This window comes from Leucoraja erinacea, chromosome 6 (assembly GCF_028641065.1).
Source record: "Leucoraja erinacea ecotype New England chromosome 6, Leri_hhj_1, whole genome shotgun sequence".
NCBI classification, from domain to species: Eukaryota; Metazoa; Chordata; class Chondrichthyes; order Rajiformes; family Rajidae; genus Leucoraja; species Leucoraja erinaceus.
Genome location: NC_073382.1, coordinates 29,950,954 through 30,023,042, shown reverse-complemented (window position 1 = coordinate 30,023,042; position 72,089 = coordinate 29,950,954). Strand labels below are relative to the sequence as shown.

General features: G+C 41.7%; 1 long non-coding RNA gene across 1 annotated transcript; it reads left to right on the top strand.

Annotated features, from left to right (window-relative positions):
• The first annotated feature begins 14,360 nt into the window (after positions 1 to 14,360).
• LOC129697987 (uncharacterized) lies at positions 14,361 to 52,678 on the top strand. The gene is made up of 3 exons (XR_008723601.1): positions 14,361 to 14,693; positions 28,720 to 28,869; positions 51,305 to 52,678. It is a non-coding gene; the product is annotated as an uncharacterized LOC129697987 (long non-coding RNA).
• The last annotated feature ends 19,411 nt before the right edge of the window (positions 52,679 to 72,089 follow it).

Genomic DNA, 72,089 nt, shown 5'->3' with positions numbered 1-72,089 from the left:
CACTTGTGGCGTGAGGGGAAACTCTGGCCCCTTCCGTGTTTTCTGCCAACGGCTGGAACCAATTCTTCCGGCAGTAACCCCTTCGCTTGCGAGTATTTCCTCACACTCCCCTCCACAGAGAGGGAGAATCGTAGGCAGCCCTGAAAGCAGGTGCTGCCGCAGGCCCCTGAGGATACCTGCGCTTTCATGGCCCCTCCTATGGACCTATATCAGGACTTTTGCTCTGAGTCAGACTGAAACTGATCCTGAATGCTCCCCTCCTCAGAGAGGGAGACATTGTGCAGCCCTGAAACAGGTGCCGCTGCCAGTGGTTCTCCATAATACCCGGGCTGATAACTCCCTCCTACGGAGTATATCATAGTGGAGCACCTCTCCATCAGGTGCTCCATGTGGGTTAGAACGTTCAAAGACGTTACCCATTAAAGGAGAAGATCCTCTCCATCAGGAAACCGCCTGGCCCGACTAATTTGAGTCAACGGGCCTCTTCCCTATGCTCCCCTCCTCAGAGAGGGAGATATAATTAGAGGCTACCCTCCAAGCGGAGTTGCCTAGGTGCTACCGGCACCAGTCTGAAGCTGCTGGCTCCACCTCCAGCTACTCGAAAAGCAAATTTGTCCGCCGCCCGCTGCCCGCACTTCCGCAGTCTCCATAGAGGGTTCCCCGTGGTCCATGTCCGGGATTCCCCAAGGTCATGACTGGGATTCCTTACGGTCCATGACTGGGGTTTCTCGAGGTCCATAAAAGTTCCCCCGCGGCCCGTCCGGACTTCGCCCCGAAATTTAGCAGGAAAACACCGTAAGCAGAGATTCCTGCAAGAGAAAAAGCATAACCTGGGAATAAGTTAAAACTTACCTTCAGGTTTAAACTTACCGCTGGGTGGTGCAGCTCGCTTGCCAGTCCATCGTTGCGCAATGCGGTCTACGTAATGACGTGCATGCGGGCTGACGGTCTTCTTCACGTGGTCACTCACGTGACTCCGAAGTAAAATACAGTAATTAAAACAATGTATTTGAAAGAAAGTTCTAGAAGGAAGCAAGCAAGAATAAACATTGAAACATATGCCCTGAGATTCAAACGGTTTATCCAAGGCTCAACTGTTCGACCAATCATTAACTAACAAGATGACCGTCTCACAACATTATTTATATTATTTACAATGCTCTTGCAGCGATCCAATCAAAATGATGCATGTAGGGTTTGTTTGCAAAACTGCTATACATTTTATCAATTTAGGAGAACACCTGGACCCCTCACCATCCTGCATACCAGTCTGAGCCTAGACTGGCTGGCGCCATCCAAAGCCTGTATATTTCAGCTGACAAGGTTTAAGCAATTCTGACAAGTGCAGGGATCCTCCATTTTATGGTGTATTTAATTTGGCCAGTATTAACCCCATCAGAATGAGTATCACTGACAATTGACTGCCAGTTGCTGCATCTCCATGTAAGATACCAACACTAGGTGAGAGTAGATCACTGTTGAATTGCTCCTCAGTCACAGCACAACTGCTTACAGCGTTGATGATCCTGCCTCCTCCAAGCGTACAAGGGAATCCAACATGAATGGAAAGGAATATGTGAAGTTGAGACATGGTTACCATATTACAGAAAAAAATCTGGAGGTAAGAATTCACAACAGTGTGGTTCAGCAAGGATTCTGTTGTTCTATCACAAGGAAAAATAGCTATTCTGGGAAGTTGCATTAAGGACACAAATGTATATCTTATAACAAGCAAGGTGTCAGAGGTTTTTCTGGTTGCTGAGAATAAGTTAACTTTTAGAGAATCTTGTAACTAATGTCAAGAATATCACAAGAATCTCCCAGTCTCAATCCCTGGCCCTGGGTGAACATACAGATTGATTTTGTGATAAATTAATTATGGAAGAAGTATATGGCTGTTCTAATGGATATCATTACATCCCTATCAACTGTTTCAGGGTTGAAGATGATCATTACTAGGGATCATATTCCAGAAGTACATGTAATAGACAATACAAGCAATTCCATGCATGCTAAATTTGCTAATTCCTTCAGAAGAAAGAGAGGTTCAAATTTGCAATGAACTCCATACTCCCTAGGTTCATATATTTTGACAAAAAGATCAGCTCAGACTGCGGAATGTGAACTGAGTAAGATGAAATGAGATAACATTGAAAACAAATAGTATGTTTAAAATCTTGCTAGCAAAATATAACACATTGTACTACAGGACAGACAGTTGCAGAGTTGCTGATGGAGAAATGAATCATAGCACATTAAATTTGGTGAAGTTAGAGGTAAGGGTGAGTTTATTTTTAAATGTAATCACCATTTCAAAGTAGATAAGGATTTGCCTGTGTAATTAATGTAGTGAAGGAGAACCCAGCTCAAACGACAATGTGTTATCATCAACTATTATGTTCCTGTTCCAAGTGAACAAATAATTCACAATGAGTTATGAAACTCCCAGATGGATTAATTTTGTAAATGTTAGTTATGTGGTAAATGGTTGTTATATTCTAATAGAATTGGTGTCACACTAATTTGACTGTGTACATTTACATCCAAAATAAGGGGTAAGAGATGGTTCATTCTGCAAATACGTTCAATAGTGACCATTGTTCAATCTCTTCAGTGGTGGAATAATAATTTTGGGGCGACACAGTTGGGCATCAGTAGAGTTGCTGTCTTACAGCACCAAAGATCCTGACTACGGGTGCTGTCTGTACATAGTTTGTACATTCTCCCTGTGACCCAGTGTGTTTTTTCTGGGTACGCTGGTTTCCCTCCACACTTCAAAATGTGCAGGTTTGCATGTGCATTTACTTTGGTAAAACTGTAAATTGCCCCTAGTGTATAGGATAGTGCTGGAGTACAGGGTTATCGCTGGTCAGCATGGATTTGGTGGGCCTTTCTGCACTGTATCACCGAGTATAATTTACTTAATGCTGACATGTACTGAACATTGCTTTAAACTCTGTTACTGAGTAGGGCTTTAAGTGCATCTTAGGTTTTGTTCATATTTGCATATAAGCTAAACCTTAATTCAGACTTGATTTAGGAAGTTTGGTTACACACAGACATTGGAAAGTTGGGAGCACATCCAAATATTATTGCAGCTTAATTTGAATATTGCAATAAATTTGCCGTCTGTTTCAGGGAAAGGATTGAGTTTAATGCCAGAAAATGTGCACTCTGCAAAATTAGGAAGAATTCAATATGATTGTTCTTGAAAACTGTTTTCAATCAAGATACCTAATTTATACTTGAAATCCAGGAGCTAACAGCTGAAAGATTTAACATTTTGTTAATGTCACTATCTATTTAATATTTTTACTTTAGTGGCTTGTTTCTACAGCCAATAGAAAAGTGTTGAAAAATAAGCAATGGTGAACATTAGATTTACATACCATGAGTTGGATAAAAGAAAAGAAAAATTTATTGAAGGAACAAAATCTGGTCACCGATTTATTGTCGCTCTTCTTGAAAAATGGTGATTTACGTAATTAATTCCATCAGTTATTTAAAGCATTCAGATATATAAATGCTTCTCAACCAAGATACAATGAGCAGGATTTAGATGTAATTGCCTTTGACTATATTAGAAAGATACAATGCTCCATTTCACTCTGACATACATTGCAGTGCTACTTGTATTCCACAGGTGCAGTCTTGCTGTGAGTTTAATATTAGCAAGGATGTAAAACTAAGACATTAGTATCTGTTGTTTGGGTGCCGTTGAAAGACTGAAATGCCAGCTAATACGTCCACCCACACCTGCCATAAATTGCATCATATGTCATGTTGCTGCAGATGTTACCATGCACAACATCAGTTTAATGATAGTACTGTCATTTTGCATCACAACATTCCAGCTAATGCTATCTCTATGTCCTGCCCGAGTGATCATGCATTAAACAGTTGGAGAAGACCAGTGGCGATGAAAGGTATCATCAATCATCTACTTGTAGATTAGTTAAGCAATGATTTCTTCAGGATATTGTTTTGGTGCCGCAATTTCTTGGTAATTTCTCTATTGTTTCAAGTTGCAGAACTGTACTGGAAGGGGAGCGCAAGATGTAGAAGGACTTTTGGTTGCCTTTAAAATTTATTTGCAAGCAATTTGTTCTGAAATGGAGTACCCATGGTAGAAGGAGAAGGGTATGTGTGGTACAAGCTAATGAAAAGAATAGGGTTGGAGACGATGGGGTGTATAAATTGGATCAACAGGAAGCCATATCTGCCTAGGATGTGAAGTACATGGTGTGAAAACTGTGAGTGAGGTCTGTGGATAAGATCAGTCACCTATTGCAGTCACAGTTGTGAACACAGTGAGGTAATTGTGGGTTTCAACTAACCATCAAGGAGGTCATGATAATGGCTCTTTGTATCTCTGGATTTTTCTTGGATGAAGCTCAAGGTAAATGCCGAATCTCACAGGTCACCAAGTGAGGTCATTGATACCATTGATTCCAAGGGACCTGACCATATTTAATCCTCCTGTGATGGAGAAATACAAGGCAGAAAGTGTATAAAATCTATCTACGGTTACAGGTTTCTCCATAGTGCAAGATCCAAATGACATACTAAGCTTTGTAGTGGTGAGCATCAAATCTACTATGCTCTGGAACATAAAGAGGATTAATTCTCTCAATGGACACCTGTTCAGTTACCTTAGGTACTGCCATATATCAGGGCATTACTACAGATAACGATGGGCATACTTCCTTACACCCCAGCAAATTAAATTCTATACTGACAAAATAAATGATGGAATTCCTTAACATCATCTGAATGCCCCTAAAATGCAATTTTTAAAGTGTCATTGATGTTCCAATGTTGATAAATTTGCACAAACCAGGCATACAAAGAGAACAGTTAGGCTAATGACCAGATAATTTGTTATACTGATGATAAATATTGGCCAGGGATCGAAAAAAACCCGCTGTACTCTGTTAAATCGTGCCAGTGTGATCTGCCACGTCCAGCAGAGAAAGCAAACTGTGATACCTGGTATTCCCTAAATAATGCATTTGAAATACTCTTGAAGTCACAACCTTCTGAGTCACAGCTGTGATGGTGAGCCTCTGCAAGGTCTGATTCAAATACTGTGATAGTGGGCCAAGAAGCTTCCTGCTGCATTTCAGCATTTAGTGTGTTTGGTATTACAGTGTTCAGATATTTTCCTTCACTTTAAATTGTTTGGAAAATTACTTCATTTTGCATTTATTATCAGAGTTTTACAGAAGCAGGAGATGAAAGCTATTTTTTTTATTGTGATAACTGGAATATTATTAACTCCTGTGCACAAAGTTCACTGCTCTTATCAAGAAGAGTTAGGGCAACATAAATTCTAAGTATCCAGCAGCTCATTGTAATATAATGATCTACAACTGGCAAAATATGCACTTCAGCAATGAAGTACCCATTTCCATAAATATGTATCTATATAACCATATGACCATATAACAATTACAGTACAGAAACAGGCCATCTCAGCCCTTCTAGTCGGTGCCGAACACGTATTCTCCCCAAGTCCCATCTACCTGCACTCAGACCATAACCCTCCATTCCTTTCCCGTCCATATAACTATCCAATTTATTTTTAAATGATAAAATCAAACCTGCCTCCACTACCTTCACTGGAAGCTCATTCCACACAGCTACCACTCTCTGAGTAAAGATGTTCCCCCTCATGTTACCCCTAAACTTCTGTCCCTTAATTCTCAAGTTGTCCTCTTGTTTGAATCTTCCCTACTCTCAGTGGGAAAAGCTTATCCACGTCAACTCTGTCTATCCTTCTCATCATTTTAAAGACCTCTATCGTCCCCCCCTTAACCTTCTGCGCTCCAAAGAATAAAAATATATGTATCTATATTTTAAAATAAGTATATTACAGAAACTCTCATCTTGTTTGTTTCTATCTATCTATCTATGTTTGTTATCCCATGCGATCCTGGACCGACACCAAAATGGTACACGAAAGTGCTATCATTTTTGCACCACTTGATTCACCACTGTCCTGTGGTTGTTTTGTATCAGTTTTGTTCAGGTTGATGTCACATTATTGACATTTTTAGATTTACAAAACCCCAATTTAAGAAAAATGTCTCCCCTCTGCTTACAGCTATGATGTCACAATGGGGTTGTAGCCCTGCTCGCAACATTGTTGCTATCCAAGTACCCTGAGTCCTGCTAGCTCTAGCTGGTGCAAATGCATTTTTCTTAAAGTCACAGTACACTGAATGTTTTTTAAACTTTAAAATGAGGGAGGGTGAATGTGGCAAAATGAGCAGCCACTGCACAGTTGGGGGCTATGGGTGAGTGGTGGAATATTGTGTTGGGAGAATGGGTTCCATTGGGGGAACGTGTGAGTGGTGGAATATTGTATTGGGAAATGGGTTGTGTGGGGCTATGGGTGAGTGGTAGAATATTGTGTTGGGTGGAATATAGCCTTGAGGAAATGGTTGTGTTGGGGGGACCAGGCCTCCCATGGGGGCTATGAGTGAGTGGTGGAATATTGTGTTGGGGGAACAGGTTGAATTGGGGGAGCAGGCGTTGTGTGTGACAGAGACCCAATGAGTCCCACTTGGCCTAGTATATTACTAAAATTCTCATATTGTATGTTTGTCTGTCAGTGTGATCCTGAAATTATGCCGAAATGGTACACGGATGCGCTACAATTATTGGCCCACCTTACTCACCATGGTGTATCAAGATTTGTTCAGATTGATGATATATTTTACAAGTTATTCCCATTTTAAACTTTACAAAAAACAATTTGACGAAAATTTCTCCCATCTGCACTGGCAGTTAGCAAAGTATGATGTCACAATGGGATCTAATTTACATAAACTGCCCATCAGCAGTGTTCCACCCTACAATGATATCACAATGGGATCTCAATTACATTTTTTTTAAACTCTGTTTTAAAAAACACAACAGCATTCCACCATTACATCACAATGGGATCTCATTTACATTAACAAAAACACTGTTTTTAAAAACACAGCAGCTTCCACCTCACAATGATGTCAAGGGGGTAGGGAGAGGAGACAGGTTATGGAGGTAGGGTAGGGGAAAGGTGAGGGGGGGAGGAGGGGAGGGGGGAAAGAAGAGGGAAGTTCAAGAGGAGGGGGATGAAGTGCTGGGGATGAGGGGGAATGGAGGAGGATGATAGGGTTAGGAAGAGGGATGATGAGGCGCACTTGGGGAGGGTTGCCGTGACTCATGTCACAAAGGGGATAGACAATAGACAATAGGTGCAGGTGCAGGCTATTCGGCCCTTCGAGTCAGCACTGCCAATCAATGTGATCATAGCTGATCATACCCAATCAGTACCCCGTTCCTGCCTTCTCCCCATATCGCCTGACCCGCTATCTTTAAGAGCCCTATCTAGGTCTGGTGTCATAACGGGAACCCGTCAACCGCTCCTGCGCAGTTGGGGGCTATGGGTGATTGGTGGAATATTACATTTGGCGACCAGCTTACCCATGTGACAAGGACCCATTGGGCCCCACTTGGTCTGGCCCTTTATTAAGCACACTGCACCAAGTGTCCTCACAAGCCAATCCTCACTCTCCATAAGCACAGATATTTTTTTGACATTGCCTGCACTAAATTTGAAAAGCAATATTATATTGCTGGTTTTACACATCAGAGAGGTCGATAAATGTGAATAATAATTATCATTTGGTAAATGTCAGGAGCATTTATATTTTGAGTAAGTCTAAAGCCAATGAAATCAAAACATTTTCACCTGGAACTGACCCATTAGTTTCCATTATACTCAGAAATAAGAGTCACGTAAAGGTTCCATTTGAATTTCATGGGAAGCGTTACAAATGTCTATTAATATCACCTGGCAGAACGAAAGTGCACATTTGTAAATGCATCAATTGCTCTGGCAAGCTGTGGGATATGGGAACAGAATGAAGCATTATCAGAGGAGATGGAAAGTTACTGTTGATGCAGCTTCTCTCCTTTGTAGTTAAAATATGGAATATAACCACTGGATGTAATGGAAACAACTGGCATGAGACATGTCTTTGTAGCTAAATTAAATGATGCATAATAGGTTGAAAGATTAACACTGAAAGTGCCAGATGAAGACCAGCTGAAGGATGATTCCATGAACCATAAACAGTCAAAAAATCTCTAACCTCTAACCATATTGTAATAACAACACAAGATAAAATTACTTTCAACATAAAAACATAAGGGCTGGTCAAGTGTCAAGTCAAGTAGCATCTGTGGAAAGGCACAACAGTTCATGCTGTAGGGAATTTTAGATGGAAGATCTTCAACCAAAAATGTGTCTGGTTTATCTCTCCAAGAATGATAATTGACTGGTTGAGTTCTTGCAGTTTTTTTTTTGTGCTTCTGATTCTAGCATCCACAGTTTTATTTGTTTTCAGATTACTTTCAATACAGATTCCTGACTTCACAACCCCCCCTACCTCCCCCTGTGGTTTCCTCACTGCACCACTAATGCTTTGGGGCTACGAGGGATTAATCCATTCAGAGTCTGGATACTGCAGCTGTCCTACAAATGTGGTGGCTGCACTGTGATCAAGCCACATTCCCCACTTCAAAACAGAGATATTTACAGCACATCAAAATGTTTTAAATAATATTAAAAAAATTAAAAACATAAATTAAAAAGTCATACATTATACTGAGTGATATCTTACAATACTAAAAGTGAATAAGGGGCCGCATGATAAATGTTAAATTAAAAGAAAACATCAGTGACTTTTGACATTTGAAGCAAGGTCCTTTAAACCACTGACATTTAAGGTCAAAGTGAAAAGCGCCCTCACTCAGATGCTGCTCTGATCTCTATCACTGGAACACAAGCCAGGAGAGGCCAATCCTCAGCATCATTGATAACTGCTATGACTTGAACATTGGCAGCCTACTCCTTATAATTATTGCTGGAGGAGGAGGAATGGGAATGGGAATGAGAAGGAAAATGGGAATGGGAATGCAGTTGCTGATGCGGATGCGGATGCGGAAACCCTGCGAGTTATGTTACCCGTCGCAGGTTTAACAACCGGCAACTTTGTGGCTAGTTTCAGGTGTTCTTTTTGTTGCCTCATCTCTCTTTCTTGTTGCTCAATCTCATGTTTCTTCACCAAGGCATCCGCTTTTATTGAAAGAGCAGCTAGATCAGCTTCAACTTCCATTTGAGCAGAAGTCCTTGATGCTGAACTGACTATAGAACCAGATTTATGTCTTGATCTTCGTGTAGATACATTCGAGATACTATCTTGTGGTGTAATTTCCTCTTCCATATCAGCACCTTGTTGCATAGCTCTTTCAACTGTTGAGTGCGTAAGTTGTGGTGTAATTTCAGTTAACCACCCTTCCACCTCTTCCATGAAATCTCCGAATAACTTCACTTATTCTTCCCTCTACTGGGTGTATCTTTCGCGTTCTTCCTGAGGTGGCTGTGAACACAGCAGTACATTTTGTTTCTCTCCAACCTCATGGCAGAGGCTGCATAGTTGAACCAGGTTAGATCGTACTTTCTTCGCGTTTTTATCTGATTCCATGAGATTTTTCTGGTTTTCAATTGATTTGGTAACCTGTTTCCATAATGCGTTTCTCTCCTTCTGGGTTTCTTTCAGGTAGGAAGCTTGGGCCTTATCTGCTTCTTCAAGATACTTTAGCCTCACTCTGCCACCTTGTGGCTCTCCTGACTCTCCTGCTGCATCTTGCTCCATGGATTTAAACAGGGCTTGGAAGATTGCCAAATCTTTTAATTGGACACACAGGGGACTCTTTGGCTTACTTCAGTGATATTGATAAACATTGGTTGAATGTTCTTAAAACATCAGATAAGAAAGCAAAACAAACTGGACTTTCAGAGAACATCCAAAATATCTTCGAAGTTTAGTAATGATCTCAGTTCCCAAATAATGTGTCTTATAGCACCATGACACTGTCCCCATCCATTGTCCTATGTGACTTCAGCCATTCAACTGAAAACCATATTTATGAACTTATTACTAAGTCCAATAACTCCACATGTCACATGGATCTAATCCCCACAACCCTAGTTAAAGCATGCCTGCCTTTTATCATTTCCCTAACCTCCATTATTAACTCCTCTCTGTCCACTGGTATAGTTCCCTCTTCACTGAAAGTTGCCATAATCAGACTAACCTTGAATAAATCATGTTTGACTCTAGTGACCAAAAGAACTACCAGCCTGTTTCCAACACCATTCATTTCCAAAATTCTTGAGAGGGTAGTTTCATCTCAACCACAGACCTAACTTGAAAACAATAATATCTTTGAACAATTCCAATCTGGCTTCCGCCCCAAACATAGCACCGAAACATCCCTGGTTAAGATTACCTACGACCTCCTCCGTGCAGCTGATTCCGATCTACTCTCCATCCTTTTCTCATTGACCTCACCGCAGCTTTTGATACCATATCCCATCAGATCCTCATGGATCGTCTGGCTAGCATTGGAGTCTGTGGCACTGTGCATCAGTGGTTTGCCTCCTACCTTGCAGATAGGATACATTTTATACAGATTCAGAATTAACGGTCAGAAAGGTCCATAGTTCACCACGGAGTTCCACAGGTTTCAGTATTGGGGCCACTCCTGTTCATTATCTACCTCCTCCCTCTTGGCAACATTTTTCGGCACCATGGTATTAATTTTCATTATTATGTTGATCATACACAGCTTTATGTGTCCACCATGCCCACTTCTACTGCCCCCTCCAGTACTCTCACTGCCTGCCTCCATGATATACAGTTATGGATGACAAACAACTACCTAAAGCTCAACAGTAGTAAAACTGAGCTGCTCCTCATTGGCTTTAAATCTACACTCTCAAAAACCAATATCTGTTCACTCCCCATCGCGGAAGCCATCATAGCAGTCTCCACACAGGTTAAGAGCCTTGGTGTTATCTTGGACAGTACCCTTTCTTTTACAGTCATATAAATCATGTCTCCCGGATTGCCTTTTTCCATCTACGAAACATCTCCAGACTACACCCTGGTTTAACACAACACTCCATTGATGTTCTGGTCAATACTTTGGTCACATCACGCATTGACTACTGCAATGCGATTCTGGCAGACATCCCCAACAAACTTATTAATCGACTTCAACTCATCCAGAACTCTGCAGCATGGATTATCACATGCTCAAAGTCCACTGATCATGTCACACACCTGCTGATTCAATTACACTGCCCCCCTGTGTCACAAAGGTTTAACTTTAAAATTGTATTATTAACATTTAAAGCGCTTCATAACCTTCCCCCAGTTTATCTCACTGACCTCTTTCAGACTTACACCCCTTCCCGCTCCCTGCAGTCACATGCTACTGACACTACCACCCATCAACCTCAGCACAATGGGTGCCAGGGCCTTCTCCCACGCTGCACCTAAACTTTGCGATTCACTACCCCCTCACATCCGCATACTGGACACCATGACAGAATTCAAAACCGCTCTTAAAGCTCATCTTTTTAAACTAGCTCACTCATTTTAACTGCATCTTATTTTATATCAATCTTAACGTGCTATGCTTTGTTGCTTATTGTATGTTTTATTGTTGATGTTTTAATTACTGGTGTTTTATTGCTTATTGTATGTTTATTACTGATATTATGTGATGTGAGGTGACCTTGGGTGTCTTGAAAGGCACCATTAAATAAAATGTATTATTATTATTATCTCAACTCTAAAACAACTCAAGGACAAGCACCTGGATCTCTATTCAGGCTGAACTGGCAAACAAGCTTTTTGGCTACTTTCCAAGCTTAGCAAAACTAGCTTTTTAATCACTTTTCAGAAGCCGTTCGAATTAAAGCGTTCCAGCTTCTGAATTGAGCATTGTATAATAGTTGTTCTACTCGCAATTCCGTGGTAAAGTCTTCAATCTTCAGATAAGTCAGAATAAATCTCAAAGGCTGTCCAGCTGAGATCTATTTTCTTCAGTTCCTATCCCTGGGAACCGGTCTTCAGTTCCTCTTCTGGAACTAATTCTTCTGACCTAATCTATCACCAGAGATCCAACCCAATCTTCTGTTTCTCTTCTTTGGGACTTATTCTACCACCTCTTGTCTGTGAGGTTTTGTTCGACTTGATATAGTGGCAGATTATTATATCATTCAAGGAATTGCTCCCTCTAGCCACTAGGAGAAAACAAGGGGTGAGGAGATAGTGTCCTTTACGCATGGAAGCTCTCCACGCGACATTCAAAGCCTCTCAAAAGATAAATCTTCATAACACAGTCTCTGGATTAATAGTTTCTTTATTGTTGAAGAAAACAGTAAGATATTCATCCAACTTTCTTCTTGATAAGCACATTTTAACCTTAGTCAAACTCCGTATGTCTCCGCATGGATCCGTATGGTCGAAAGATATACCTTCTTACCATGCTTCCTCTGAACTAAGCTAAAAAGCTAACAGCTTCTACGCAAGGATCCCAGTAGCAAACATGCCTACGACTACGTAATAAATCCCACCCGCAAAATTACAGGCAGACAAAATTTAAAGGCAAATGCCATAATTTATGACTCCCAAAATTAAGCCAAATGGCAACTACATGCAGTATGACATGTGATCATTGATATTTCCCCAATTTCAAGGCTTTTGTACCAGTAGGTTGCTCCCAGATTTGAATACAACATAATTTCATCTTCTGTGTAGGAAAGAAATGCAGATGCTGGTGCGTCAGCCTGGGGTGGGGTCTCAACCCGAAGCTTCGCCAATTCCTTCTCTCCAGAGATGTTGCCTGTCCCGTTGAGTTGCTCCAGCATTTTGTGTCTACCATCATTTCATCTTCTTGCAGTATACCATGAATGGAAGAATATGCAAATGCCAAGAAGAGCAGGAGAAGCTGTTTGAAGGTGGGATCTGAACATAAACCACATATTCAGGGTGCAACTATCTCCACCAGGAGATAATGACTGTCATATCTGCAGTTTAGAAAAAAAACATCTTCATTGAAATCTGCCATCAGCTCCAGTCATACCTTAAATCTTAGAGCAGAGAGAGAATCACATTGCCAGCTAGCTACCTACCAGGGGAATATCTCTAATTATCCTGGGAACCTATTCATGATTAGTGAGAAATAAGAACAAAAATGGGCAATTCACAGTCAGATCAGTAGTAATATTTCACTGCTATTTACAATTAAACCTAATGGGAATTAAATTCTGGCTGCACATGCTGAAATAAAATTGTAGTTTAATATAGGTGGAACTGTCAGCATTCATTTGGATTATTCAGTAAAACTGACAGGCGCTTCAAGCAACTGCGCATTTCCAGCTAAATGGAGGAGTCCAGCAGTTTCAGACAGTGATACCCTGTTCCTCCACCAATGAGCCTTTCCAACTGCAATCAGTTCAAATTCATTAACGTGTCAATATTTTATGCACTCTTTTTGCAGTATTAAACATTTAAATCTTTAAGTACTGATGGGAATGATTCTGGGTGCTCAACAGAGTTCAAATCATAAGTAACACTGAGCACCCTCTCTGGTTCCAAAAACCCTCTTTTAGAAGGAAAAATTACCATATTTATTTCTGTTCATTTCCATGAAAATGCACCTTTTATGTTTATCCCATACAGATATTCCAATTCTTTGCAAAATGGTTTCTGCAAAATGATAAAGAAGTAAATTGAATTTCTTGGTTTTTACTTTTGGATGTATGCTTCTTATGTCCATCTTGTAAGAAAATCCACTGCCTATGAGATAATGTCGCTGGATATTTGAGATCCCACGTATATCAAGCCAGTTTGAAGTATTTTTCAAAGAAGTGTCCTGACCAGAAACATCCCTATCAATGTTCTCCATGGATGCTGAGTTACTCCAGTATTCTGTGTCTTTTTATTGGTAAATCAGCATCTAGAGTTCTTTGTTTCTACAGTTTGAAAGTCACATCAGAATGGAGGAAATCAATATTTTGGAGATTGTATAATATTTGTAGGTCCTTTCTTCAAGATTTGCCGAGTGCAGCATCCCTTTATTGCTACAGTAATTAAAATACCTGACTAAAATTGTAACCAACTACATATAGGCTGGGAATAAACTGTGACTTACTCAATATAGGAAGAGGTATCTGAAGGGCTTTCAAATGGTTCTCTTGAATGAAGGAGAACACATTTGAAGTTTAAAAAAATGTTACAGCTATTGTATAAAATGACATGAGTGATTTAACACTTTCATATGTCATACTAATTTTTGATATCCACATAGGTTTTCTCACTGTGTACTGACAATCGCATTGGACCACTGTGTGAGGGTGAGTGTACTGTTTCTCTGATTAGCATTTGCAATGCATATCCATTTTGATAATGTCAGGTTTCACAGAGTCAGACTGAAGTACAATGAGACAAACTGTTTTGTTTTATTATTGTAAAAATACAGTTTATCTGACAGCACAAATTGTGCTGCTTGAAGCTATAGTTATTATCAACCAAAGTAAAACAGTTCTTATAGGCTTCATTGATTAACTCCAAACGTAGATCCTGGTCCTTGATTATCATTCAATGATTCATTGCACTGCGGGAATCAGGTTGAACTGGTTCTTCCTGCTGATTTCTGTGATTGTTGCTCGCAGCCTGTGCAATCTGCATCATCAGGGTGCTTAATATTAATGGTGGGTAGCGCTGCTTAAAGACGGATTCATGGAAGCACCTAGCAGAAATGCCACAAGCTTGGCAATCCAAGTGGTGAGTTGTTAATCTTTAATTATGTTTTGGCTCTCGGAGAAATTGAATGGCGTAACGGGAAAAAAAAAACATGCTGTTACATGATCAAATTACTCGGTAAAGCAATAGGCTGCATCTCTCTGACATTGCAGTGAGAAAATTGGTTAATGTAGATTCTCAGCAGATATTGCCTCTTCCTGACGTCCTTGTAGCTCCTTCAACTGGCTTGTCCAGCTCACTATGACCTCTCACATTCTCACATACTCCCAGAAAAAAACCTCTCCCAGCCCACCCACAACTAATTCCAATTTCTTCCAAGAAAGTTACAAAAAAACCTACAAAAATATTCTCTGGAAGTTAGATGGTAGAAGGTGATTTGATTTAATTTTAACTATTTCTATTGAATGGGAAATCTGAGACCAGGGGCATAGTCTTAAATTTAATGCGCAGCATTTCAGGAAGGTCAAAAAACACCTCTACACTCGATGGATAATAAATGTTTACAATGTGAATCCACAAATAGAGGTTTTAACCCTGAGATGAAAGTTTTTTTATTGCACAAAATAAAGAATGAAGAAAACAGTAGTGTGTATGCTGTTAGACCTCAGTTATAATAGAAATGGCTCAAAGAGTTTAACAGTCAATTGATTGATCAAAGTATTTTATTGTCCAGGCCTATTCCTTTAGTGTAAACGTTACCCCCAAAAAACAACTGTTTTTCAGCAATTGCACTATAAGCAATAAACAGCTATCTAATGAGCAGATAATGATTTATTTTTAAAAAACATGAGTGAGGGCTCCTTGTGTTTTAAATTGTGCTTATATATGCATAATTAAAGCAGGGCAAATGTTAAGTGCGGACCAGCAAAATGGCTATTGCATTTTCAAATCAGTGCGGTATCATAAATTACAACATTGTCCACCATGCAAATCATCAGCCATCGAGAAACTGCTGAAACCTTTGCTTTGTTTGCAAGGTGATTGGATCCACACAGCTCGGAAGTGATTGCTGAATGACTGACCTTCCAGCCTCCTGTCTGATTATAACCTCAAAGCATGGAGTTTAATCTCTTGTTTGTGCTTACTAGGTAGTTTCTCCTATCGGTGAGCCAATCTCTACCGAGAACCTTTTGGTTTGCCTGAATTTCTCAATCTCATGAGGTTCCTAAAAGTAACAGATCTCTGTCTTGCTGTGATACATGGGGCTGGGGAGGTCTGATATAGCATCTGCGATTGGCAGCAAGCACAGGTTCTCATTGGGGATGATCATGGGAGCAAGACAGTGCTGACATATTGGTCTCAGTAGGGAGAATCTTTATGCATCCTAAAAGAGGACGAAGATAGGTGTAGGGTTAATTCAATATATATTTACCTCTCCCAGGTGATTTCCAAGGAAACCCTTGGTGATGTTTCTCAGCTGTGTACTTATTTGTAGTTAGGATGGATGTTATCCACTCCCACTACCAAAAGAGACACACTCAAGAATAATGTTTTAAATATTACCCTGCCTGTTGCCCAGTAGGGCTAAACTTTCATGTGATCAGAAGTCTCACACCATCCCTAACTTTCAGAAGCTCAGCAGATTCATTGGTAAACATATTTCAGCTACATCCCATTTTCAGAGTCACAGACATGGACCAAGCAGCCCAATATCTCAATGCTCCATGTACTTCCAGCTGTCTTAATCCCAATGCAGCTACAAACTCCCTTACCAACATTGTAGAAATTAGCATAGAAGCAATTTTGAAAACATATGTTGCAACAAAACTATTAAAAAATGGGCACCACACAACAAAACCAGGCCTCAAAATCTATATTATTTGTGTTTTCCATTTTTGACTGTGTTTGGTTTTCAGTCTTCCATTCCTTGTGACTTCAACATTTCAGTAAATTCATTGGAATTACAGCCAATGATCCAATCACAAATTCTGCTAAACAACCACTCTGAGCAAGAAATAATCAGATTTTGCAAATACGCTAACTCACCATATAAAACGTGCTGAAGGAACTCAGCAGGCCAAGATGCATTGATGAAGGGAATTAACAGAAAAGGTCTCAGATCAGGATGCTTCTTCTGACTAATTGTCCTGACCCAAACCATTGTCTGTCCAGACCCCTTCCACAGATGCTGCCAGACCTGCTGAGTTCCTTTACTTTGTGTTTGGGTCAGGATTCCAGTATCTGTAGTTCCTTGTGTTTCCATATAGAAGAGGCTACCACCCAGCTTCTATTTTGATTCTTTATCTGCAAAAGGCTTTACTTTATCCTGTGAGAATCTGTGAACTGGCCACATTTTTGCTAGGTTCGATGTTGTTCCCTTTTGTAAATGGGTCGATTGTAATCATGTACTTGTCATTCCGCTGACTGGTTAGCACCAAACAAAAGCTTTTCACTATATTTTGGTACACGTGACAATAAACTAAACTCAAACTGAAATTCATAAGTAATTCATGGAATGATGGAGAGTCTGTACATAGAGCCTGTCGATATAGAATTTGTTCTTCAATTTTACACATGTTACTGCATATCTATTTACAATGACCATTTTCATATCCTCTATAATAGAATGATTTTGAATATATAATGAAACAGCTGGATCAATGCATTTTCTTGCTCTATTACTGTGCTCACAACCATCTTCATCTGAAGATGTTTTGAAATATATCCCCCTCTCTGTTTTCTCCACTGGCAGACAATTCAGCTCAAAGCATTTTGAGATAATGATCACAGCTTGGTCATGCACAAGATTTCCAGCTGCAGTCTTTCTGGCAAATCCTGTGCTATCATTAAGATCTCATTTGCATATGATTTTACCTGGAAGACCATAATTTCTCTTCAGCTGTACAAGGCTGATGAGGTACAGCCAGCTGGGTGTATCCAAGATCCAAATGTTATCATGATTTCTTCCAGCAAAAGGTCGTTTTAACAAATATAACCTAAAGTTTCCCTCTTTGAATTTTTACTCCAATTTTACTCCAATATAACAATGCCAGTCATCAGAAAAAAGCATATTGCTTCCATTTAGTTGCCAAACATTGCATTGTCGTTACTGGCTATCCATTCAGTTGCCTTGGGCATAAGCTAATACAATCTCTCTGCAATCGTCCTCATTTTTTCTATCTCCCTCTGTCCTCTTTTGTAATATTCCTTAATCTCTTTCACAAAGCTTGTGATTACCTGTATTAATCCATATGTTACTGCATGTCAGACTTTGTTTGATGAGCACTTCGGAATTATATTTTTTCTTATTATAAATGCTGTAGAAATACTAATTATTGTTCATTGATTTGCCTGTTTTCCATAATTTTATTTGAATATCGACACTTATCAGTATTGTATTTATCAGTATTCCAAAATAGGCAATTGCTGGTTGAGTAATTTTTGTACATCTGCAGTGTAATTCATAGGATCATTCTTTGCTGTAACAACAGGAGATTCAGTAATGGGCCCTTCACTGCAAACTTCCAAAGTGCCAGAAGCTCATCTCAATAAAGAATAGACAATAGACAATAGGTGCAGGAGTAGGACATTCAGTCCTTCGTGCCAGCACTGTCATTCACTGTGATCATGGCTGATCATTCACAATCAGTACGCTGTGTAGTGGCAGACTATTATATTGTTCAAGAGATTGCTCCCTCTAGCCACTTAGGAGACAACATGGGGTTAGGTGAATGCCCTAACCTGTCTTCACTACACCTCGTTCCTGCTTTCTTCCCATATACCTTGACTGCGCTATCTTTAAGAGCTCTATATAACTCTCTCTTGAAAGCACACAAAGAATTGGCCTTCACTGCCTTCTGAGACAGAGAATTCCACAGATTCCGGTAGGCGGCGCGGCTCTGGCCAGCAGCGGCCTCTGCAGCCTGTCCGCGTTTTTATTATTTTTGTCTGTGTTTTTATGTAGTGTTTGTTATTTTATGTTGGGGTGTGTGTGTGGGCATGTGGGGGGGGGTGGGTGGGAGGGGGGGGAAAACTTTTTGAATCTCTCTCCCTGCACTGAGACCCGACCTTTTCCTCGTCGTCGGGTCTCAGTCGTCATTGAGGCCGTAACGAGGAGCGGCCTCCAACAGGAAGAGACCGGGTGACTCAGGTGTCGACTCACCTCACCGTCGCGGAGCTGGCCGGGTCCGGAGCGGTGGAGGAGCGCTGCTGCTGCTGGTGCTGTTGCTGCTGCTGCTGCTGCTGCTGCTGCCGGAGAGTCGGAGGCTCTCTACAGGTCTGTGGACGACGGCGCCCACGGCCCCCTGGGGGGAGACCACTTTTCGGGGCTTCTGCGGCGGCGACTTCTCCCGCCCGAGTTGCGGGGTCGAAGAGCTCCTGGAGCGGGGCCTGACACCGCTGCCCTGCGCGGCTGGAATGGCCGTGGACTTTGCAAGCGCACACCGAGGGCTCTAACACCAAGACCCGGTGTGCGACCTCGCACCACCCGGCGTGGCTTTAATGGCCGCGGGACAATCGCCATCGCCAGCCGGGGGCTATGACTTTGACTCTGACATCGGGGGGGGGGGGAGAGAGTGCAGTGGAGAGATACGTTTATTTGGCCTCCATCACAGTTATGTGATGGATGTTTATGTTAAATGTAATTATGTTGTGTCTGGGGTCTATTTGTGTGTTATGTATGGCTGCAGAAACGGCATTTCGTTTGGACCTCCAGGGGTCCAAATGACAAATAAATTGATTCTGATTCTGATTCTGATTCACAACTCTCTGGGTGAAAAGGTTTTTCCTCATTTTTGTTCTAAATGGCCTATCCCTTATTCTTAAACTGTGGCCCTGGTTCTGGACTCCCCCAACATAAGGAACATGTATCCTGCCTCAAGCATGTCCAATCCGTTAATAATCTTATATGTTTCAATAAGATCTCCTCTCATCCTTCTAAATTCCAGTGTATACAAGCCCAGTCACTCCATTCTTTCAACATATGACAGCCCTGCCATCCCGGGAATTATTCTTGTGAATCTACGCTGCACTCCCTCAATAGCAAGAATGTCCTTCCTCAAATTTGGAGACCAAAACTGCACACAATACCCCAGGTGTGGTTTCACAAGGGCCCTGTATAACTGCAGAAGGACCTATTTGCTCCTATGCTCAACTGCTCTTGTTATGAAGAACAACATGCCATTAGCTTTCTTCACTGCCTGCTGTACCTGCATGCTTACTTTCAGTGACTGATGAACAAGGACACCCAGATCTCATTGTACTTCTCCTTTTCCTAACTTGACACCATTCAGATAATAATCTGTCTTCCTGTTCCTGCCACCAAAGTGGATAGCCTCACATGTATCCACATTAAAGTTCATCTGCCATGCATCTGCCCACTCACCCAATCTGTCCAAGTTGCTCTGCATCCTCATAGCACCCTCCTCACAATTCACACTGCCACCCAGCTATGTGTCATTTGCAAATTTGCTAATGTTACTTTTAATCCCTTCATCTAAATCATTAATCTATATATATTACTAAAACTCTGTTCTTGACCGGTTTTGGCTTACTGTGCTGCGGTTTCCAAGAGTACGCCGCCACCTACGACTGTCATTTTTGGCCACCTCGCTCAGAGGCCCCCTCCGCCGCTTGTGTGCCGAGTATTTTTCCCGTTGATGAAAATTGACAGAGATATATTAGTGTTTTTCCAACATTCCCCATTCTCTCTGCTGCCCCTGCTGGAGGGAGGGGGAGCGACTATAAAACCAGGAAGTGGTGTGCCTCAATCAGTCTCTGCAAGTGGTGTGCCTCAATCAGTCTCTGCAAGTGGTGTGCCTCAATCAGAGCTTTGAATGACACTGACAAATGTCTACAGCATTGTGAGTACCCTTAATTTGGTTTGAAAATGAAAATATGGTTAGAGGTAAAAAAAAGCACGTGCCTGCCAATAGTTTGTTGGGTTTTGGTTGAAGCAAAAAGGCACTCTCTTTCCCCCCCCCCTCTCCTCTTCCCCCCCCCCCCTCTCCTCTCCCCCCCCCCCCCTCTCCTCTTCCCCCCCCTCCTCCTCCTCTCCTCTCTCCCCCCCCTCTCTCTCCTCTCCTCCCCCCCCCTCCCTCTCCTCTCCCTCCATCTCCTCCTCTCTCTCCTCCCCCCTCTCCTCTCCCTCCTCTCCTCTCCCCCCTCCTCCCTCCTCTCCTCTACCCCCCCCTCCTCCTCCTCTCCTCTCTCCCCTCTCCTCTCTCTCCTCCCTCTCCTCTCCCCCCCCCCCCCCTCTCCCCCCCCCCCCCCCCTCTCATCCCCCACACGTTGGGGGAACAGACCCAACGGGTCTGCACTTGGTCTAGTGTATATTGTAAATAGCTGCGGTCCCAGCACCGAGCCTTGCGGCACCCCACTAGTCACTGCCTGCCATTCTGAAAGAGACCCGTTAATCCCACCTCTTTTTTTCCTGTCGGCCAACTAATTTTCCAACTATGTAAGTACCCTACTGCCAATGCCACTAATGTTGCCCATTAATCTCCTATTTGGGACCTTATTAAAGGATTTCTGAAAGGGCAGTGCGCTACATCCACTGGCTCACTCTTGTCCATTTTCCTTGTTACATCTCAAAAATTCCAGAAGATTAGTCAAGCATTCGTAAATCCATGCAGACGCAGACCGATCCCGTTAGGGCTATCCAAATGTGCTGCTATTTCATCTTTTATAATTAACTCCAGCATCTTCCCCATAATCGATGTCAGGTTAACTGGTCTATAACTCACGATCTATGAATCTATGACTCATTAGGAGTGCTATTGGTAGTTCTCATAGAAAACATGCTATTAGGAGTGCTCATAGATAACATGTTTCTTCTATTCTTGAGGGAGAGCAACCCAAAGCTTTTGGAGATATGTGAAATCTAGACGGAGAGACAACACTGGTGTCCAGATGCTTAAAATGAACAACTGTCTGATCACTGAGGACTGTGCGAAAGCAGAAGCTCTTGCAAACCAATTTCAACACATTTTCACCTAGGAAGATACGGAGCCTTCATCATTTCCAGATCTACCACCCAGCCCGTATGCTATTAAAATTGAGGTTGATGGTGTCAAGAAGTTATTGCTCAACATCAATACACCAAAAGCTATTGGGCCAGACCAGATAAAGAAAGGGAAGAACCGCTTTCGGTCGGCTCCTCCATGGAGAGGCGACTTTTTCCATGTTGCCTCCCTCGCGGCCTAACCACATGGATTGGAGCGGCCTTTCCCGGAGTCGGGCCCGGAGCATTGGCAGCAGGCGCCGCGCGGACTTTCCACCGCGGAGCGGGCGAATCCTTGCTGGGGGTCACCAGAGAGGAGTGCTCCGATCGCTGGCCAGGTGGCTTTGGCATCATGGCGGCTGTGGTCTGCGGAGCTTCTAGCCGCGGGCGTGGCGTGGACTTGCCGGCCGGAGCCTGAGATCCCTTGCCGGGGATCACCGGAGAAGAGCTCCGGCCAGCGGCCTGTGGCATCCTGAAGCCACGGTCTCTGGTAGGGAAATGCCGATTTGGGACCTCCAAGCCATGGAGTGTGTTCGACCATCCCTATGTCGGAGTTTTGATCATCCCGATGAGAGGGTCTGCACATCAGGCCATCCGTAGCAGCGACTACGGAGGATTTATGGCCCCGACCATGGGTGATCAATGGAGGACTGACTGAACTTTGTTGCCTTCCACCACAATGAAGAATGCTGTGGTGGATAGAAACATAGAAACATAGAAAATAGGTGCAGGAGTAGGCCATTCAGTCCTTCGAGCCTGCACCGCCATTCAATATGATCATGGCTGATCATCCAACTCAATATCTTGTACCTGCCTTCTCTCCATACCCCCTGATCCCTCTAGGTACAAGGGCCACATCTAACTCCCTCTTAAATATCGCCAATGAACTGGCCTCAACTACCTTCTGTGGCAGAGAATTCCAGAGATACACCACTCTCTGTGTGAAAAACAAAATTCTCATCTCGGTCCAAAAAGATTTCCCCCTTATCCTTAAACTGTGACCCCTTGTTCTGGGCTTCCCCAACATGGGGAACAATCTTCCAGCATCTAGCCTGTCCAACCTCTTAAGAATTTTGTAAGTTTCTATAAGATCCCCCTCAATCTTCTAAATTGTGTTTGTGTTAAATCTTATTGTGTATTTTGTGTTTTTTTTAAGTGTATCACTGCTGGCAAATTCATTTCACTGCACCTTCGGGTGCATGTGACAAATAAAATTGACTTTGACTTTTGAAAATCAAGCCCTCAAGATCGCAGCCGAAGAAATGGCTCCAGTTTTGCAGTTCATTTTCCAACAGTCGCTTGACTCGCATGATGTTCTGCTGGATTGGAAAAAGGCTACATCACTCCACTCTTTAAGAAGAGTTTAACCACCAACCCGGCGAATTATCGTCTTGTTTCATTAACAAGCACTTGTTTTATATGTTTTCCCTGTGACCGCATGGGTTTTCTCCGGTTGCTCTGGTTTCCTTCCACATTCCAAAGACGTGCTAATTGTCCCGAGTCTGTAGGATAGAACTAGTGCACAAGGTGATTGCTGGTCACCACTCGTTGGGCCAAAAGACCTGTTTCCATGCTGTATCTCTAAACTAAACGAAACTAATCAGTGTAGTACACAACTCTAGTGATATCTGTAGTTGGTGGTGTTCCCATGCATCTGATGCCTTTAACATTTTTGGTGGTAGAGTTCAAAGTTTTGGAGGTGTTATCCAAGTTGTTTCAACATGTAGCTGCAGTTGTCACATTGGGAGGACAATAAATCAGGGAATAAATGTTTAGATTACCAATGGGTTTAAATTAAATCTGGCTGCTTTGTCTTGGATACAGTTGAGCTACTTGAGTATCCAGGCTCTTAACTTGCTTCTTCTTGATAGTAAAATGGTTTTGGGGTGTCAGGAGGTGAGTAACTTGCCAAAGGATAGCCAGCCTCTAATCTGTTCTTATAACCACAGTTATTGTAGCTGGTCCAGCTGAATTTCTAATTGATAAAAGAGACCATTAAAGTGGTGATGATGTGATGATGCAGTCAGAAACAGGTGAATTGATCATGGGGAGCAAGGACATGGCAGGCCAATTGAATAACTATTTTGGTTCTGTCTTCACTAAGGAAGACATAAGTAATCTGCCGGAAATAGCAGGGGACCGGGGGTCAAATTAGATGGAGGAACTGAGTGAAATCCAGGTTACCCGTGAAGTGGTGTTAGGTAAATTGAATGGATTAAAGGCCGATAAATCCCCAGGGCCAGATAGGTTGCATCCCAGAGTACTTAAGGAAGTAGCGCCAGAAATAGTGGATGCATTAGTGATAATTTTTCAAAACTCTTTAGATTTTGGAGCAGTTCCTGAGGATTGGAGGGTAGCTAATGTGACCCCACTTTTTAAAAAGGGAGGGAGAGAGAAAACGGGGAATTACAGAACAGTTAGTCTAACATCGGTAGTGGGGAAACTGCTAGAATCAGTTATTAAAGATGGGATAGCAGCACATTTGGAAAGTGGTGAACTCATTGGACAAAGTCAGCATGGATTTATGAAAGGTAAATCATGTCTGACGAATCTTATATAATTTTTTGAGGATGTAACTAGTAGAGTGGATAAGGGAGAACCAGTGGATGTGTTATACCTGGACTTTCAGAAGGCTTTTGACAAGGTCCCACATAAGGGATTAGTATACAAACTTAAAGCACACGGTATTGGGGGTTCAGTATTGATGTGGATAGAGAACTGGCTGGCAGCCAGGAAGCAAAAAGTAGGAGTAAACGGGTTCTTTTCGCAATGGCAGGCAGTGACTAGTGGGGTACCGTAAGGCTCAGTGCTGGGACCCCAGCTATTTACAATATATATTAATGATTTGGACGAGGGAATTGAATGCAACATCTCCAAGTTTGCGGATGACACAAAGCTGGGGGGCAGTGTTAGCTGTGAGGAGGATGCTAGGAGGCTGCAAGGTGACTTGGATAGGCTGGGTGAGTGGGCAAATGCATGGCAGATGTAGTATAATGTGGATAAATGTGAGGTTATCCACTTTAGTGGCAAAAACAGGAAAGTAGACTATTATCTGAATGGTGGCCAATTAGGAAAAGGGGAGATGCAACGAGACCTGGGTGTCATGGTACACCAGTCATTGAAAGTAGGCATGCAGGTGCAGCAGGCAGTGAAGAAAGCGAATGGTATGTTAGTATTCATAGCAAAAGGATTTGAGTATAGGAGCAGGGAGGTTCTACTGCAGGTTACACAAAAAAGCTGGAGAAACTCAGCGGGTGCAGCAGCAACTATGGAGCGAAGGAAATAGGCAACGTTTCGGGCCGAAACCCTTCTTCAGGTTGTACTGCAGTTGTACAGGGTCTTGGTGAGACCACACCTGGAGTATTGCGTACAGTTTTGGTCTCCTAATCTGAGGAAATACATTCTTGCCATAGAGGGAGTACAGAGAAGGTTCACCAGACTGATTCCTGGGATGTCAGGACTTACATATGAAGAAAGACTGGATAGACTCGGTTTATACTCGCTAGAATTTAGAAGATTGAGGGGGTGATCTTATGGAAACTTACAAAATTCTTAAGGGGTTGGACAGGCTAGATGCAGGAAGATTGTTCTCAATGTTGGGGAAGTCCAGAACAAGGGGTCACAGTTTAAGGATAAGGGGAAAATCTTTTAGGACCGAGATGAGGATTGATACAAATACATCGATAGATGCTCCTGAACAGTGATGTAACCTGGGGTCATTGGGTGTTTTGGGTCTTTCAACATCAGACACCCTCACCCAGGCGACCCAGCCATGGTTGCTCAGACCACGACTTGTGTTCAGGTGGCATTCGCTCCTCCCCATGGACCTCCTCTCCTGATCCAAAGCCATCTCGAGGCCTTCTCCACTGCCCCTGTGTTTTTCTTGATGGCCCTTCTCCTCGCCATCCTGTTTATGCCCAGTGCACTCAAGGCTTTGTAGAGCGATTGCCTCGATGGGCATACACCTTGCCTTCCAGCCCTGCTTGCGGCAGTCTATGACCAATTCTTCATATTTGGCCATCTTCCTCTCGTGGGCCTCATCCAGACGGTCCTCCCACAGCACTGTCAGTTCCAACAAGACGATGTTTTTGGTCGTCACTGAGGCCAGGAGGATACCTGGCCTCAGGGCGGTCGTGGTAATGTGCTGTGGGAACTTCAGCTGTTTCAACCAGGTCTACGGAAAGCTGATAGTCCTGCGCAGTTGCCAGGATTCCTGATGGATTCCTGGCTGCTGTGGTTCTTGGCAGCTGCACTCCGGCCTTCACAAACGTGATCATCTGGGTGGTGGGGCGTTCTCCTCTGCAGCTGCTGATTCCCATGCTGCTGGCTTCTGCAATAACCATATAACCATATAACCATATAACAATTACAGCACGGAAACAGGCCATCTCGACCCTTCTAGTACGTGCCGAACACACAATCTCCCCTAGTCCCATATACCTGCGCTCAGACCATAACCTTCCATTCCCTTCCCATCCATATAACTATCCAATTTATTTTTAAATGATAAAAACGAACCTGCCTCCACCACCTTCACTGGAAGCTCATTCCACACAGCTACCACTCTCTGAGTAAAGAAGTTCCCCCTCATGTTACCCCTAAACTTCAGTCCCTTAATTCTCAAGTCATGTCCCCTTGTTTGAATCTTCCCTACTCTCAGTGGGAAAAGCTTTTCCACATCAACTCTGTCTATCCCTCTCATCATTTTAAAAACCTCTATCAAGTCCCCCCTTAACCTTCTGCGCTACAAAGAATAAAGCCCTAACTTGTTCAACCTTTCTCTATAACTTAGTTGCTGAAACCCAGGCAACATTCTAGTAAATCTCCTCTGTACTCTCTCTATTTTGTTGACAATGGGTTTGAGAACCTGGTTGTGATGCCATGTGTACCGGCCCTGCCCAAGAGCCTTTGGGCAACAGCTCAGGATGTGTTCCAACGTCCCCTTGCCTGAGCATTGCGGGCAATCTGGAGATCCCGCTTTGCCCCAGATGAAGAGGTTCGATGGGCTGGGCAGGACATCATACACTGCCTGGACCAGGAACTTGATGCGCTGTGGTTCAGCCTGCCAGAGCTCAGTCCAGGTGACTTTTCGGTCCATGGCCTGCTCCCACCTTGTCCAGGCTCCCTGCTGCCCCAATCCAACTGCTCTGGTACACCTCTCCTCCTCCACCTCTGCCCTCACTTCCTCCTGGACCAGCCTGCGCCTCTCCTTCCCCTTGGCCTTGTCAAACTGGGGAGATGGGAAGATTCCCAGGAAAAAAATGTTCACACAGAGAATGATGAATCTCTTGAATTCTCTGCCACAGAAGATAGTTGAGGCCAGTTCATTGGCTATATTTAAGAGGGAGTTAGATGCGGCCCTTGTGGCTAAAGGGATCAGGGGGTATGGAGAGAAGGCAGGTACAGGATACCGAGTTGGATGATCAGCCATGATCATATTTAATGGTGGTGCAGGCTTGAAGGGCCTACTACTGCACCTATTTTCTATGTTTCTATGTTTTCCTAGTGATAGCTATGCCATTGATCATCAAGGGTGACTTTCCATTTGCTGGAGATGGCATTTTGCAATGTAGTTATCACTTTGCACATATCAGTCCATGCCTGAATGGGATGCTTCATTTGTCATTGAGCTTCAAATGGATATAAACAACAATGAGACATTTTTTGACCTTTTGATGGAAAGAAGGTAATTGATAAGGCATTTGAAATGGTTAGGCTGAAATCATTGTCCTATGGATCTCCACCATGTGTCCATCAACAAAACCCACTGCAGTTATTTGCTTAAACTATTTAGATACCACCTACAATCACTTAAACTCAACTACCAGCACCAGGAATGTTAAAGACATCAGATGCATTGGAATAGCTTTGACTGTGATATAGTGGGTTTGGGATTCAACATCCACAATCATCTTCATTTATTGGAGATGGGACTCATGCCTATTGATTTCAGTTTTTCCTGGGCCTGCTTGGTCAAATGTTGACTTGATGTCAAAGAAAGTCACTCTCACATCACCTCCACATCCAACTTCTTGGTCCATGCTTTGAAGAAGCATGTAAAGAGATCCGGAGCTGAGTAATTGAGAACAAATCTATCACCTGCTGAGAGCATATAATTGGCAAATAAGAGACATCTGATAGTATTTTGCTGATGATTGAGAGCAAATCAATTGAGTAATTACCCAGTGGTTCTGTCATTCCTTTTATGAACAGGACACACCTGGTTAACTATCCACATTGTTGGGTAAGAGTTGTGTTGTAACTACTGAGCAGCTTGGCTAGAATCACAACTAGCTTAAGAGTGCAAATATTCAGTATCACAAATGGAACATTCACTGAATCCATTGACTGTGCAGTGAACCGCACTTTCAGTCAGTTTTCATTGACACATGGAGTTTATCAAATTAGTTGAATACTAGCTTCTGTGAAATATAAGATTTCATGTGGAAACTGAGGTGAATTGTCCACTTGGCTCTTCAGGTCAAGCCTAGCACCTACATCACCCTCCTATTTTTTTTTTTGTACTATAGTTTTGTCTTCAATACCATAATCCTAACCAAATGAATCTCCAAATTTCTGGAGCTAGGAGTCAGCACGCCCTTTAACAACGAAAGAATAGACAATAAATATACTCCAAAATAATTCTCAATATGACACACCTGTGTTTTTATGCTGTTGCTATACTCCCTATACACTCACAACTGCGCGGCCAAATTATCTCTGTCTTCAAGATGGCAGCTGTGGCAGAGAAAGGAAATGAACAATGTATGTGAGCAGCCTCGGGGCTTACAACATGTGCCCTTAGAGGCACTAGGTGGTGCTCTGGGTCAGCTGCCAAAGGTGCCCCAGGGCACAGAGGCTGACCGATGGCTGTCGGAGGGATCATGGGCCAATGTTGAGGTGTTGGAGTGGGAGAGTCAGTGCTGTGGGTTGCTGGAAGCCTTGCCGGAAGCCCTTTATATATTGCATGCAATATATTATCACAAGTAAAATTATCACTGAACTTGATGTAAAAAAAACAATTCACTGTACTTAGGCACATGTGCCAATAAAGTACCATTAAACTATTGAACCTCGGTTATTCAATAACAACGTTTTTTTTTGCAGTGAAGTTCTCTCCTGCATAGTGATTGCAGGGATGTGCAACTGGACTTGAGAAAACTGATTTCAAAGGAGAAAAGTATGTCCTCTCCACTCTCTCAGGAATTAACCTGTTGCCCAGGATCTTGAAGACCTGACGATCATGTACTGCTTCAGGTAGTTTGCCATTTGTTAAGTTGTTATACAAGTTATTGGTGAGACCACACGTGTGTGGGGTGTGTGTGGGTGGGTGTGTGGGTGGGTGTGTGTCCCCCAGCTATAGGAATTATGTCATTAAGTTGAAAAGGGTGCAGAAGAGATTCATAAGAATGCTACCAAGACTGGTGGGCATGAGTTATAGGGAGAAGCTGGAGAGGCTAGGACTCTTTTTCTTTGGAGTGCAGAAGGCTGTGAGGTGACCTTATTGAAGTATGCAAAATCAAGAGGAGCACTGATTAAATTAAGAACATGGTCTATTCCCCAGGGTAGAGGATTCAAAAACTAGAGTGCATAGCCTTAAGGTGAAATCTCAGGGTGACTTTCTAACTTGGAAGATAGCCAGAACAAATACAATTTTAACTTTCAAAATACATTTGGACAGATATATGGATAGGAAGGGTTTAGAGTGATATAGGCCAAATGCAAGGAAATGGGTATTCCCCAGAATGTTAATATGGTCAGCAGAGACAAGTTGAAGTAAAGAGTGTTTCTATATTGTGCAGCTCTATGTCTCTATAACGCTGGCACAATTAAATGCATTACAATAGTCAGAATTGTGATCTGAGTTATTTGGGTGTCAAATGTAAGGCATTTGATAAGGTTCTGCATGGCATGGGATTGCCATGCAGAAAATAGATTGCATGGGATCCACAAAGAGCTAGCCAACTGGATAGAGAATTTGTTTCAAGGAAGGTGACAGAGGATGATGATGGAAAGTTATTTTTCAAACTGGAGACATGAGACTAGTGGTGTGCCTCGGGGGTTATTGCTGGGCCCCTTGCTGTTTGTGATTTATATCAAAGGTTTGGATGAGAATGTACAAAGCATGATTAATAAGTTTGCAGATGTCATGAGAGTTGGTGGCATTTTAGGTAGTGATGATGGTTATCAAAATTTGCAGCAGGGTCTTGATCAGTTGGCCTGGTGGGCTGAGGAATGGTTAATGGATTTTAATACAGATAAGTGCGAGTGTTGGATTTTGGGAAGGCAAACCAGGACAGGACCGTCACAGTGAATGGTGGGGGTCTGAGGAGTGCTGTAGAGTAGAGTTCCTTGAAAGTGGTGTCATACTATAGATGGTTAAGAGGATTTTCAGCACATGTGTCTTTATAAGTCAGAGTATTGAATAAAAAACATTGATCAGGCCACATTTGGAATGCTGTGTTCAGTTTTGGTCACCCTGTAATAGGAAATATATTTATGTTCAAAAGCCAGCAGAGAACACTTACAACAATGTTGCCAAGAATCAAGGGCCTGAGCAATAAGAAAAGGTTGAGCTGGCTTACACTTTATTCCTTGGAATAAATGCAGGAAAATGAGGGGTGAGGACGATGATAGAGGTGTATAAGATCATGAAGGGAATTGATACGATAAATGCACAATTCCTTTCACCCAGAGTAGGGGAATCAAGAAGCAGAGGACATGGGTTTAAGGTGAAAGGGGAAAGATTTAGTAGAAACATGAGGGGTGACATTTTCACAGAAATGTTGGTGGGTATATGTAATGAGCTGCCATGGCGGCACAGTGGCACAGCGGTAGGGACTCAAATAGCAAAAGGTAGTAGACAGAATGGGAGGCAGGAAGCAGAAATGGGAAGCACTCGGACACAAGAGGAGAAAGAAAATAAAGGAAATAAACAGAGAATAAGAGACGGGGGTTTTCTTAAATGTGCATATTTTAATGCTAGGAGCATTGTAAGAAAGGTGGATGAGCTTAGAGTCTGGATAGACACCTGGAAGTATGATGTTGTGGCGATCAGTGAAACATGGTTGCAGGAGGGCTGTGATTGGAAACTAAATATTCCAGGATTTCGTTGCTTCAGGTGTGATAGAATTGGAGGGGCAAGAGGTGGAGGTGTTGCATTGCTAGTCAGGGAAGATATTACAGCAGTGCTTTGGCAGGATAGATTGGAGGGCTCATCTAGGGAGGCTATTTGGGTGGAATTGAGAAGTGGGAAAGGTGTAGCAACACTTATAGGGGTGTATTATAGACCGCCAAACGGGGAACGAGAATTGGAAGAGCAAATATGTAAGGAGATAGCAGAGATTAGTAGTAAGCACAAGGTAGTGATTGTGGGAGATTTCAACTTTCCACACATAGACTGGGAAACACATTCTGTAAATGGGCTGGATGGGTTGGAGTTTGTAAAATGTGTGCAGGATAGTTTTTTGCAGCAATACATAGAGGTACCTACTAGAGGAGGGGCAGTGCTGGACCTCCTGTTAGGAAATGAGACTGGACAGGTGGCGGAGGTATGCGTTGGGGAGCACTTCGGGTCCAGTGATCACAATACCATTAGTTTCAATATAATTATGGAGAGGGTCAGAACTGGACCTAGGGTTGAGATTTTTGATTGGAGAAAGGCTAACTTTGATGCGATGCGAGATGATTTAAAAGGAATGAACTGGGACATTGTGTTTTATGGGAAAGATGTAGAAGAGAAATGGAGGACATTTAAAGGGGAAATTTTAAGAATACAGAATCTTTATGTTCCTGTTCGGTTGAAAGGAAACAGTAAAAATTGGAAAGAGCCCTGGTTTTCAAGGGAAATTGGACATCTTGTTCGGAAAAAGAGGGAGATCTACAATAATTATAGGCCGTATGAAGTAAATGAGGTGCTTGAGGAGTATAAGGAATGTAAAAAGAATCTTAAGAAAGAAATTAGAAAAGCTAAAAGAAGATATGAGGTTGCTTTGGCAAGTAAGGTGAAAATCAATCCAAAGGGTTTCTACAGCTATATTAATAGCAAAAGGATAAGGAGGGATAAAATTGGTCCATTGGAGAGACAGAGTGGACAGCTATCTGCAGAGCCAAAAGAGATGGGGGAGATATTGAACAATTTTTTTTCTTCAGTATTCACCAAGGAGAAGGATATTGAATTATGTGAGGTAAGGGAAACTAGTAGAGCAGCTATGGATACTATGAGGTTCAAAGTAAAAGAAGTACTGACACTTTTGAAAAATATAAAAGTGGGTAAGTCTCCAGGTCCTGACAGGATATTCCCTAGGACATTGAGGGAAGTTAGTGTAGAAATAGCCGGGGCTATGACAGAAATATTTCAAACGTCATTAGAAACGGGAATAGTCCCCAAGGATTGGCGTACTGCGCATGTTGTTCCATTGTTTAAAAAGGGTTCCAAGAGTAAACCTAGCAATTATAGACCTGTTAGTTTGACTTCAGTGGTGGGCAAATTAATGGAAAAGATACTTAGAGATAATATATATAAGCATCTAGATAAACAGGGTCTGATTAGGAACAGTCAACATGGATTTGTGCCTGGAAGGTCATGTTTGACTAATCTTCTTGAATTTTTTGAAGAGGTTACTAGGGAAATTGACGAGGGTAAAGCAGTGGATGTTGTCTATATGGACCTTAGTAAGGCCTTTGACAAGGTTCCTCATGGAAGGTTGGTTAAGAAGGTTCAACTGTTGGGTATAAATGCAGGAATAGCAAGATGGATTCAACAGTGGCTGAATGGGAGAAGCCAGAGGGTAATGGTGGATGGCTGTTTATCGGGTTGGAGGCGGGTGACTAGTGGGGTGCCTCAGGGATCTGTGTTGGGTCCTTTGTTGTTTGTCATGTAGATCAATGATCTGGATGAAGGTGTGGTAAATTGGATTAGTAAGTATGCAGATGATACCAAGATAGGGGGTGTTGTGGGTAATGAACAGGATTTCCAAAGTCTACAGAGTGATTTAGGCCATTTGGAAAAATGGGCTGAAAGATGGCAGATGGAGTTTAATGCTGATAAATCTGAGGTGCTACACCTTGGCAGGACAAATCAAAATAGGACGTACATGGTAAATGATAGGGAATTGAAGAATACAGTTGAACAGAGGGATCTGGGAATAACCGTGCATAGTTCCTTGAAGGTGGAATCTCATATAGATAGGGTGGTAAAGAAAGCTTTTGGTATGCTATCCTTTATAAATCAGAGCATTGAGTATAGAAGCTGGGATGTAATGTTAAAATTGTACAAGGCATTGGTGAGACCAAATCTGGAATATGGTGTACAATTTTGGTCGCCCAAATTTATCGGAAGGATGTCAACAAAATAGAGAGAGTACAGAGGAGATTTACTAGAATATTGCCTGGGTTTCAACAACTAAGTTACAGAGATAGGTTGAATAAGTTAGGTCTTTATTCTCTGGAGCGCAGAAGGTTAAGGGGGGACTTGATAGAGGTCTTTAAAATGATGAGAGGGATAGACAGAGTTGATGTGGACAAGCTTTTCCCTTTGAGAATAGGGAAGATTCAAACAAGAGGATATTGCTTCAGAATTAAGGGACAGAAGTTTAGGGGTAATATGAGGGGAACTTCTTTACGCAGAGAGTGGTGGCGGTGTGGAATGAGCTCCCAGTGGAAGTGGTGGAGGCAGGTTCATTGGTATCATTTAAAAATAAATTGGATAGGCATATGGATGAGAAGGAATGGAGGGTTATGGTACGAGTGCAGGCAGGTGGGACTAAGGGGAAAAAAATTTGTTCGGCATGGACTTGTAGGGCCGAGATGGCCTGTTTCCGTGCTGTAATTGTTATATGTTATATGTTATATGTTATATGGTAGAGTTGCTGCCTTACAGCGCCAGAGACCCGTGTTTGATCCTGACTATGGGTGCTGTCTGTATGGAATTTGTACATTCTCCCTGTGACCACGTGAGTTTTCTCCGAGATCTTTGGTTTCCTCCCATACTCCAAAGACGTACAGGTTAGGTTCATTGGCTTGGTATGTGATAATTGTCCCTAGTGTGTGTAGGATAGTTAATGTATGGTGATGTTTGGTCTGTGCGGACTCAGTGGGCTGAAGGGCCTTTTTCCATACCGTATCTCTAAACTAAACTAAACATAAGCAGTAGTTGAATTAGGTATTATCACAACATTTAAAATACATTTGGACAGGTACATAGATAGGAAAGGTTTAGAAGGATATGGGCCAAACACATGCAGGTGGGACTAATTTAGATGGGGCATGTTTGGCCGAATCTCCTGAATCCATGCAGTATGACTATGTTTAGGGATTAGACTATGAAAGGATGATTGAAAAGGAAGAATAAAGAAGTGTAATTTTTCACAAAAATTAAATGCATTGCTAAGTTTTTTTACTTTACTTGAATCGCTTGTTATCAATTTCTCATCATGTTTATATTTCAATGTAAATTAGCATGTGGCCCAGGAGCGGTTGGAGCAGGAGGAGCATGTGTTTTTTCTACGGTGTAGACCAGCATCTGCAGTTCCTTCCTACACAATAAACAGGAAATTCATGTCGCTTTGTAAAGTGGGTGATGCTTTGCCCATTCTGAGCTATTTGTGACCATTAACCAACAACACAACATGATATGCATAGTATTAAATATACAACAGTACAATATAGCAATGGGCTCTTTGGCCCACAGTGGTTGTGCCGAACATAATTTGAAGTTAAACTGCTATCATCTGCCTATACATTATCTATATTCCTCTCTTGAATGTTCATGTGCCCATCTAAAAGGCTTTTTGTAAGGTAATTTTAAACATGTACTTTTTAACTGCCCTATGAAATGGCCCACTAAACTGTGAGATTCAAAAATCACAAATGCTCTTGAGACAAATTCAGACAAAAAATTTATTAATTTCATATTCTGCAGAATAGGTGCCTCTCCTCTGATGTCCACTGGAGGCACAAAGAAGATGGAGATGCTTTCTATCTTTATACAGTTCATTTCATTATTATCACATTCTCATCCCTCCCCATTGAGCTTCTTCCAATCATAACATAAAGCCCTGTTTCCCACGAGAACGTCTCGGAACGCCCACCTAACGTCAAAGACACCTCCCATATCATGCATCGCATGTGCATTTAAATTAGGCATCTTGTCATAGTGGGTGTGCGTACATATTCATGTAATCTCATCAAGCATGCGTAGTTGAGCGTGACTTCGTGTCTCTTTCCCCTTCGTTCTAATTTCTTTACTATCTCCTGCTGAAGTCTTTCTCTGTTACTTTTTATCTAGAATTTCTCTCTGTTCTTATATCGTTACTTTCTAATCTACTAGCAGTCTGGTTTCTGCCTTATTTCTTTCTAAGTTATTTTTCTATCCCTAGTCTAAATCAACTATGCCTGTTAACTCTTTCCTCACAACCATTCAGATTGGGGCAATGTGGGACAGATAATTAATAAATTCACAAAGAAATTCAGATTCTTAGGTATCCAAACAGCAAGCGATTGGAAAATCTCAGTGGGTCAGGCAGCATTTTTTGGAGGAATTTTTTAGGCAACATTTCGGCTTGAGACCCTCTTCAGTCAATTAATGCTAGCTTTAAGAGCCACACCCACATCCCATGAATTAATTAAAAGTGAACAGAAAAATAAGGAAAATAATTGGATAAATATTTTAAAGGAGAAAAGCTATGCAATCATTTGCATTGCCTGTTCCGTTCTGACTCACTCCATGGTTTTATGATATGCGCGTATCTGATCAAAGACTGCCAACAGTGCATGAATTACCGAGGAATTATTATCTTATGGCTGAATTATGGTTATTAGCACACTTCTTCTGTGCTAACACTGATTGTCAGTTTATATTTCTTTTTTATGATTGTTTAACTTGGTTATTTATTCTCATAAAGTGTTCCCTCATCTTGGTGACATTTTGCTTGTTCCTCCTGGGTCATTGAACACGAAGAGAAGAAATAAAAAACAAATACATAAATGCCAACAAAACAAAGCCAAAAAATTCAGGTTTAAAAGCTTGTTGCGTTTGTTTCAGTATGATAACTGTTGAATATAAAATATAACCTGGAAACCAGGGAACACTTTGATATAATATCAAGGGGGGGGGCTAGTGTGTGTGCGGTGGTTAGTGTGTGTGATGCCACAGGCCACACCCCCCCCTAATAGATGTCATCCTATATTTCACGTTATTGATGATTCAAGATTAAAAAAAGGCATAAAACGTTTCCCACGTACAGCCTTTTTCAAAGCTGCTGAGTGCCACAATTACATCACAATGGGACATTGCCAATGGTAACCACAGCTTCTCACAGACAACCTTTTTTCCAGGAGCTTCAATGATAGATAGATAAGAAAAATAAATACTTTATTAATCCCCTTTTCAGGGAAATTCAGATGTCCTCGCAGCACACTAATACAAATAGAACGTAACATTAAAGAAGAAATTTAACATATAAACATAAACACATCCCCCCCACAATGGTTCCCACTGTGGGGGAAGGCACAAGTCCAGTCCCCATCCCCTTCTCAACCCATGGTTGGGCCTATTGAGGCCTCTGCAGTGATGCCACAATGCCCTCTCAGTGCACCAATCACAATGGGCTCTCAAGCTGCCGAGTGCCACACCCCCCCCCCCCCCCCCCCCCCCCTGGCACCCCCCCCCTCCCCCCCCCCCCCCCCACCGGGTTTCCCCCCCAACCCCCCCCCCCCCCCCCCCCCCCCCGGGTTATTCACACCCCCCCCCCCCTACCCCGCTCCCTCAATTAGGCAGCCAACATCATCCATAACATACTGGCCACAAACTCATGTCACCATTGCCATCGGGAAGAAGGTACCAGAGCTTGAAAACTGTAATGTCCAGGTTCAGGAACAGTTTCTTCCCTACAGCCAAGCAACCAAGAATGTCATTGTCCCATCTTGGACATATGACAATAAAACACTCTTGACACTTAAAACAATCCCGCCTGGGAGATGCATGATAAAAATTTCAATATAAAAACAAAACCACCTTTTAATACACAAGCTTCCAGTGACGGCACTATGCCCTCCTCCCAACGGTACAGTGAAACAGAATATTCCACCACCTTCCAATAAATTCCAGGGTTGGCCTCATTTAAAAAACAGCTTAATCAGCTCACCAACGCACACCGTTGGGGGAGCAGACCCAATGGGTCTGCACTTGGTCTAGTATACACTAAAAGCTGGAATAACTCAGGTGAGGCAGCATCTCTGGAGAAAAGGAATAGGTGATGTTTTGGATCAAGACCTTTCTTCAGACCATCTGAAGAAGGGTCTTGACCCGTAACGTCGCCTATTCCTTTTTTCCAGAGATTCTGGCTTACCCGCTGAGTTACTCCACTTTTTGTGTATATGAATGAATGAATACGTTTATTGTCATTGCACAATACTATGCAACAAAATTCCATTGCACCTCCTCCGGTTAAAAAATACAAACACGACAACCATTGACACATATGCACACTTATTAGTAAAAATAATAAATAAGTATTCAAAAATAATTTTAAAAGAATGTTGCATTTCTTGAAATTACATTTTGCTTCCCCAGTGTTCTCTGTTGGAAATAAGTTATTTTATCGCACATGGGTAGAAACTATTTTTTAGTCTACCGGTGCGAGCCTTCAGAGACCTGAATCGCCTCCCAGAGGGTAGCAGAGTGAAAAGGTGGTTGGCAGAGTGGGATGTGTCCTGCTTGATGTTTGTGGCCCGGCGCAAGCATCGGGCCCTATATATATCATCCAAGGATGGCAGTTGAGATATCTTCAGATTAATTGTGAAGATGGGTCTACAAAACCTAAACTGGAAAGCATATGAATGTAAAAAAATCAAAACGTATGGTCGGAACAAATGAAAGAAGGAGACAAAGAAATAAAATTCCAATTGAACAAAGCACTTCATATCTATAGGAGTAATAAGTATAATTAATCTTCAGCATATAATTATGGCAATGTTGCCCATAAACTGGCAATGCGGCAGATGGAATTATGTAACAGAATTCAATTGTTAAGTTTGTAACAAACTACTTCTGCAACTGGACCTAAATGAAATAGAGAAGCTGACATGAGATAGATCAAGATGATAGAACTACATGTGAAAGAGCTGACTAACCAAAACAAAAGAAACTGTGGCAGGACCAACTGATAGTACCAATTGACAAAACAACAAACCTAGTTTACTGAATTAGGAGAGGAGCAATCTAATCATTGCAAACTTTGTGACCTCACAGTTGCAATTTAAATTGAAACCTGATGAGTTTTACTTTGAAAATGCAAATATAGTGTATTTTCTATTTGCACAGATTTTCCACAAAACATAAAATGACCATGTTGGTAGTAATATTTGCTGGGACATTTTACAACACCATTATTTACTCAGCATTGCCCTTCACTGTGATTGACATTGGACAGGATGTACTGGATAAATAAAATAATAGATCATTATGAATGCCTTCTTACAAAATACTGCTTGATTAAAAATGTTGATAGCTTTAGGATTTTGGATAAGGTACATTGAAAACAAAGGATCATCACACGAAAGGCAATATGCACCATTCTGTAGTTCCTCTTGCTGTTCAGCTGGACATATTAATTGGATGTAAAATTGGGAAGAAAGTAGGAGTTAGAGGGTACCAACTCACAAGCTCTTACGGTGTGGGAAGAAAGTGTACCTGGGGAAGGCAACATAGACAGCATTGGATATCAGAATCGAGCCTGGGTCTCTAGGGCTGAGGAAGTAGATCTAAAAGCTGCATCATCGTGTTATCCCCAAGGTGGCAGAGTTTATTAACTCCATCATGAATAGAGCCAATATCTTTCTTTTTTTTGTATTCATTCAAGGGATGTAAGATTTGCAGACTGAGCCAACATTTCAATCCTCACCCTTAGCTGCTCATTGCTGTACTCTTTGAGGAGTGAGTATACCCAATGTGCTGTTGGTGGTGGGGGGGGGGGGGGGTGGGGGGGGGGGGGGGGGGGGGGGGTGGGGAATTCCTGGATTTTGACCCTGTGACAATGAATGAACAGCGATAGATCTCCAATTCAGAATGGTGTGTGATTTGAAGGGTAACCTCATGTAATGGTGTTCCCATGCTTTTGCTGCCTTTGTCCTTTTGTCCAGGGTGGCCATGGTGCTGTTGAAGAAGTCCTCATGAGTTTATGCAGTGCATTCTGTAGATGGTAGCATTGCTGCTCCTGTATGTCAGTGGAGAAGTGAATGAACGGTTGTGGTTGAGGCCTTATAAAGTGAGCTGCTACATCGTATGTGGTTTAGTTTATTTTAGTATATTATTGCCACATGTACTGAGGTACAATTAAAAGATTTTGATTGAATGCTATCCAGTCAAAGAAGAGACAATACATGATTCCAATCAAGCCATCTACAGCAAAGATCTTAGAGCAGAGCAAGATGGGCTACTCCTGCGAAATACAATGGGCTGACGTGTAGTACGCTATGGAGGGGATCCTGGGCATTTTTCCCCGCCCATTTTAGTAACCGGAGCCTACCTGACCCGACTCGCAGTGTAATCAATGTTGCGGGGCAATAGTTTGTGTGTGTGATTATAGGGTTAGATTCATAATTCTGTCAGTTCATACTTCTTGTCAAGAATAAAATTTGATTCTGGTAATTGTCTTTTTTAATGTTTTTTAAATCATTTCTTTTTAAATGGCTCACAAGCAGTGTTTGAGTTGATTTTGTAGTAACCGGAACCAACCCGACTTGCAGGGTAATTGACATTGCGGGGGAAGTTTTTGTGCATGATATAGGGTTAGATTCATGATTCTGTTAGTTCATAATTCTGTTAATTCTTGTTAAGAATAAAATGTTTATAAACACACATACATGAATGTGATATAAATGTATATAATCATATAACACACACAATTCTATTTCTTCTGATCCAATGATGAACTTTATTTCAGACTAGACAAGGGACATTAAATAAGAAACATTGTAAACCTCCCCGCAACTTCACAAACACTAGGCCTTATCCCCCCCCCCCCCCCCCCCCCCCCCCCCCCCCCCCCCCCCCCCCCCCCCCCACCGGCCACTACCTCGCCTGCCCCCCCGCTACAATGTCTTCCCCCCTCCTATGCCCCTCTCCCCGCTGCCCTGGGCCGCGCACTCCCTCTCCCCGGGCCGCGCACTCCCCTCTCCCCGCTGCCCCGGGCCGCACACTCCCTCTCCCTCTCCCCGGGCACACACACACTCCCTCTCCCTCTCCCTCTCCGCGGGCCGCACACTTCCTCTCCCTCTCCCTGGGCCCCACACTCCCTCTCCCCGGGCCCTACACTCCCTCTCCCCGGGCCCCACACTCCCTCTCCCTCTCCCCGGGCCGCACACTCCCTCTCCCACTCTCCCCGGGCCCCACACTCCCTCTCCCCGCTGCGGAAACAAAGATCCGATCTTTGGCCGGAAACAAGATAGCGGAGCAAGATGGCGGAACAATATGGCGGAGACTGGTTGCTAAAATGAGTCCTATAATCAACCATGAATCCGCCCATGAGCATACTACACGTTTGCGTGAGAGAAACCCATCTTGTTCTGCTATAAGATCTTTGATCTACAGTGCACAGATAATGGATAAATAGTATAACATCTAATGCAAGATAAAGTATGATAAAGACCGATTAAAGATAGTTGAAAGGTCTCCAATGTAGCAATGTTACAAAATTTTGAGATTTAAAAAATCAAGTCTGCAATTTATCCCATCAGATAAAGCATAACAATAAGTTTAATTTGACACCAAATTCACTTTCATATCTCAAGTATTAAAAAAGTTATGACCATTTTCATACTCGGAAATTAGTATCTTGTTCCCTATTGATTTTCAATGGACATTACAAAAAAAGCTGTGATCTTGGATAATCAAAAGCCCATTTCTTAAGGAAAGATTAACATTTTTAAATAGCCTAAGTGTCCAAAGATTATTCACAAATAATTCACAATATAACATGATTTTTATATCTAATTTACATTAATTTATAGGCCAAATGGAAGGAATTTAGTGTTCAATTGCTGTAAATAAATGTCCATTTAAATCGGCTTTCTAGTGGGTTCATGTGGAACGCGCTGGTTTAGAACGTTGACATAGCGCTGGATTAGTGCCCTCAAATGCCGAGAAAAATACTGCGGGATATAAAAAGCACAAAATGAGCTACTCGCTATAGATAACTTGATATATAAGGTTATATATATGCCCCATTTAATGTAAAAATAAGGTACATACCTTTAATTGTTTGCTCTATAAAACCCTGGGGCTGCGAGAGGTCGCGGAATGAAACAGTAATTTTAAAACTATTAGAACTATATTATCGAGGCCTATAAAACTAATAATACCTTTTGCGACCGGGTCTTGCAGCGATTTTTCGTTAATGATTTACTAGGCTGAACATGTGCGATTAGTACAGCCTAGTAAAAATCGCGTTTTAAACCCGCCCCCTCCAAACAGCGCCAAAATCGCGGCCATGGCTGAGGGCAGATTCCCAATGACGATTCAGGTAGGTTTTGTAACATACCTATCCAATGAGGTTGATGGGAAGTCAGGACCACATTCTAGCTAAGGACCATTCAGTTGCCTGATAACAGCTGGAAAAAAATGTGGCTGTGCCTGAATCTGGAGGTATGCATTGTCAAACTTGTGTACCTCTTGCCGGATGGGAGAGGGGAGAAGGGGGAATGAATGGGGTGTGACTGGTCCTTGATTATGCTGGTGCCCTTACCTAGGCAGCCTGAGGTGTAGATGGAGTTAATGGAATGGTGAATGGATAGTGTGATTGTCTGGGCTACAACCACAAATCTCTGCAATTTCTTGTGGTCTTCCATGGAGCTGATATGATGCTTTCTACGGTGCATTTCTTGAAATTGGTGAGAATTGTTGGGGATATGCCAAACCCCTGAAGCCTTCTAAGGAAGTAGAGGCATTGGTGTGCTTTTTTGACCATACCTTTGATGTGGCTGGTACAGGACAAATTGTTGGTGATATTTATTCCTAGGAAATTGAAGCTTTCAACCATCTCTAATTTGCTGCCATCAATGTATACAGTATTAATGTGTACACAGCATTGCGTCCATAAGTCGATCACAATTGCCTGGATTAGAGGGTTTCAGCTACAAGGAGAGGCTGAATGGAGTTGGATTGTTTTCTCTGGAGCATCGGAGGTTGAGGGGACGCTTGTTAGAATATATATAAAATTATGAGAGGCATAGATTTGGTAGACAGTCAAAACCTTTTTCCCAGGGTGTACATGTCCTATACTAGAGGGCATGGCTACATGGTGAGAGGGGGAAAGTTTAATGGAGATGTGCAGGGCAAGTTTTTTGCATCGAGGGTGGTGGGTGTCTGGAACAAATTGCCAGGGGTGGTGATAAAGGCAGATACAATAGTGGTATTTACAAAGCTTTTAGATGGGCGCATGAAAGTGCAGGGAAAAGAGGGATATGGATTACATGCAGTCAGCTGAGAGTTCAGCTAGTCATTATGTTCAGCACACACATTATGGGCTGAAAGGATATTTCCTATCCTGTAGTGTTCTATTGGCCTGGAAGAAGTCCTGATGTAGCTTTGCCTGCTTGATTCCTCATTCTGAGGTGTACAAGGTGGTGCTTCTGGTATGGTCTTCTGCATTCTTTATTAAGCAAGGGTTGATCCCCTGGTTAAATGGTGATGAGGGACAGGGAGATACGCCTGGCCACAAACTTGCAGATAATATTTGATTACAATTCTGTTGCTGCTGATGGGCCACAATTTCTCATGGATGCTCGGTCTTGAGCTATTAGTTGTTCTGATGTTCTTCCCATTTAGCATGGCAGTAATTTAATATAAGGATGGAGTTTTGTCTCGACAGGACCATGTAGTGGTAACTCCCATCGATACTGTCGTGGTCAGATGTATCCAAATCTGAGGAAGGACATTATTGCCATAGAGGGAGTGCAGAGACGGTTCACCAGACTGATTCCTGGGATGGCAGGACTGTCTTATGAAGAAAGACTGGATAGACTTGGTTTATACTCTCTAGAATTTAGGAGATTGAGAGGGGATCTTATAGAAACTTACAAAATTCTTAAGGGGTTGGACAGGTTAGATGCAGGAAGATTGTTCCCGATGTTAGGGAAGTCCAGGACAAGGGGTCACAGCTTAAGGATAAGGGGGAAATCCTTTAAAACCAAGATGATAAGAACTTTTTTCACACAGAGAGTGGTGAATCTCTGGAAGTCTCTATCACAGAGGGTAGTTGAGGCCAGTTCATTGGCTGTATTTAAGAGGGAGTTAGGTGTGGCCCTTGTGGCTAAGGGAATCAGGGGGTATGGAGAGAAGGCAGGTACGGGATGCTGAGTTGGATGATCAGCCATGATCATATTGAATGGCGGTGCAGGCTCGAAGGGCCGAATGGTCTACTCCTGCACCTAATTTCTATGTTTCTATCTGTGGCAAATAGATCGTTGGAATGAGATTAAGAAGATTTTGCCCTTTTGTTGGGTTCCTCATTTATCTCTCTTTCTCTCCTTTACTCTCTCCCTTTTTCTTGCTCACTCTCTTTTTCTCTTTCTCTTTCTTACTCAGTGTCTCACTTTTTTCTTTGAAATCTTTTAGGCGGCCATAACTTTCCACTAAATATTATTGATGTTGTTAACTCTATTTTGATTGCCCTGGCTGGGGTGTTAAGTGAATGCAGATTACATTTGTGGATAAAATGTTATCTATCCTGATGCATTGTTGGAAGAATCATTGAGGATAATAACAATCTAATGTCCATTATCTGATTAAAATTATATTAAAAATAAATGCAATTTTTTGCTTAGTTTGTAACTATGCACCTTTTCAGATTCATTTAAATTACACTGATTATCCTTTTAATGGGTCGTGAATGTTTCTATAATCACCAGGAGCTTTTCTTTTCTCTGTGAGATTTGTAGGTTAAGATTGGAAAATAGTTTTAAAAAAAGCTAATTTCACATGAAAAGAGACCTTTATGTTATATTTAGTTCCATCGATTAATACTTATGTTAAAATCTTAGAAACATTAGACTGTAAAAACATCTGAGCAGAAGTTAGTTGCGAGAATTAAAGGTTATTTACAGGCTGATAATATTAAAAAATAACTTACTGTTCAAAATTGAAGACTTATTCCTCCTTTATTGGTTTACTGACGCAGATAACCTATGTTATCTATCTAATTTTAGGGATAAAAGATAGTAGAATAGAGGAAAAATATTCAATAATATCTTGACAGCTGTAAGACTACAAGGGAAGGAATACAGCTGAATTAGGATGCATGCGGCTAAATTTCTAGCCATAAAAAAGAAAGAAAAATCACAGCAAAAGAAGATCCAACTCAATTGGATTAGCATGCTTCTCCTCTGCAGCATAGCTTTAGGCTATCACTAGACTAAGTGGGACCGGTTGGGTCTCTGTCACACAGGAGGCTTGGTACCCCAACGTAATATTCCACCACTCACCCATAGTCCCCAACTGCACAGGCGCAGCTCATTTCCCCTCATCCCTAGCACTCTCTCCACCTCCCCCACCCTCCCTATTTTTCCCCCCTCCTCCTCACCTCCCCAATCCATCCATCACCTCTCTCTTCCTCTCCTTTCCCCTACCCAGCCACTCCCTCCCTCCCTCCAAAACTCCTCTCCCCTCTCTACCCCCCTCTAGCCCTCTAGCCCCCATCTCTGCCGCTCCTCAACCCCCATCCTCCCCTCTATCGCTCCTCACCACCCCCGATGCCCTCCGCTCCCTCTATTCCGCACTCCCTACCTCCCCCACTTCCCCCCCTCTCTATTCCCCCTCCTACCCCATTCTTCCTCTTCACGTTTGCCCTCTTCTGTTCCCTCTCCTCCTCCCTTCCCCAAATCCATCCCTCCCTCTCCTTTCCCTAGCCTTAGTCACTCCCTCCATTCTTCTTCTCCCCTCCTTACTCCCTTCCTCTCCCTCTATCCCCTCATCTACCCCACTCTCTCTCCCCAGGATCTCGAGGTTGCCGCTCCTCTACCTTCTTGTGTGCCCCGGAGGAGCATCAGCCGTCGGCACTCTCAGAGCCGGGGGGGGGGGGGGGGGGGGGGGGGGGGTGTGGGGGCTCGGAGAAAAGATGGGGGAAGAGTCATATAAACATAGAAAAATAGAAAATACATGCAGGAGTAGGCTATTCAGCCCTTCGAGCCTGCACCACCATTCAATATGATCATGGTTGATCATCCAACTCAGTATCCCGTACCTGCCTACTCTCCATACCCCCTGATCCCTCTAGCCACAAGGGTCACATTTAACTCCCTCAAATATAGCCAATGAACTGCCCTCAACTACCTTCTGTGGCAGAGAGCTCCAGAGATTCACCACTCTCTGTGTGAAAAATGTTTTTCTCATCTCGGTTCTAAAGGATTTCACCTCTATTGTTAAGCTGTGACCCCTTGTCCTGGACTTCCCCAAAATCGGGAACAATCTTCCTGCAACTAGCCTGTCCAATCCCTTAAGAATTTTGTAAGTTCCTATAAGATCCCCCCTCAATCTTCTAAATTCTAGCGAGTACAATCCGAGTCTATCCAGTCTTTCTTCATGGGGAAGAGGGGGTATCACGGGGGAGGGGGCAGGGAGTGACGGAGAAGAAACTAATCCGCGCGGCGCTGGAAGTTCAGTAGAAGAGATCGATCCGCAGGCGCGTTTTTTAAGATTTTTAAACCTCGCTAAATTTGACGACATTCAACCGATCAGAACGAAAATTGGTGGACTCGGTGCATAGGAAGACAGTGAGTGAACTGGCAAAAAATTGTGCTATCGCAAACTGTTTTTGCGCAAATAGGATGACTGCCAAACTGGAAGATAACAAGTTCAGAGTTTTAGTTATGTATCGATAGATGTACTAGTTGAGGGCGGTCCATGTGTTCCCTAACCATAAGCCTTCGTTGAATCAGGAGGTCCATAATCTACTATGGGCTGGATCATGGGAATTCAAGTCTGGCGATGCAGAAACTCATAGGATGTCCAGGTGTAACCTCGATAAGACAATCAGAAAAGCAAAGAGATATCTTTGTTTAGCGATGTATGTTCGGCAGATGTGGCAGGACTTGCATGCCATCACTTTCTACAAGGAGAAATTGACCAGTAGCTGAAGCAACAGGGATGAGGTCAATGCTTTCACATTCACATGAGAGGGAGAATATTGATGCATCTTTTCAGGCCTCATAGCCCCAGGCGACACTGTAATCTAAATCACTGACTCATATGTCAGGCTGTTATTCATTGACTACAGCTCGGCATTTAATACAATCATCCCCTCCAAGCTGGTTACCAAGCTCTCTGATCTGGGTCTCTGCGCATCCCTCTGCAATTGGATCCTCGAATTCCTCATCCACAGACCACCGTCTGTCCATATTGGTGGAAATGTGTCATCCTCGATAACAATCAGCACGGGAGCACCTCAAGGCTGCGTGCTCAGCCCTCTGCTTTACTCATTCTATACTGATGGCTGTATAGCTGGACATAGTGCGAACTCCATCATCAAGTTCGCCGATGACACCACTGTTATGGGACAAATTACTGATGGGGATGAGTCAGAATGAGATCGACCGATTGACCAAATGGTGCCAACACAATAACCTGGCTCTCAACACCCGCAAAACCAAGGAACTGATTATGGACTTTGGAAGAGGTAGGATAGGGACCCACAATCCTGTTTACATCAATGGGACGATGGTGGAAAGTGTCAAGAACTTCAAATTACTGGGCTTGCATATTTCTGAAGATCTTTTCTGGTCCCAGCACACTGATGCAATTACAAAGAAAGCGCATCAGTGCCTCTACTTCCTGAGAAGACTGCGGAGAGTCGGTATGTCAAAGAGGACTCTCTCGAACTTCTACAGGTGCACAGTAGAAGCATGCTGACTGGCTGCCTCGTGGCTTGGATCGGCAACTTGAGCATCCAGGAGCGTAAAAGGATGCAGAAAGTTGTAACCACTGCCCAGCCCATCATCGGATCTGACCTGCCCACCATCGAAGAGATCTATCGCAGTCGCTGCTTCAAAAAGGCAGCCAACATCATCAGGAACCCACACCATCCTGTCCACACACTCATCTCTCCGCTACCATCGGGCAGAAGGTGCAGGAGCCTGAAATCTGTTACATCCAGGTTCAGGAACAGCTACTTCCCCACAGCCATCAGGCTATTAAACTTGCTAACAAACAGACTCTGAACTGTAACAACCTATTGCACTTTATCTGCTTATTTATGTGTATATTGAACTGAACTGTTCTGTATTTTTGTTTACAATATTTTGTTGTGCTGCAGCAAGCAAGAATTCCATTGTCCTATCTGGGACACATGACAACAAACGCTCTTGACTTGACGATGCCAATGTCATAAGATCCTTCATGAGAGTGAACCCTCAGTGAAGCACCCAGCCACGATGGTGTACCTTACCATGTTCATAACATCTACCTGTACCTGTCCAACTCACTGTAGTGTTGGCAGACAACTTCAGTCTCTCATTACAAAGGCACAAGGTTCCCACCTGTTTTAAAAGGACATCAATAATACTGATGCCCACGTTGAGTACGGTTACATACAGTTCATGGTGGCACTGCCATCCATAGCCATGAACTGCTTTGAGAAGCTGGTTATGATGTCGATCAATTAATAAAGACCTGGACCCATTATAATTTGCCTACTGCCACAATTGATCCACAGGGGGTGTGATCTCACTGACTTTCCTCTCTGCATGAACCACTTGACAATAGGAACAGGTACGTTAGTTAGGCTGTTGTTCATTGACCTTTGCAAATTGCCCCTGATGTGTTGGAAGTGGATGAGAATGTGGGATAACATAACTCGTGTGAACAGGTGATCAATGGTCAACGTGGACTCAGTGAGCTGAAGGGCATGTTTTCAAACTGTATCTCTAAACTAAACCAAGCTAAAGTAAGAATTTCATATGACAATATGTTATTTAAACATATGACAATTAACATTCTTGATCTCTTAAATCTCTGGACATGGTTGATCATGTTAGTCTTTAAATATTATTGTAAATATGAAAATGTAAGCATGAGCCAGTAAACTCCATTTAGTTAACTCCACTGTTCTCTTAGATCATGCAAACACCATTTTACTGACATTATTTAAAATCACATGATAAATTCAGTTTTGAAAACTCCAAGATTTTAAGGAAGGGAGTTCCAGATTTCCATATATTTGTACAAATACAAACTTTGGATATAATAACAAATCCAACACAAAATCCATTCAAAATTAGTCTCAGAATTGGCTTCAAAATTGCTTCCATTTAATTTGCACAAATGTTTATTGTTGCTCAAGCTTCTACTGGAGCTTAATTGTGTTCTGGACAGCACACTGGTGTAGCAGATAAAGTTGCTGCCTTAATCCCCTGTCCCACTTAGGAGACCTAAACAGCAACCTCTGGTGACCTTGCCTGCCATCCAAGGTTTCCATGAGGTCACCGGATGTTTTGGTCACTCTCCCTAATGGTCGAAAGTGGTTTCCGCATGGTCGAGGCTTCATCTAGGTTGCTGCTATTTATTCATCATGTTTAAAACCTGCTTTGACTTAAAATAAGTTGCCGTTTTAAAAATCGATAATTTATTAGTCGCAGGTCTAGTCGAAGCCGGTTTTCTTCATAGTCGAGGAATATTTTCAACATACGTGCGGGAGGTGGTAGGAGGTTGCAGGTCACCTCGACGTTGATTTTTTTTTTGGGTGAGGGGCAAGATCACCGGAGTTTGCTGTTTAGTAGCAATGTTACAAAATTTTGAGATTTTAAAAATCAAGACTGCAATTTATCCCTTCAGATAAAGCAGATGAAGTTTAATTTGACACCTAATTCACTTTCATATCTTCAGTATAAAAAAAGTTATGGCCATTTTCATACTCGGAAATTAGCATCTTGTTCCCTATTGCTTCTCCATTTGACTTAACACAAAAGCTGTGATCGAGGACAGTCAAACGCACATAACTTTCTTAAAAATCAAGAGAACTGAATGAAATGTTCAGTTATTATAGGTTGAAGCACTTTGAAACAAATATAAAACATCTTACTTGGATGACCAGAAATTAAAGCATATAATTATTTAATTACCTACTTGTAGTTAATTACAAAATTGACTGTTGTGACGAAAATAGCAATAAACACCCAGACTGCCTTGAAAATTCAAAAATGTGATATTCTCAAGATCAGATTTTTAATATTATTGTATTGTATGCTGTAAATCCGTAACAGATAGGTAAATATATTATAATTTCTAGCAATAGACCAATCTTTATGGAGAAGATCAGTTGCTAGCTGATACAGTGGCATATCATAATCAGTAGCATCATCATACTCCTCAGATTGTAACCAATAAGCAACTCTGTACACCTTGTTTTTCCTCAACTTTTCAATTTTGGCATTGTAAACTGCAAGTTTTTGATCTTCAAACCACACATGACATGCCTTCCTGTCCACTACTGTCCCAATAAGACTGTCCAGTAAATTCCATTTCTTAAGAAAATGACAATTTTTTTTAATAGCCTAAGTATCCAAATAACAAGCTAATCACATTCACACAATAATTCACAATATAACATGATTTTTAAATCTCAGTCATGAATTTATATCCCAGAAGGAAGGAATTTAACATTTAATTCCCATAAATTTATCTGGAAACATCCACCCAAAATATAATCAAATTATTGTTTTTTGCACAATACATGTGACTCAAACTGTTGTTAATATTTAGTTTAATAATAATGATCATGGAGAGAGAGAATAACACAAAACATACACAATCTAGATGGCTTATCTAAAAAAAAAGGGCATTTTAATCATCTTGCTTTGGAACGTGATCAATTCGAACGATGCATTTGCGGTGAATTTGAACCACATATCGGCAGGAAAAACACTGCTGGTTTGTATGGGGCCTAAATCACATTTTCGCTTATACAGGATTGATTAAAGTAATCCCAAGAAACAAGTTTATATGTACAATATACGACTTACACCATGTTTTGTCCCGTACTTGAGATCCGTCACATTGTAGGCGTTGACGCCGTTGGAAGTCGCTTTTTATTTTAAGATAATTATTAAATTGTCTCACGATTTAAAAAAAAAAAAATTGAGAATGGAAGTCGGAACGATTTTTCTTCAGCAGCTGGTAGCCCGAGGAAATCCACCTCGGACAGGCGGTAGAAAACTGGGTTTTAATCCCGCCCCCCCCACATCAAAGGCGCCAAAGTCGTGCACACGGCCAGTGGCAGAACTGCAGCGCCGTTGAAGATAAGTTTTGTAACATCGCTATGTTTAGGTCTCCAAAGTGGGACAAGCGCTTTACTCTACCATATGAAACCCGGCTTCAATCCTGACTACAGGTGCTGTCTGAATGGAGTTTTTATGTTCTCCAAGTGACCATGTGGATTTTCTTTGGGTGCTCTGGTTTCCTCCCACACTCCAATGACGTACAGGTTTGTAGGTTAAATGGCTTTTGTAAATTGTAAATTGTCTCTAGTGTGTAGGATAGTGCTAATGTACAGGGTGGTGTGGACTTGGTGGGGCGAAGGGCCTGTTTCCATGCTGTATCTCTCAATTAATATAAAGTAAAAGTATTACCAAATGTAACATTATATTGTTGCTTCTCTTTGCCTCAAGGGCCTGTCCCACCAGCATGCGATTGCATGCGTCTAGCACGACCAAACGGAAGCGGAGTTCACGCTGAGTTTGCGCTAAGCGGTAAGTACGTGATAAGTACGCGGTAGGTACGCACAAAGTTCGTGCATGACGTAATTTACGTCAAACTCACCAATCAGCTGGGCAGGAGGCGGGCCGACTGAATTTGGACATCGCATCGTGGTGTTGGGCAATTATGTTATCGTGCAATGGCATGCCGGGCGGTGATGTCATCGCGCAACGCCACTCGCTAGGCGTACGCCATCAAGACGCTGTGTACGGTGTCGAGGCGCTGCATATGGCCTCAATGAGGCTGCGGGCCGACAGGCCGTTGTCGCGCGGAATTTTCGGTCAGTGCGAGATTTTTGGAGCCCCGCGCGATGTCGAGACCAGCCCCGCCCAACCACATACGCCTCCGGTGATCGAAGTGGAACCGGCCCCGCGAGGCCGTACGCCTCAAGCGACCACGTTTGGTCGCACTAGACGCATGCAATCGCATGCTGGTGGGACAGGCCCTTCAACTTCTGAGCATTTCCAATCTTTTTATGGCATGTTTAGTTTTACATTGCTGAAAATTAGTTCAAGCAAAAACATTTCAATCAATCATCTGACGGTAGATCAAATTAAATTGATTTAAAAACGACAATAAAATGAACACTTAATTGGTTTCAGCATTAAAATAAATATTGCATATCCTTATTCATATTTCTGTTATTGAAACAAGAGTTTAATAGCAAGTGGCTCCTTCTGGACTCACAGGACACACATTTAGTGAAAGGTCATCATGGTGATTCATCCAGCCTGAGAGTAAGACCAATTTGATGAGCAGAGGCTGCTCCAGTGATGTTTAGACTCGTACAAGTGTTTAGTGGAAATTTAATTTCCATTGTATATAACGTATGCTTGAAATGTCACAATCATTTGCACAGCTTTGATTGATCCATGTAAATTGACTCTTATTTTAACCTTGAAATGGCCTATCAAATACTAATATTGGATCTATTTGTTCTGCTTACAGGAAATAATGGGGGAAATGTGGCTCCAGTAACCTGCAGTTAATGCAGAGGATAACCATGAATGGACATTGTATGAATGGGTGGCGTTTTGGACTGGGAATCCTCTTCAAACTGAATAAGTCCTGACCTGAAACGTCATCTTTACATTTTCTCCAGAGATGCTGACCCGTTGAGTTAATGCATAAACCATCATCTGCAGTTCATTTTTATTACAATGCACATTGTATTCCATTTCTGAAATTTGGTCAGATGATTTAAAGTAAATACTACATCCGTATGTTAGTAATGTGCGTATTTCTCCATGTCTGTCCATTAACTATTTTTCCAGTATTAACAACTGCTCATAACATCTTAAGGAAATGGATAATCAAGGAAATCAGTAATTGGTGATTCTGTGCTGTAAGATCTTCAATAGCAACATAACAATTTTGCGGTGAAATGACTAAAATTGGACATAATACTTACAAAGATCATTGTTTTAATTATTATATTGGTTCCCAAGCACTAGGTATTTATGATTTGATCACCTGGATTTTCTTATCACTCCTTCCCCAACCTTTCAATTAGAAAATGTTGCAATATATGCAAAGTGGTTTTCAGTCTTTGTCTATGCATTATTACAAGAATAACATTTTAATGTACACTTAATCCCAGTTTCACTGCATTTTGCATTTACTGTCTTTGTTTACTGAAACCATAATTAGCATTCTGATGCACTTAAAATAAAAATCTTAAAGATTTTCATTTTATCTCCAATTAAAATGCAGAATCACAATTAGTCACAACACGTCCCTTTAGCTGTTCCTGTAGTCATATGATATTTCCTTTTTTTAAATGTGCAGTGCATTTCATCTACATTGATGGATGAATCCCTCTAGACAAAAGGTATTAGTGTTCCGTATTGTTACAAGGAAATTAGTGTCATTAGTTACATTTCATTGCTTCAGATTTTACAGATGTATAGATACATCAAAATGATGGACATCATTATTAATGTACAATAGACCAAGTGTGGACCCGTTGGGTCCCTGTAACATGGAAGTATTACATCAAAAGGGCCTCCCATTAAAAAAATCAGCAAATGCCCATATACAGATTCTGTCTTCAGTAAATGTGTTATAGGTATATGACCATTAGTAGATACATTTATTCCTGGTTCAAACCTATACGACCCATGGAGCTGTTTGGTATAGAAGTCACAGGTTTAGGAGAATTTAGAAGATTGAGAGGGGATCTTATAGAGACTTACAAAATTCTTAAGGGGTTGGACAGGCTAGATGCAGGAAGATTGTTCCCGATGTTAGGGAAGTCCAGGACAAGGGGTCACAGCTTAAGGATAAGGGGGAAATCATTTAAAACCGAGATGAGAAGAACTTTTTTCACACAGAGAGTGGTGAATCTCTGGAACTCTCTGCCACAGAGGGTAGTTGAGGCCAGTTCATTGGCTATATTTAAGAGGGAGTTAGATGTGGCCCTTGTGGCTAAGGGGATCAGGGGGTATGGAGAGAAGGCAGGTACGGGATACTGAGTTGGATGATCAGCCATGATCATATTGAATGGCGGTGCAGGCTCGAAGGGCCGAATGGCCTACTCCTGCACCTAATTTCTATGTTCTATGTTTCTATGTTTCTAGGAGGTAGTCTGGGAGAGTACATACATTTTATAGATAGCATACACCATAGCCACTGTGTGTCAATGCTGAGGATGTTAATATGGAGCTAATGATGGAGGCTGCTTTGCCCTTGATGCTGTTGAACTTCTTGAGAGTTGTTAGCCTGCACACACATCCAGACAAGTGAAGTCTATTCTTTCACACTCCTAACTTGTGCTTTGAAGGTGAGCTTGTGCTTTCCAATAACCAGAACCACCTTCTCATATGAACCATGACCCCAACCCTTCTTCCCTAGATACCCATCAATCTCAGTTGTACAACACTCTTTGATGCCACATATTAAGCAGTTGCTCTCACTGCTAGGAATCGCTTTAGTTCTGGAATATAGCTAACAAGTTTACTTACCTTGCAGTCATCCAATATGGTAGTAAGGCCTTAAGACAATGTTGTCTCAGGAGTTCCCATTTAATAAATGCCCACAATATGGCCTAAGTTGCCCTGCTGGGCTCCAGAAAGAGGATTTCAAGGAGGACATGCGTGAGGAGACTTTCAGTTCTTTTAAAATCCGCTCGTGCGGATACCGGGCACACTGCATGCACATTTCCAGTAATTTCAAATCCCGCACATGCGGATACCAGGCCCACTGCGCACGTGCAGGGAGACGGCGCCATTTTGTATTGTGAGGAGCTGATGTGCTCCCATTGTGACGCCAGAGATGGCCATTGTGACAAGAGTCAAAATGGTAATTTCAAAATGGCGGTGGGCCATCTGCGCAGGCGTGGCTGATGATATCAAAATGGTGATCTCAAGATGGCGACGGGCCAACTGCGCAGGAGTGACTGACGATCTCAAAATCGCAGTGGGACCGGCAACCCCCAACTGCACACACGTGGATAACGGACCGGGCAACCCTCTCCGAACTGCATACATGTGGAACTGGCAGTCATCTTAGCATTGTGATGCAAGATGAACCCTTTGGGTTCCCATTGTGATGCAAAAAGCGGCTGATGGGCAGGGCAAGAGGAAAAGTGAATATTTAAAGATTAAAATGTCAGAAACGTAAAATATAACATTAATCTGAACGAAAATTGCGACAGAACATCACAGGACAATGGTAAGTAAGATTAGCCTAAATTGTAGTGCAATCGTGTACCATTTTGGCGAAGTTTTGGGAACACACATATACACAAACAAACAAACAAACAAACACACAAGATGAGTTTTTTAATAATTTATGTAATATTATTACAAAGTATTACCCGTTGGGTTCCTTCACACGGGAGGTCTGGTCCCCCAATGCAACCCGTTCCCTGCAGATTAACCCTTATTAATCCATGCCATTTATAATAGACAATAGACAATAGGCACAGGAGTAGGCCATTTGGCCCTTCGAGCCAGCACTGCCATTCAATGTGATCATGGCTGATCATCCCCAATCAGTACCCCGTTCCTGCCTTCTCCCTATATCCCCTGACTCCGCTATTTTTAAGAGCCCTATCTAACTCGCTCTTGAAAGCATCCAGAGAACCTGCCTCCACCGCCTTCTAAGGCAGAGAATTCCACAGACTCACCACTCTCCGTGAGAAAAAGTGTTTCCTCGTCTCCGTTCCAAATGGCTTACTCCTTATTCTTAAACTGTGGCCCCTGGTTCTGGACTCCCCCAACATCGGGAACATGTTTCCTGCCTCTAGCTTGTCTAAGCCTTTAACAATCTTATATTTTTCATCCTCTCATCCTTCTAAACTCCAGAGTGTACTAGCCCAGCTAGCCATTCTCTCAGCATACGACAGTCCCTCCATCACGGGAATTAACCTTGTAAACCTACGCTGCACTCCCTCAATAGCAAGAATGTCCTTCTTCAAATTAGGGGACCAAAACGGCACACAATACTCCAGGTGTGGTCTCACTAGGGCTCTATACAACTGCAGAAGGACCTCTTTGCTCCTATATTCGATTCCTCTTGTTATGAAAGACCAACAGGAGCAAAGACTGCACACTATACTCCAGGTGTGGTCTCACTAGGGCTCTATACAACTGCAGAAGGACCTCTTTGCTCCTATATTCGATTCCTCTTGTTATAAAAACCAACATGGCATTCACTTTCTTCACTGCCTGCTGTACCTGCATGCTTACTTACATAGACTGATGTACAATGACCCCCAGATCCCATTGTACTTCCCCTTCTCCCAACTTGACGCCATTTAGATAATAATCTGCCTTCTGTTTTTGCTACCAAAGTGGATAACCTCACATGTATCCGCATTAAACTTCATCTGCTATGCATCTGCCCACTCCCCCAACCTATCCAAGTCACCCTGCATTTTCATAACATCCTCCTCACAGTTCACACTGCCACCCAGTGCTGTGTCATCTGCAAATTTGCTAACGTTACTTTGAATCCCTTCATCCAAATCATTGATGTATATTGTAAATAGCTGCAGTCCCAGCACCGAGCCATGCGGTACCCCAATAGTCACTGCCTGCCATTCTGAAAGGGACCCGTTAATCACTACTCTTTGTTTCCTGTCTGCCAACCACTTCTCTATCCATGTCAGCACTCTACCCCCAATACCATGTGCCCTAATTTTCCCCACTAATCAACTGTGTGGGACCTTATCAAATGCTTTCTGAAAGTCCAGGTACACTACATCCACTGGCTCTCCCTTGTCCATTTTCCTAGTTACATCTTCAAAAAAATCCCAGAAGATTAGTCAAGCATGATTTCCCCTTCGTAAAACCATGCTGACTCGGACCGATCCTATTACTGCTTTCCAAATGTGCGGCTATATCATCTTTTATACTTGACCCCAGCATCTTCCCCACCACCGATATCAGGCTAACTGGTCTATAATTCCCCGTTTTTTCTCTCCCGCGTTTCTTAAAAAGTGGGTTAACATTAGCTACCCTCCAATCCACATGAACTCATCCTGAGTCTATAGAACATTGGAAAATTATCACCAATGCATCCACGATTTCTAGAGCCACTTCCTTAAGTACCCTGGGATGCAGACCATCAAGCCCTGGGTATTTATCAGCCTTTAGTCCCATCAGTCTATCCAACACCATTTCCTGCCTAATATGGATAATAATCTCCACAACATTCTCTCTATGCGCTTAAGCCCACACTTTCCCACAAGGCACTGACTGAAACAACAAAACCATGACAGCAGCACCTGCAAGAAGACAGCCAAAACATACATTGATGTGTACCCGACTCACCGTCTAAAAACAGTGATCCCATGACAATGCTCAGTATCAACAATACCAAAGTTGCTGCAAAGATAGATATCAGGGCACGAGGCAACGTCTTTATCAGGCTTCCAAAGAATTCACAACAATGAAACTGTCATGAAAAACTAACTCCAAGTTACATCCATTTGATGGCGGGGAGTTGAAACCAGTTGGTAAGGTCACATTACAATGCCATCTAGCGTCTCAAGTTTACAATCTGGATTTTTTCATCGTTAGAGGGGAAGTGCCCCTCCTTTTGGGCATCGTTGCATGCCGTGATATGAACCTAGTCTCCTTTTGCAAAACTGTGTTCCAACTATCTATCTCTCAAAGCCCCACCCAACAACTACTCAAACAATACAAATACCTTTTTGATAACCAGCTGGGCAAGCTTCCCACAAAATATAGCATTATAACTGACAAGGAAGTCATATCTGTCGTCGTTCTCCTCACCGAATCCCGCACGCAATGAAGGACCGCGTCAAAACTGAATGTGACAGAACGGAAACACGGGGCTTGATAGCCCCTGTCAATTACCCCTCCTCCTGGGTCTCCACCATGGTCGGAGCAGTCAAGAAGAACAAAGATGAAATAAGGATTTGCATCAACCCTAAATATTTAAACAATGCCATCAAATGATCACACCACCGATGCAGACGGTGGAAGAGGTCGCAGCCAACCTGGTAAAGCCAGTCTTCTCTGTCCGAGATGCAAATAACTCATTTTGGCAAATACCGCTAGACGATGAATCCTCCATGTTAACCACATTTGCACCGCCCTTTGGATGCTACCGATTTTTATGTATGCCATTTGGCATCAATTCTGCCAATTATGTTTTCCAACGTACTATGGAACAACTCTTTACTGGCTACCCATGCGGCATAATCATGGATGACATCCTGATCGCCAGGCGTAATGCACAAGAACATGACTCAAACCTGAAACAGGTCCTGGATTGTGCCAGAGAGGTAAATCTCAAACTCAACCCTCTCAAGTGCAGTTTTCGACGAAGTGACTTACATGGGCCATATGTACACCAACAATGGACTCAGGCCAGACCCATCTAAAACCATTGCCATCAACAAAATGCCAGCACCTATGGACGTGCCAGCTCTACAACAATTTCTAGGCATGGTAAACTACCTGAGAAAATGAATCCCAAACTTCAGCGAGCTGTTAGCCCCGCTGCAACAACTGACCCACAAGGATATACACTGGTCCTGGCACCATCACCAGCAGAGGACAGTTGAAACCCTCAAACAACTAATGTCTTGCACTCCAATCCTCACATACTTCGATGCCGAGTTACCCGTCACCCTCAGCTGTGATGCCTCCCAGTATGAACTGGGTGCCGCTTGCTTACAAGACGACGGCAAGTGTCCCAGACCAGTTTCCTATGCCTCCCGCACCATGACCGACTCAAATCTGGAATGAGCTACTCGCAGTAACTTTTGCCTACAAGAAATTCAAGGACTTTATCTTTGTCAACCCAATCATGGTTGATACTGATCACCAGCCCTGATCAGTATTTTCAGTAAACCGAACCACACGGCACCAGCACGTTAACAACGCATGATGATGGAACTACAGAGATATGATATCAGACCAACCTACAAACGTGGTAAGGACATCCACTTAGCTGACACCCTCTCACGGGCACATCGCCCAAACCTGCGAAAAACACCTGTCTGATGGTGAGCACGAGGAGTACACAGTTATGATGGTCTCCTGCCTTCCATCTGTGGGCTTACACATCCTAGTGACACAAACATGTGCAGACAAAATGCTACAATCGCTGGCCACTGTCATCCGCCGCATCTGACCAGACAAACAGTACCACCTGCCGCTGGCTATCCGCCCATTCTACCCTGTCCGCGATGAACTAGTCATTCGAGACGGCGAGTCGTGACCACTCCCTCCCCCATCTTGCAGAGACTGAGCCATGCCCACATTTCTGGGTTTTATAGTCCCTCCTCCCTCCCACCAGAAGGGTGTGGCCTTCATGGCATGATTGACAGGAGAGAGAATCTCAACATTTTTAAACACTAATAATTATTTTATTTTTCATCGATGGGAAAAATCCTCAGCATCTGATGAGTGGAGGGGGACTGAGTAATATGGCCAAAAATCACTGCCGTACGTGGTAGTGTTTTATCTAAAATTAATATACAGTGCAAACAGGAAGTTGTCAAGTTTAGAATTCCAACCATTTGCAGCGCATTTATTTCAACCCAAACCCGCACCAAACAACAGGAAGTGATCAAGATTAGACTTTTAATTATATATAAGGCAAGGCAGCTCTTATTAGGCAAGGTAGCTCTATTTAGGCAAGGCTTCTCTAATTAGGCAAGGCAGCTCACTTTAGCACTTTCAAAACCTTAGGCAAGGCAGCTCGCTTAAGCACTTTCAAAATCTTAGGCAAGGCAGCTCGCTTAAACACTTTCAAAATCTTAGGCAAGGCAGCTCGCTTTAGCACTTTCAAATCCAAAGGCAAGACAGCTCACTTTAGCACTTTCAAAACTAAAAGCAAGACAGCTCACTTTAGCACTTTCAAAACCAAAAGCAAGGCAGCTCACTTTAGTACTTTCTAAACCAAAGGCAAGGCAGCTCACTTTAACACTTTCAAAACCAAAGGCAAGGCAGCTCACTTTAACACTTTCAAAACCAAAAGCAAGGCAGCTCACTTTAGTACTTTCTAAACCAAAGGCAAGGCAGCTCACTTTAACACTTTCAAAACCAAAGGCACGGCAGCTCGCTTTAGCACTTTCTAAACCAAAGGCAAGGCAGCTCACTTTAACACTTTCAAAAACAAAGGCAACACAGCTTGCTTTAGCACTTACAAAACCAAAAGCAACACAGCTTTAGCACTTTCAAAACAAAACACACTTTTGCATTTTTAAACTACATTAATGAACCACTCAGTTTAGTAGACACGTGTTCAGTGTTATTCACAGCTCAGGCTGAGAATTGCGACCTCTCGTTTCCCCCCATCTTGCAGAGAACTGAGGCACCTCAAAACTTCCTGGTTTTATAGTCCCTCCGGAAGGGGCGGGGCCTTCAGGAGAGAGAATCTCAAAATTTAAACACTAATAACTCTTTTATTTTTCATCGATGGGAACAATCCTCAGCACTTGATGAGCGTAGTGGGACTCCGAGTAAGATGGCCAAAAACGACAGCCATACATGGTAGCATTTTTTTAAAACTCAATATAAAGCACAAAAAGGAAGTGCTCAAGATTAAACTGTTAATTATATAGAAGGCAAGGCAGTTCTAATTGGCCAAGGCAGTTCTAATTAGGCAAGGCAGTTCTAATTGGGCAAGGCAGCTCTAATTAGGCAAGGCAGCTCTAATTAGGCAAGGCAGCTCTAATTAGGCAAGGCAGCTCTAATTAGGCAAGCCTGCTCGCTTTAGCACTTTCAAAACCAAAGGCAAGGCAGCTTGCTTTAGCACTTTCAAAACCAAAGGCAAGGCAGCTTCCTTTAGCACTTTCAAAACCAAAGGCAAGGCAGCTTCCTTTAGCACTTACAAACCAAAGGCAAGGTGGCTTGCTTTAGCACTTTCAAAACCAAAGGCAACACAGCTTGTTTTACCACTTTCAAAACCAAAGGCAAGGCAGCTTGCTTTAGCACTTTCAAAACCAAAGGCAACACAGTTTGCTTTAGCACTTTCATAACCAAAGGCAGCACAGCTTGCCTTAGCACTTTCAAAACCAAAGGCAAGGCAGCTTGCTTTAGCACTTTTAAAACCAAAGGCAAGGCAGCTTGCTTTAGCACTTTCAAAAGCAAAGGCAACACAGCTTTAGCACTTTCAAACCAAAACACACGTTTGTATTTTCAAACTACATTTTCAAACCACATCAAGGGCACTGACAGGTCAGTAAAACCACTCACAGTTGAGTCGACATGTGTTCAATGTTATTCACAGCTCAGACTGAGAATTGCGACCCCTCGCTTCCCCCCCCCATCTTGCAGAGAACTGAGGCTCCTCCAAACTTCTGGGTTTTATATTCCCTCCAGAAGGGGCATGGCCTTCAGGAGAGAATATATCAACATTTTTTAAACACTAATAACTCTTTTATTTTTAATTGATGGGAAAAATCCTCTTGTGTTGCGCAGCGGAGGGGGACTCTGAGTAAGATGGGCAAAAATCACAGCCATAAGTGGCAGCATTTGTTTTCTAAAATCAATATACAGAACAACAGGACATGGTCAAGATCAGACTTTTAGTAATATAGATATAGATATATATAGATATAGATACCATCAGCATCTGGTGGAAAAGAAGGATTATCGCTTAATTTGTGAATTGTCATGAAGTAATGGACAACCATGTTAGCTCTGCCATTAAAACTGTAAACCACAATTGCGACTCAACATTCACATGGTGATGTAGCAGTTTTACATCAATTCCTTTGCAAACTTGTTGAAGAAAGTTAAGCTTAGTAATTATCAGTAAGTTCCCTTTTAGCAAATGATTATTGTCAGTCAATCTCTCATGCCCTGAAAGTGAACATTAAAAAAAGTGTCAATTCTTCAAATTATATATATTTAGTAAATGTCATTTTTTATTCTGACTTTTCTTTCCTTTCTGCACTCTTTATTTTCCATTATGTTTCTCCTTGTAGACCTGACACCTGACATTGAATGCGCAAATTCAATCTGGTCTTAGTCATTCTCTATTTGGAGAAAGGACTGAGTCCGATGCAGTTTTTTTTTTCAGTCTCACACATTAAATGGATACCTTGTCTAGTTCATTAGATTCCAAGGCCCTGTTCACTCATGTGCCATTAACTTGGAATTCCACAAATGTGTGGGCAAAGTGTTCAAAATCAAACTAAATGTTACAGAATATAAGGGCTATGGTGAGTCTTTGCAATTGTGCCAATTGTCTGATGATAAAGTCTATGGATTAACTTCTTTGCATGTATTTTCTCTCTTGATGAACAGCGGCCTGTTCAAATGTTTTACCAGCATGAAGTGATATAAAATAATTGTTCCTCTGAACTTACTTCCACTGTGTTTCATTAGATCACATTAAACCAAATTATATGTTGCCTCATTTCCAATCAATGCCAATGTTAATCTGCAAGCACAAGTAAATACGGTGAATGAAAGCTTTATTGCCATTTGCATTGATTCTTTGCTCAATGAATGCATCCTCAGTGTGATATTCAAAAAGTGCTGGGATTTCAAAGAAGATTGATGCAGTAGCAAAATTGTTTTTAATCCTCTCTACAGCTAAACAAAACATACATTTTGAGGAACTTAAATTTTGTGTGTATCAAAGATTTAAATATATTTTATTTGTTTCATGGATTGCTTATTGTTGTTAATATTTTTATGCAACACATATTGCACTGATATGATGTGCTTTAGATATTTTATTCATATTCAAATCTTTGGTACAAAGATATTCTGAATTTCTGTTCCTTATGATAATGCTGGGAAATAAAGATTTATTAGTTTTCCTATGAGATTAATTTGGTGACACAATCACACATACTGGGAAATATAGCTTAGTTTAGAATTAATTTCATTAATTGAAATCAATTCCTGCCCCATGAAGCAATGGGATAGTGTCACGGTCTCAACTGCTGGGCTTCACTTAATTGCCAATGGTCTACCTCTGATCTAGAATGGACATCAAGTAAATTTGAAGTTGATGTCAACAGCTGTATGTCTAGCACTACTGATAATTAGTGACACGCAATCCCCAATCCAATATCAATAAATAATCCAATAAATGAAGTTGTCCTGAACAACCTGTGGCTATGGCTGCTTTCTTTTAATCTCAACCCGCAACCAACTATTCTGTCTAATTGTCCATATATTGGAAGGAAATAGAAATAAATGTAACACGATTCTGCCATGACCATTGGCAGGATTATTTCTTCATCCCTTACTTCCCCAGGCTTTCCTTTGATGCAGAAATACCATTATGTGACTTACTCGTGCATGTTTTGCCTGGCGTTTTGCTCATTGTGTGGGGTATATGTATGTTATTTTATGCAGAACAAAAAGCATTGCAAGCCTTCTGTAGTTATTCATGTCCTTCGGGAGATCAGAGAACGTTTGAGTCATTCTAACGTCCACACCAGCCATTAAACACCCATAACACCCAGTACTACACTAAGTAAATATTTTTTTCTTTCAACATTCCCATCAACTCTTTCCAGATTCTACCACTCAACTACACCGAGAGACAATTTACGGTGTACAATTAACCTAACAAAACTTTTTGGACGTGGGAGGAAATGAACACACTAGATACAGGGAGCAACTGCACACAACACTGGAGTTAGAAACATAGAAACATAGAAATTAGGTGCAGGAGTAGGCCATTCGGCCCTTCGAGCCTGCACCGCCATTCAATATGATCATGGCTGATCATCCAACTCAGTATCCCGTACCTGCCTTCTCTCCATACCCTCTGATCCCCTTAGCCACAAGGGCCACATCTAACTCCCTCTTAAATATAGCCAATGAACTGGCCCTCGACTACCCTCTGTGGCAGAGAGTTCCAGAGATTCACCACTCTCTGTGTGAAAAAAGTTCTTCTCATCTCAGTTTTAAAGGATTTCCCCCTTATCCTTAAGCTGTGACCCCTTGTCCTGGACTTCCCCAACATCGGGAGCAATCTTCCTGCATCTAGCCTGTCCAACCCCTTAAGAATTTTGTAAGTTTCTATAAGATCCCCTCTCAATCTCCTAAATTCTAGAGAGTATAAACCAAGTCTATCCAGTCTTTCTTCATAAGACAGTCCTGACATCCCAGGAATCAGTCTGGTGAACCTTCTCTGCACTCCCTCTATGGCAACAATGTCCTTCCTCAGATTTGGAGACCAAAAGAGTTCAGGATAGAAACTGGCTCACTGGAATGTGAAGCAGCAGTTTCTACTAGCTGTGCCATTGTGCAGCAGTTGAATTATGTATTTAGTTAAGGCTTGTGTTTAAACTTTGATCAGAATAAGGCCTGGTAAATGAAAAGAAGCAAATATTTCAATTTATACTTGTAAATAAAAAGGTGAGATTGGTGTATGGCTGGTACTCATCCTTGGAAGATGATCATTCAAGTCAAACAAATGGAGGAAAAGTCTGAAGATACCTACCTTATTATTCAATCAGCGGATGTGAGTTATTGACAAGTACAGCGTTCATTGTCATTGCTAAATGCCTTTCAACTGATTCACTCGATCATCTCAGGAGTCGAAAGAGAGATCAGCATTACTGTAGGTCTGAAATCACAATAATTCAATTCAATGATACTTCATTGTCACATGTAGAGTGAAATGCTTTATTTTGCATACAAACCTGATACAATTATGTAGCTATTGTTGCAGACCTCACCTAGGCAGTACACAAGTGTTGCCATGTTTTGCCGCAAACAAAGTTGCAAAGATTCACTGAACAGTCCTATCTACTGCCTGCAGACGCACATGGCGGCAGGTTCCCTGCCCTCCTTCACCCCCTTCATTCTCGGCACCTTCTCTCCGCTGGGTTACCCAATTCTTAGCTGTCCACTCCCGCCGGGTCCCCCCTTTGTTCTCGTTGGCCCTCCTCACTCTTAGATAAAGCTTTCAAGTGAACCATGTTGTGTGAGGCCAGCAGATTACCTTCCTGAAAAGATAAGAGAATCAGAGATGTTTTTATGACAACCATAGCTTTCATTAATAATAAGATTGAAGATCTTCATTCTGAATATTTCTGGTCCAGAAACATTGAAAATTAAAACTTCATGAAACAAGTAAAGTGTTGATTAATATTTATGAATGTTAATTAATCCAATAAATACATGTTGTTAATTTTGTCCAGTTCTATGGTATATGTTTCCCGGTGAAAACAAACATGCATTTGCTTGTCCAATCTGTTTATATCAATAATCCAAATAATGCTTAGTTTCAAGAAATTTGGATTGAAGATCTATTGTAACAAAATATCTATCATCTGTACTGGTGGGACACGACACATTTGTTCAGCACATCAGTCTACCTCTGTTGATTACTAGTCCAGCAATGCACCTCTGATAATCTGGCCTTCAAACTTTGGTGATACCAAAGTTATCTGGAGTTTCATATTACACTCCTAATGATAGACCAACACACTTTCAATTCACTTTTTTTCACATCACACCGAAGTAATATACATTCTACAGTGAACCATGTGAGCACAAATAAGGTGTGGGAATACTGCTTCAATGGATTTAACAGGAGAGTGGAATACGCCCCATGTAAATTTAAAAGGAACAGGGGAAACATGGTCTTGCAAGTTTAAAGCAAATATAGGAATAAGATCCCAGTGAATTTATTGGGGACATGGGAAAGCAAACCATGTGAGCCAGTTGCCGAAACGTCGGGATTTATGAAAAATCAGTCAGAATTTGACTGTACAGCCATCACACCAAATGCTGTGTACTAATAAATTAAATCAATGAGTAGGTATGTTACAAAACCTACCTGAGCGTTGTTTGAGAATCTGTCCCAGCCCCGTGTGTGTGATTTTGGCGCTGTTTAGAGGGGGCGGGTTTAAAACGCGATTTTTACTAGGCTGTTGCAATCGAAAATGTTCAGCCTAGTAAATCATTAACAGAAAATTGCTGAAAGACCCCGTCGCAAAAGGTATTATTAGTTTTTATGGCCTTGTATAATAGTTATAGTAGTTTAAAAATCACTCTCTCAACCCGCAACCTCTCGCAGCCCCAGGGTTTTATAAAGCAAACAATTAAAGGTATGTACCTTATTTTTACATTAAAAGGGGCTTCTTAAGAACCCTGTATATAAAATTTTCTATAGCGAGTAGTTCATTTTGGGTTCTTTATATCCCGCAATATTTTTCTGGGCATTTGAGGGCACAAATCCACTGCAATGTGAACGTTCTAAACCAGCGCGTTCCACAGGAACCCACTAGAAAGCCGATTAAAATGGACTTTAATTTACAGCAATTGGACGCTAAATTCCTTCCATTTGGCCTATAAATTGATGTAAATGAGATTTAAAAATCATGTTTTATTGTGAATTATTTGTGAATATTATTTGGACACTTAGGCTATTTAAAAATGTTAATCATTTATTAAGAAATGGATAGATGGATAGATCTAGTAATTGAAGTTTGAAATTAGCTACAATTGGGTAACTAACTAATTATATGCTTTAATTTCAGGTCATCCAAGTAAGATTATTTTATATTTGTTTCAGAATGGTTCAATCTATGATAACTGAAAATTTCATTCAGTTCTCTTAATTTTTAAGAAGGTTATATGCTTTTGACTGTCCATGATCACAGCTTTTTTGTTATGTCCATAGAAAATCAATAGGGAACAAGATGCTAATTCCCGAGTATGAAAATGGCCATAACTTTTTTATTACTTGAGATATGAAAGTGAATTAGGTGTCAAATTACACTTATTGTTATGCTTTATCTGATGGGATAAATTGCAGACTTGATTTTTTAAATCTCAAAATTTTGTAACATTGTTACAATGAGGGTGAGAATTTTAGTTTCTTTACATTCTGCCAAACCATTTTCTCTTGGTTACATAACAGGAATCATATCACAAAAGTCATCTGTCACCTGGAATTGGATTTTGCTCTACACTTCATTCTTTTAATTTTATTGTAATTAATATTTATGCAACAAACAAATTCCAGATGGTACGAAATGAGAATATTGATGCAATTTCATCTTCATTTTAAGCAAACTCTGTAAATCATTGTAGCATAGTGCTTTCTAAAACTAGAGTATATTACAATAATAGTTGATAAAAATTAAAAAATATTTTTAATATCTCAAATATGACATGCCATAACATGCTTATGAAAATAATGCAAAACAGTGGAAATTTATGCAGTAAATAATCAACCACAATGTTAAGTCCCTCAAAATAACCATGAGCACCATCTATAATAATAATAATAATAATTTTATTTATAGAGCACTTTAAAAACAAACATAGCTGCAACAAAGTGCTGTACATCACTAATCATTGACAAAAAAGTTAATACACACCAAAAATAACAATCAAAAGAAATAGTAGGAAAAGACATGTAAAATAAAGAAACATCAAAAACACCACAAACAGAAGCAAAGCCTCAGGCATGGTCAAAAGCCAGAGAGTACAAATGCGTTTTAACACTGGATTTGAAGATGGACAGTGAGGGGGCCTGTCTGATGTGCAGCGGCAGGGTGTTCCAGAGTGCCGGAGCAGCAACAGAGAAGGCTCTATCCCCTCTGAGCCTCCGACTAGACCTCGGTACCTCCAGGAGCAGCTGACCAGCTGACCTGAGGGACCGGGCAGGAGTGTATGGGTGGAGCAGCTCAGAGAGGTAAGGCGGGGCGAGCCCATTCAGAGATTTAAAAACAAATAACAGTAACTTAAAATGAACCCGAAAGTGCACCGGGAGCCAGTGTAGGGAGGCCAGAATTGGCGATATGTGCTCCCTCTTTCGAGTCCCTGTTAAAAGGCGAGCAGCAGCATTCTGAACCAACTGGAGACGAGCCAGTGAAGAACGAGCAACACCAAAATAGAGTGCGTTACAGTAATCCAGCCTAGATGTAATAAAGGCATGGATTACTGTCTCAAAATGCTGCCGCTCGAGAATGGGCTTCACCTTCGCCAGCTTCCTTAGGTGAAAGAAGCTGGACTTAACCACCGCGCATATTTGGCGATCTAATTTAAAGTCACTGTCCATCCTAAAACCCAGGTTCACAACTGTTGGCTTCACGTACCTTGACAATGGACCTAAATCAACAAATGGAGGTTCACGGCAGCCATTGGGATCAAATAAAATCACCTCTGTCTTCTTTTCATTAAATCCAAGAAATCTATGCCAATGAAGCCTATAGATAGGATGATTTACTTTAAAGTGATATCTGAGGTACAGGGGAAGATTACAGGTGGAACACAACACAGTTTAAACAGAAGGTAGAAACAAAGAACTGCAGAATCTGATACAGAAATGACCACAAAGTACTGGAGTGACTCAGCAGGTCAGCCAGCGTCCCTGGAGAACATGCAGATATGATGTTTTGAGTTGAGAACCTTCTTCAGACTGGGAAGGATCAGTCTGATGAAAGGTCTCAACCTGATACATCACCCATGCATGAAAAGGTAGTAGTGTGCTTTTAACATAGTACAAAAAACATAAAATAGGTCTCATGTTCTAACATTTCTTCTCTTGAGAACAAAGGTTCTCTGTTTACATGAACCACTTCTGTAGTTTACTATGTGGTGATGTTTTGGATGTTTGATTCCTAGGATCCAATTATTAAATTTGCTGATGGCACATGCATAGCTGCTTGGCTAAACAGTGAGGAGTTTTGAAGCCTCTCTGTTGAAAATACATCAAATAGTAGAAAGAATATTACAATGATTCTCCAGAATGGTGTAATCAATGAAAATCCAAATCTTTTTAGAAAGCCACATCAGATTGAAGCCATTCCTGTCATCTCTTGCTTTAGAATCAAACAGTTATTTTCATTCAAATATCCAAATCAGCTGACTTAATTAAAATATACAATATGCTCAGGAGTGAGTTATCAGTTGTTGCGATTCGGTCTCAATAAACATATAGATCTGAATTTAATTTATCATTTTACTTAAAATATTCATTTAATATATCTGTTTAAAACAAGTCATGGTAAAATCACTGTGCCAAATGGATGAATCTAGAATGAAAAATGGTGAACAAGATAATGGAATGATATATGGTTTTAGCCTCTTAGCAAAAGTTAATATAAAAATTCAGGATATAGCTATTAGGAGGGTGCAGATGATGAAAATGATGGTGAAAGTGTCACATATTTGATGTACAAATTTCCCATAGTAAATGTATTTTATTAGATAGACCCAGCTGGATCAATTCCAAAGAGAGGACTATTTTCAGCTGGGAATAGACAAGCAGGGCAATGGCACAGGTAATGGGCTGTGCAGCATTCATGAAGAATGAGAAAATAATCTCCTGAATCAATAAAACCGCAATGATAGAAATATTAAATAATCCATCATGAAGATCATATGTTGGCACCAACAGGGCAGATGCTGTTAAAGTGTCAGAAAAAAAAGCACCTGCAGGCAAAGCATGTTAAAAATCGTTGAAGGAAATAGGCAAATTCATTGCTACTTGCAATATGATAGCCTTCAAGAGCTGATGCAATAATTCAATGGTCCGTGTTATGAAATAACTCGTAAAAAGTTAGGAACAGTCATGTGAAAACAAAACCTTGAACCACCCTGAAAAGCATGCATTGAAGATTTGTTTTCCTCTTTGGTCGAGAGCTGCATTGGACAAGAAACTGCATTTATTGTGAGAAAAAAATAATCATAAATAATGCAGTAATAATGACCACCAAGATGTTTTTGTCATAAGAATAAGATTATGACAGAGTGACTGGTCAGTCTAGGCTGAGATAAAAAGTTGCATTTTCATTGGCGACTAGTAGAATTGTATGAACTCCATTTCTCTTCCATTTCTCCTCTGTGTTGAAGAAACCAAACTCAGATTGGAAGATCACTTTGCGAAGCACTCCATTCAGTCGGCAAGATTGACCCTCGGCTTCCAATTGCCTGTCACTTTAATCATCTGTCTCACTTACATTCTGATCTCTCTCTCTATGGACTCCTACATTACATCAACAATGATCAATTTAATCTTGAGAATCCTCTAGCATGGTATATTGAAGCCCTTGGGCCTTAATATTATGTTTAAAATTGTCAGCTAGCAGCTTATTTTTTCTGCCTCTCCACATTTGTGGCTGTAAGTCTCGGTGATAATTTACCCCAATCTTTTAATCTGTCTCCAACTGCTTTGTTTTAAAATAATTGTTACCTTGACAACTGTGGTCTGTACTTCATCACAGAAGTCCATTCTGCCTTTTTCACATGTCTCCCTTTCCATCAAATTAACATTCTTGTTTACTCATTTTTTCCTGTAAATGACACGAGGTCAACTGTCCTTTGCTACTAAATCTGCTTGACCTGCTGAGTACCTCTGACAGTTTCTCTATTTGTTTCAGATTTCAAGCATTTGCAGTTGTTTTTCTCCAACCTTTATTTATTCTTGATGATTAAGGTGCCTGTAGTCAGCAATTCCTAATTTGCTCATATTAACTGTGTAACTTGTAATAGATAAAAATGTTAAAAGTAGAAGAAATTGGAAGAGTGCGTGCAAAGCAGAATGGAATGATTAAGATTCAATATTAAAATGTCACATTGCCAGGAAATTCAGACAGTTAATTTCAAGGTTCCTTAAGTAACAACTGGCATTGCTGTGCTGCTGGGAAAGTATGGTTATGTACACTAAGCAAAGAGTAATTTTGTTCGACGATAATATATCCCATGAAACTGGGGCTTAATTGAACATATTGGGATAACAATTATCCCTGGATGTCGAATATGATTCACTGCAGATATGTTAAAAAAAACTGGGGCTTAATTGAACAACTTGGATGGATGGGCCATTTGATGAATCCCACACGCCTCGTCAACTCCTGTACGGAGTTCTGTCACAGGGTCAAATGAACCCAGTGCACCCAAAGACACGATTCAAAGACTGTATCAAGGACCACCTCCAGCACGCAGGCCTAGCCCCAAAAGAACTGGAAACCCACGCCAGTGACAGGGCTGGCTGGCGTACAACCACTCGGAAGGCAGTCAGCAGTTTCAAAGTCAATCGCCGAAGCAAAAGTTAGAGGGACAGGAGGAAGGCTGCAGCCCTAAATCCTTCCACAGTGGCCATGTGCCCCCACTGCTCCTGCGTGTGTGGCTCGTGCTTCGGACTTGTGAGCCACACTCGATCCCACAAGACATGAGACTCCACAACCATGCTATCATCATCTATGACGGACCACCAACTCATTTGAGATAAATTCAAGCTACTCTTGATTGAATGTTATAGTTCAATGTTATACTTCTCCCTTTTTCTTATCATTGGTACTTTATTAAAACAAAAATATTCCTATGATCAGCAATCTATGCCTACGAATAAGCTTTATCTATGCTAACAATTATCCCTGGATGTCGAATATGATTCACTGCAGATTAAATGGGGTTCCTGCAAAGTCAGCATATTGCACATAAAAGAGTGGAAATGCAATGATATCAGAACAGTGCACACAAGTAGATTTATGTTATAGCTAATTCATAAATTGCTTAATGTAAGGAAAGCAAAGTCCCTCATCAGTTCAGTGTTTGAGCACTTTGAAAAATCAATTCCATAGGAAGTAATTAATATTATTTCTGTAAGGTGTTTCATGCATTGGTTTATTTCAGTAAATTTGTCTACTCGTTCTATAAACTGTTGCAATGTACATCCTGTGTGCAATGTGGCCTCTTTTACATTGGGAAGAAGAAACGCAATAGCCCACAAAAAAGATAATCAAAACATCTATCTACTTTCATCATCACTTGCAACTCAACTTCTCTTTCACTGGCTTATGTTGCTTCAAAGAAAAATGTTCTTTCAATCAAATAATCTCCTGCTATTATTTGCAATTAGCCAGTAACTGTATGACAGCTGATTGGCAAAGGTCCTCACTGGGGATTGAATCAAAAGTCAAGTCAAGTCAAGTCAAGTCAAGTTTATTTGTCACATACACATACGAGATGTGCAGTGAAATGAAAGTGGCAATGCTCGCAGACTTTTGTGCAAAAGACAAACAACAAAACAACCAAACAAATTATAAACACAATCATAACACACATTGCTTTTACATAAAAGCAAATAATCACAATTATCTATTCTGTGGCAAAATACCTTTACTTGTGGTTTAGAGATGGCAGTTCTCAATATGTGACAGCTCATATCATGACATACTTTCCTTTCTATTTAACCATCTATGCTACGTTGAGCCCATTTGATTTTTGAACATCTTGGGGTGCAATCTAACAAAGATCCTCAAGGCAGGATATTCTTGTGGAGTTGCATTTAAATTTCCGATTTATTTCATGAACCAAATTAAAATGGTATTGTTGATATCTCCCAATTTATATTACATCTAAAGGACCTGTCCCACTTGGCGATTTTTTTCGGCGACTGCCGGCGTCATATCAGGGTCGCCAAATGATTTTGAACATTTCAAAATCCAGTGGCGACAAAAAAAATGTTGCGACACTTGAAAAAACAATGCGCGCCAATACGTCATCACGCCGCGTCATGCCGCATCACCGCCGCATCAGGTCGCATCACCATGCATCACCATGCCGCAAATTTTTCGGTAGCATTATACGTCAGTGAATGATGCCGGCAGTCGTCAAAAAAATCGCCAAGTGGGAGGCCCTTAATGGACTTCTTGGCAATTGGAAACGTGCATAATACCTCCGTTGCACATCTGTTCAGCTAAGGTAAGATCCAACTAACCTAAGTCTCCTTTGTTATGTTCTGGCCGCATCAGGTCGCATCACTCCGCGCAATGCCGCAAATCTTTCGGTAGCATTATACGTCAGTGAATGATGCCGGCAGTCGTCAAAAAAATCGCCAAGTGGGAGGCCCTTAATGGACTTCTTGGCCATTGGAAACATGCATAATACCTCTGTTGCCCATCTGTTCAGCTAAGGTAAGATCCAACTAACCTAAGTCTCCTTTGTTATGTTCTGGCAGGGTACTAATATACTGAAGCTATGTCCTTTGTACGGTTTAATCTGCCTTGTATTATTTTTGTTCCCTCAACCATTTTTCCATGACGTAAAACACAAACATGCACAAAATACTCTCACCTGCTCCTATCAAGATATTATATAGATTCACCAAAGCATCTCATTTTTTTTTATTATTTCCTCCTGTAAAATCTTCCATTAGCATTTTAAAGAACTTATCCACCTGAGGTGATGCATCGCTCCATCTCATAAACGTTGTTAAATTATTTCTCTATTGCTCCTATTTTCTCTTAGCAATATCGCTTTAAGCCATGCCATTTAATCACTGCCTGTTTGCTACTTAAGCACCTTACAGCTCA